The 59,975-nt window shown below is 43.1% G+C and overlaps 1 protein-coding gene and 2 pseudogenes across 2 annotated transcripts in view; 2 read left to right on the top strand and 1 right to left on the bottom strand.

Moving 5' to 3' along the window:
* The window catches only part of LOC147901189 (tRNA pseudouridine synthase 1-like), a 15,122-nt gene extending 8,992 nt beyond the window's left edge, over nt 1–6,130 (top strand). Inside the window, exon 2 of one of the 2 annotated variants that reach the window (XM_087375844.1) lies at nt 5,195–6,130. In XM_087375844.1, the coding sequence (XP_087231970.1) occupies nt 5,195–5,477 (283 nt within the window). In that variant the 3' untranslated portion in view covers nt 5,478–6,130. Of the gene's footprint in view, nt 1–5,142 lie in introns of both variants that reach the window. The other variant, XM_087375845.1, reaches the window with a different exon arrangement.
* Nucleotides 6,131–34,433: 28,303 nt separating this feature from the next.
* Nucleotides 34,434–38,603, top strand: LOC147901188 (pentatricopeptide repeat-containing protein At5g27110-like; annotated as a pseudogene).
* Nucleotides 38,604–49,778: 11,175 nt separating this feature from the next.
* On the bottom strand, nt 49,779–52,767 carry LOC147901187 (G-type lectin S-receptor-like serine/threonine-protein kinase SD2-5; annotated as a pseudogene).
* Between the last annotated feature and the right edge of the window lie 7,208 nt (nt 52,768–59,975).

The following is a 59,975-nucleotide window of genomic DNA, read 5'->3' as shown; positions in this document are numbered from 1 at the left end:
TCCTCGAAGAAGAGAGCTGAACTTTTTCCTAATGTGTGCATAGTAAGGGCATATCATTACCATGTGTTCTGTTTGTGGCATACCCTAGTCACATAATTGGCATATTCTGCTCTCTCTTGGCATGTCTTTCCATCCTCCTATTTCAATTTGCAGCTGGTGTGATCGGGTGCGAAGTGAAGCCAAAGCCCTCCGCTTATGCATTGCCATAGGTGTGCAAATGTACTTCTGCGTGGTTGACTCCTTATTGGGGGTTGATAAATGTGCAGTAGTACTCGAACTTATCTCTTTTTTAGCTGTTTGCCATTTCCTGTGTAGTGCATTCAGCAGGTCACGATGAAAAGCATCTTCATCTACCTCCTCTGGTGAGTAGTTCAAGTACTCCTCTACCTCCCACTTCCTGAACCAATTTCTCAGATCTAGTGCCCATCCAGATGCCAAAATCTTGCTCTTGTTTGTCTTTTGGGGCTTTTGACTTTCTCCCCATGCCCTCTTTGGCAGCGTTTCAGCATCCATGCCTTTGACCTTTGTAATGAATCTGAGTACCTTCTTTAAAGCATGTAACTCTATGGGTAAGCATCCTGTCTCTAGAAGTAGTAGAGAGTAGGGTGTAGTAGCCTTGATGCCAAGGTGTCTCCTAATAAAAGATTTCTGCATTTTTCCAAATCATTCCATTTCGAGTATGATATACTCCCACCCCACACCTCTACTCCATAGAGCACTGTTTGTATCACATATGCCCCAAAAATCATGTTTCGTACATGCCATCTTCTTGTATTGCTATTATTGTAGTCATTTTCAAATTGGTAATACTTTCCCCATCTTGCATCAAGTCTCCGTTGCACACAGCTGCTCCATTTATTATTGGCTGGAATTTCAATGCCTAGGTATTTGAATGAGTGCACTGTATCAACTGGTTGACCCATGTATGAGATTGAGGGGGGGTTGCTTGGCTGTATAGTTTTGACTGTCATGAGTTTAGTTTTGGTAACATTAACAGCCAGCCCACTTTCCGAACAGAATATGCCAAGTATATCCATCATTTGTTGCATCTTGCTCTCACTATCAGTGAAAACAACCACATCATCTGCATAAAGAAGCAACCAAATCCCAAAACCTACTAGGTTAAGACTCGACAATTCTCTTTTACATGCTTCTTTGTGCACCAATTCCTCAAGTCTATCAATGCACAAACCAAACAAGGTGGGTGAGAGCGGGCATCCTTGTTTGACCCCCATATTACTGTAGAATTCTTGTGACATCCCATCCTTACATTTCATCTGGCATTTTACTTTCTCATAAAGTCTAAAGACAGCGAACCTTATCTCCTCGGGCACTTCTATGCATTGCATTCTCTCCCATAGCACGTCTTTGGGCACTGTATCAAATGCCTTTTTAAAGTCAATAAAACAACAAAAGAGTGGCTTCCCCTTGAGGCGGCTTTCCTCCATCAAAACTCGGAGGGTGACTAGGTGATCCACTGTAGAGTGTTTGGGCCTGAAACCCGCTTGTCCCACTGCCCTCTTCTTTTCCTTTTCTGCCCAATTACTCAACTTTGCCTCTACTATTGTACTATATAGCTTGGCTAGAGTGGAACATACCATAATGGTTCTATAGTTTGATAATTGATCGCGGTCACCCCCCTTGTAAATTGGTTTGATCCAGTTCTCTTGCCATTCTATCGGGAAGCCATATACCAATGCTTGGTTTAATGCCATTAGTATGTGCCTTTGGGTGTGCTCGTTGGTCCACTTAATAAGTTCTGCCGTGAGATGTAGAGTGTCTGCCGCCTTCCCGTTTGCCATTTTCTTTAGGCCATCTTGTACATCCTCCAATGAGAAAAAGCCTTGAGTGTTGCCAAAGAGAGACATGCTCACCATGGGCCGAGCCTTAGGATGGGTGTAGAGCTGTTGAGCATACTCAAACATCTCTTTTTCTGTAAAATCTCCCATGATGTCATTTGGCTTTTGTTTAACTCCTCTCCATGCTCTTCTAGGTTGCTTGACAAAGTCAATTGCATCTGTCCATTCCTTTTTCTCAATATACAAATGCCTCTTTTTGCGTATGAGAGCATGTAACTGTTTCTCAGCTGCTCTTCTCTCATCTCCCATTGGAATCCCCTTCAGTGCATTCCTAGCTGCCTTGCACTCAGCATCAAACCAGTCATTACAGGGTAGCCCTTTCTTACGCTCTTTACTGTTCTTTTTGTACCCCAAAACTGACTTGGCTGTGGTGAGAATAGCATTCTTCAGTTCTGCCCACCCAAAATTCTGTTTTCCCAGCAGGCATGCCTCTAAACTTTCAGCATACTCCATCTTTTTCGCCTCATTTATTCTTTCCACACTCAGCTGCTGTATGCTGCTCAAAAATTGCTGTGGCCAACAATATATTAAGCTCTACATAGAGTGGTTTGTGATCTGAGTCAGGAGACTTCGGGCCAATTGAGAAATTGTGGACAAGATTACAAGCTTCAATGCTTAGTCAATTACACTAGCCCCCCCGCTGGCAAGGAAACAAGTAGGGGAATTGGATTTGGGAAAAGGGCTGTCCCATTTACCACCAACATGTGCATCCCATTCATCAAGTGCTCCAATGCTGTGCCATGTGCGTTCACCACTTTATCCTCGGAGCATCTACACCAACCGGGGTCAATGTCTATCTCCTGGTCCTTTATATATTCTTGCTGTGTGGGATATTGAAATTGTGAGTCTCCTATGCGTGCATTTAAGTCACCAATAAGCATAACATTTCCTTGTTTGCTGAACATGGCAATATCTAAGCATAGGTCTCCAAATGGTTGGGATGGATCAACCTCATGTCTCTGGTAGAAGGGTGTGAGAGAGAGAGAGAGAGAGAGAGAGAGAGAGAGAGAGAGCATTAATTCCAGTTTTTTGGAAGATTTTGTTTCTTGACTTGCTTGTTTATTTTTGCTTAGTCACCTTCTTCCTTTCTTCTTCCTTTCTTGTTTTCTTTCTCTTTTGTTTATTTGACATATTTTAGTAAGCACCGGGTTTGCCCAATAGACTCCGTGGGTCTTTAGAAACCCAGTATAGCTGCTTATGCTTGGGCACTGATGACGACAAGTGTTGCTTTGCTTGCTAAATATGTCTTCCTTTTGTTTTTCATAAAAGTTTTTGTTTACCTCTCTTTTTTCTTCTCTTTCATTTTCTCTTTTCTTTTCTGTGTAGATTTTTGGTCTTTAGAACAACAACAAATCTAAATTTGTATGATTGGACTTATTCTAGTCTTAGAAAGGTATATATATATTGTATGCCCCGACCTTGCTTGCAATTGTGTGTTGTGGGTTGACGCGCTATAGCTTTGCAGAAGCAATGTGTGTCGTTTGCAATTGTCAATCGTAGAAGAGCTTGACAGATCATTGTTTTATGAGATCGTCGTTTGTAGAGGAGCTTGCCAGATTTTCCTTTTGTCAGATCACCTTTTGCAGAAGAGCCTGTCAGATGTTTATTTGCAAAAGAAGCTCTCATCATGGCAGGCATGATTCATGGCCCTTGTGTGAGGTCTTCTAGGGACAAGCTAGGCTAGGGTGGGTTAGCGTATCCTCAGAACAGGAGGACATGATCTTTGAAGGTCATGGGACAGGTCACAGGAGCTTCAAAGGGCCTGTCATAGTATATGACAAGGGGCACCCTGGCAGTAGCAGTGGCTATGTTTTGGGCCAGTCTCCATTAGGCATCAGCATCGGTAGCAGAGCCACCATGAGTATCTGTGGATGTGCGGCAAGGCATAGCAATCAGCTGAGCAGATGCGGTAGATAGAGAAGCCTTAGAGAAGCAGTTCATAGCAGCCACATGGGGCAGCCCTTGGAACTGATATTTGCAGCACGCAGATTAAGCTTTGATGTGGCAGCTTCAAGTCATGTCCAGACGATTCTTAGTTATAGTAATTAGAAATCCTCTCATTGGAGTCCTTTCAGGTTGTTCGTAAGGCTTCTGCTGCAGTAAGATCAGCTATGGATATGGGTGCATGGGGAAGGCAAAGTAGTGCTCATGCATCTTACAAAATGGGAGGACCTTGAGCCCCAAACCCAGTACACCCACGGCTAGCATGTGGAGTAGAATTAACACCTCAAGAGACTACACTGGGAGGAGGTCAGCCCTCTAACAAAGGATCATCAGCTTGTGCCAGTCCTGGCAGGTCAGTCTCATTAATGTACCGGTTTATTTGGGTAAGGCTCCAGTGCCTCTCTTCACCAAGAATTTTGAAGACGAACTTGTCTTGCTTGATACCAGTCTCCGGGAGTTGTCAGATTCAATGCTATGGATTTTCAAGCCGTGGCCCACGCATGGTTGGATAGATACACGTTTCTAAAGGTAAGAATCGTTAGAAACTTTAGAAACCTGCCTTAAAATTTAGGGCTTTTGCCCAAAAATTGCACCTTGGGTTAAGGTTGACGGCTGTACATTGTACAGTGCCATTTCCAACACCTCGAGCTGCTCGACGCATGAAACCTGCAATCCCGTGTGTTGATCTTGGAGCCCTGTGTGCTTTCAGCCTGCCCTCAGCAAAGTTTTGAGTACTTGCCTTGGATTTTGTATATTGTATGATGTATCATGTATGTTCTAGTAATAAGTGCAATGTGCATGGGCCATGGCACATGCAGCATGATGCATCTCAGTATCTATTATAAATTACTAATAACTAATAAGATATCTTATATATAGATATTATTTATTTATTTATACGTTTCTAAAGTTTCTTAAGTTTAGGTATCTTAGGTACTCAACCCTAAAACGTACTTAACGTTTCATACCTGACGTTTCTGACAACCATGGGCCCACCCACGTCCTTGTTCGACCTATACAAACCAAATCGTCCTTTACGATATATAGAGAATAGCGTCAGGTCTTCAAATGACTGCTCTCTCTGGAAGCGGATTGGACGGAGACCATTGTACACTTGTTTGCCATTATCCACAGCATTCAAATTTGAATTGCGCATTGACTGTGTAGGCCTTGTTAAAGTGTGCTAGTGTACGGTTAAATCTCTTTTGTCGTCTTTGTAGTTTCAGTGTTCATCATCGCTTAGTCAAATTGCTGATGCTCTTTGAGCTATGTGGTGACCATTTTGCAGTGACTTTTCACATTACTGTCTTCATGTTTATTTGTGCATTCGTGTTTGCAGATTGGTCATGGTTGGAGACTTCTTACGTGGTTTTTTTGCATGTGGGAATCAGGGATGTGCGCGTGACTGTGCCGACAGCGCCAGAGCTTGGCCTTTTTTTGGATGAATGCATGTACTTTTCTTATAATCAGAAGTGGCACAGCACTCATGAAGAGGTGTCTCAGAAAGGACTTGAAAATGAGATAAGTCATTTCAAGCACGATATCATTTACGAGCACATTGCAGCAATGGAACACAAGGAGGGTCTTATGGCACTTTTTTTGCATTCTTTAAATGATCGTAATTTTCCAGATTTTGTGACTGCAAGAGAAGCTGAGAAGATGAAGGAAAAGTAGTGGGCTTAACAAGAACAAGAAATGCTCTTCTTTTATAGTTTGATCTTCCCAGTCCGTCATCCACCTAATGATCTTATCCTTCAAAGCTTTGTTATAGGTTTGCAGGAGCCTAAGACTGCTTTATGCTATGCTGCCTCAAAGAACAAAGACAGGTTAAATCTCATGGATATTAATGCATATAGCTGCTAGCATTCCAATTTTTAAAGTTGGTGACAATTTTCTCATACATCTATGCCATTGGGAGGCTATGACCTGTGAAGGTATGGTGTCTGAAGTAGATTGCTAAAAATCGATTCCAATCAAGAAGCACAGATCTTAAGAGAGCACCTCTTTTTTCCTATCTTACAGCTTGTTGGATATTTGTCTATTTCCTAGCAATCTAATGATCTCAGCTCAAGGGGAATTGCTTTAGTATGAGAGAACCAACCTAATGAAATTCCAAAAGGTTGTCATGCCAACTGTCGTCTTGTGGCAGCTTCAGATTAGTCTTCCATGGACAGTCGAAGGATTTTCTCTGCTGGCTGTTCCCAAGTTTCTGGGATGATGTCTTTATAAAGCATTCGTGTCCAGTTTTGGAAGTTTGCAGATTTCCAGATACCCGATTCTTAGTTTCATGCCGAGGACCTTCTAAAAGGCAAGTGGTAGTGGCTGCATGACTGCTCAGCGACTGACTCGACTGCTGCTTGTGCTGAGGCATAATCTGTAAACAACTTTTTGTAGAGGTTGGGGTGCACGGTGCTCTTGTTGACTTCTCTTTGAGTGTCAGTTGAATAATACATAGTATCCAACAAAATCTCCTTGTGAAATCTAGAGATATATACCTTTTTTGCAGCTTGACTCTGATTGCCATTGAGCTATGTGTGTGTTTGTGAAACCCAATTACTATAATTTGTGCTTAAGATAGGATTCATTGGACCATAGGATTCATTGACGATTGCTTTCTTCTTTACAGACCTCTCTGAGGGTGAAACCCTTAGCTATCTCCTCAGCATGTAGTCATACCATTATGCTAGAATGTGATGCAAGAAGAGGAACTGATATTTTCTAACTAAACAAATGTGTGCAAATTCTCAAGAGGAACACGTAGGAGCACTCCAACTCTCATCTTCATCAATCTTTAGAACTAGATTTACGGTAGTGCCTTTCCGTTGTGGAGTACGTTACTAGTAACTCGAAGTTGAACATGAATCCTAGTATTTTATTAATGTTTGAAGGAAAAAAGCGAATGAGTAAAATGGTGGATGTGAGACGTTAAAGTCCAACAAATACATGAATAAGGCGATACAATGACTGATCCTTGTTGTGGTCTATATAATATTGTCACATAGACTACAACCATATGAATAAAGGGGTCATCATCCTTCAATCTTGCATCCATCTTGGATGTCCTTTCTCGCTCGCACTGATAGCATGCATCAAAAGAGAGGAATTTATAAGAATTCATATTAAAAAGAAGTAATTTTGAATGGACGAGCAATTAAAAATACTTGTATGATAATATATAATTTATAATTGTTATAACCACACATAGTGTGGACGGGGAGGCGGTGTGCTTCCTTTCCCAAAGAGTTATAATCCAAGAAAACAGGCCCTTGGGTGTCGAGATAATGTTGAGAATAAGTCTCGCGAATGAATAAGATATTGACATATTGCGTGGATGTCAGTAGTCGTAATCGTATTTCTGCATATTGGCTTGAAAGCCCACATCTTGACTCCCATATTAAAATGCACCCACAAATAGAAAATGAGCAAAGCACATGAGGGACTTGCAAAACCTAGCTTTTATTAATGCTTCAGGTATGAACTAGTAGGTGGATCATTGGATTCAAAGCCAAATCTTGGAGAATAGGGATTGGTAACACCATCATATTGAAAGTAGAATTAATCCATAAATTTGCACTCAGGTTTCAACGTCTAAATTGCTTCTTGAGTTGCCTATTGACCTACCAATTAATAGGGAATCAATGCACTTTAAACTGACTAACGGCATTTGTGTCTGGAAACCGCTTTTGTTGTCTTGTCAGTCTTGAAAGCCTAGACTACATTTAGGATTTATGGAATTTGAATGATTTGGAATTTCTACTTTGCTTTTGGACAAGTTCTTTTTCAAGGTATAACTCTCACTTTAAAGCATTGCACTTTTGGGTCATATTTGGAAGCCCTTTTTTTAGGCCTTATTTTGGACCTTAACCTTAGCTTAATTATGACGAATTTCTTCATGAGAATTGATGGCCAAGGTGACCATTTCATCATCTTTACCACTGTAGTGTTAGTCAAATAAATAGCTAGTTGCTAGGTAAATACTAAAATCATTCCCTCAAGCCAAGTGCGGAAAAATATTTTTTGAGACGATTGCACCATGAATTGTAAGTTTGTGCTAGAAGAAACGTGCACTCTTCAATCTTATTCAAAGTATAGATGGAGCATGCTGTGTTACCATTTAACTCATCGTTGAAGGAGGTCAAAAGCTTTGGTTCTTGAGTATAATCTTCTTCAATATTATCTAGCGACTATCCTATAAAGAGTGGAACTGAAGTACTCAAATTTCAAGGCCAGAAGTTATTTAGCGAATTCCAAGGCCAAAAAATATTTAGCAAAGGAGAATCCTGATTTTGCAAAGGAGATTCCTGAACAAAGAGGCTTCTGTGTACTTTTTTTGCCTCTTGCTCTTCAACTTGCTTTTGGAAGTTTCCTTCCATGTTTACATTTTGTCCGTTTCATGTAATGAAGTGCTTGATTAATTACAACGCACAATTTAGAGAAACGCGTCACTTACTTGATTTGGGTCACCTTCGTCAATGTCTATTCCAAAGAAGCTTCGAATCTGCTTAGAAAGAAGAGATCCATAGAAACTATGGGTGCAGATACCAGAGCCAGGGATGATGGATCAGCAGCGCAACGCAAGACACAACAAAGTCTCCTTGCTTTTAAGCTTTCATGATGAAAATATATGTTCATGCCAGGCAACCTACTGTGGAACACTTGAGCTTGCTAGTTGGAGTGAGATCCAGCTTGAAGTCAAGTTGTACCCCTTGGGTTCTTCAAATCAGTCTCTCATGTAAGCCGAGCCTCGTAAGTTCCCCTGGGGATATAAGGATAAAAACTCAGGAAGGTCGTTTTGCAGGCTTCTTTGCTGGTATCTTCACTCTTGGAAGAGCTGCAGCTAAGTAATTTCATGTTGAGGTCGCACGTTGAGAGAAAATCAATATAGCATGCCCTCACTTTCACATGAGAACTTTAAGATTCAGAAACTCCCCTTGAAAAGACTTAATCTACTAGTGCTTTCCTACAGGTGGCATTGTTAGTGGCATGTAGTACCTCGACGTGCCAGGATCATTCGGTCACACCCACGACTTTTCCTAGCCAATAGTCAAATAAGCGGTCAAGAGTCGGTAGAAATTGGTAAAATGGAGCTGCAGGCCATGCTTGGTCACGCTCCATCGTAGTCTCTCTTGGGAAATCGTCGCTTCTGTCATTACTGAGAGTCCCTTGGTCGATGGAGTGGTTTGTGCCCCTTCAGCATTACGGAATCCTTTGTTGCAGTCACGTCATCTCTCCTGCATAATAGTGGACGGCACTCATCGAAATCGTTGTATGACTGTTCTCGTCCAGTTTCCCGCAAGTGCATTAGCGGGCAGATCGATTTCAACAATCCAGCAATAATAGACTTAAGATCATGCTTACATGGCCGGTCGTTGTTCCCTCGCACTGAATTTATGGCATACTTGATCGCAAAAATAGGGCTCTTGTTCTCAATAAGAATGACATGCCTTGAAAATGAGCTGTGCCGAAGGGCCTGGGCCTTGGTATGCACGTAGAGGCAAATCCACGACTATACAGACCCTATCCACATAAAAAAGAAGTGCGGACATGGATGCCCATAAAGTTGCTTGAACCGAGGAACGTGCCATTCCATTCCCTTCACAAGCTGTTCAAGTAACTTGGCCGATTCTCTGAAGAGGCTACAGCTTCAATTTGTCCTGTTTTGACACCTCTGCTTTGGCATGGTAAGGACCCGGGGAATTTTTTTTTGGACTATATGCATAAGAAATTTTGTTGCATCATGAAGGCGGCTCTGCTTTCTTGAAAACTTCCATCGTTGTTCCCAAGCGAAGGCATAACACCAGTCTCCTTAAGGACTGATTCAGAAAAGCGAGATTGAATGACTGAATCAGAAAAGCCTTGTATTCTACAATAAAAACAATAATATATTTGTTAATCCAATTATCAATTCTATGCCAAGTGTGATATGATTCTTGGGTATTTTGCTTTCGCCTCTAATGCAGTAAATGCCGTTGAGTGTTAAGCATTGAAATAAAAAAGATAATCTCAATATATCAATCCAAATAGCACTAGGGTGCCTTTGCTCTGCCTCTCAACTGAAGGCTCCTTATTTTGCCTAGAACTCCCATGAACTAAGCAAGACACTCATCTAAACTATAGAAAGATGAACCCACCAATGGTGGAAGTGATGATCATTGCACATTGCTCCATTACTTCAAATCCTAGATAAGTATGGCCAAGCGCATAGAGACCAATTGGAGAAGCAAAAAAACTTGGGTGTTGCTACAAGGTTTATTTCTTAGTCAAGGAAGATGGAGCAATTTACTTCATGTGGCAATAAATTGTTGTTAGTAGAGAAGCAAGGAAAATAAAGCATTTGCACCTCCCCACTAGATGCTCATCCCCTCACAACAAAACAACCTCCAATTTTTCTAGACCACCAATTTTAAGAGAGGGCACATCCTTCTCATACACATCTTTCGTTGATGCTAAATATCCAAAGCAACAAGGTGGCTCCTAAGAGAAGTATTGCCTACAAAAATGGAGGTCTACTTAGCCCTATAGTCAATATCTTACCTCACTTGTATTGGTGGTGAATCCATCCCTTGATAGGGCAATTGCAATTATCCCCCATCATGACAGGTGATCCCATACTATTGACCATGATCCTAAGGCTTCTTTTCTTTTTGACATGTGTTTTGAAGCTCTAGTGTACCAGTCATCGCTATATTGAGTCATTGAAAGTGCTAAGCACCTTCTAGATCTTGGCCATGAGAATAGCTCCTCTTTGATGACATTGGTGAATTCTATCTTGGAGTTTGCCTTGTAATCATCTATGTCCTCCTTTTGCCTTTTCTTGTGGTTATCATGTGCAAAGTGTCCTAGCTTTTCGCACTTCTTGTTCTTTGAGTCTGCCAACTTGTCTTATTTTGTGTCCTCATCAGTTTGGGCTCACCCTTGCTTGTGAAAGTCATTGTTGCCAATTGTTCCTCTACAGTCATCATGACAAAGCCCTTGTAGCTTTGAGGAAGCATGCCACGCACAAGCCTGGCTGTTCAAGACAATTCTGTTCTTGTATGAAGTTCCCCTTGTTCATCTTGGAGTTCAATCTCAAGGTTAAGGATTCTAGTAGTGGCATTGTTTTTGTATATATCCCTTAGCATATGCCATGCTTCAAACGACGTATCCTTTAGCACCATCCATGCTTCAAACGGCATATCTACAAATTGAAAATGCAATTGTATTGAATTCGCAGTTGTATCAATAATGATGGAAAGGGCTTCTACATCATGCAGTACTCAATTTCCTATTGCCATAAGATTTACTAGAGTTGTAGTTACCCCGATTGCATCATGTCTTGTGGCCTTAGCTCCGTCTTTGTCATAATCTCCAAATTACTCTTGCCACAAGGTGGCTTCAGATATTTATCTTCAAAGTGGGTAATTTGTGCCGTTGAGAATTTCCACATCCCCAAAGTTCAAGATGGGTAATCTATTGGCCATGAGAAGGATGTGAAAGGCCTAGAAGGGGAATTCCATGCACATAAACATATGCTACTAAAATAGGGGCCGTGTCTTTCTTGTGAGGGATTCATGTCTTTAACGTTGAGGTGAATCATAAGAGTTGTTGGTGGGCTTTGATACCATATTAGAACCTATACACAAAAGAAAGAAAATAATGAATTCTTTCCCCAAAAAAATTCCCTTGGAGAGAAAATGAGGGTGTTTATTTGTAGCATCACCAAAAGTAATGTTTACATCAGGCTTGCTTCTCATAGCCCACAAAGCTCATGAGTATATCCACCTTATCACAAAAAAAGGGAGTAAATTTTCTTTTAAGTACTAGAAAACTATTTTTGGGTGGTTTGCACCATGTCAAACCACAAACTCCATGTATCTTTCATTGTTTTGAGCTACTCCTTTGCCAACACGATGTCCTTCTTGAACCCTATCGTAAGCTTCTGCAAGTGTACATCAAACTCCTTGGTGATCTTCCTTGCCAAGGAAGGTTGGAGTCCTTGCCATGTCTGAATCTTCTTTTTAATCTTATGTATAAACCCACTCCCATGTGTCCCCGATTGAACAATGAAATCTCATTTGTATGCCTAATAGCCTGAAGGGAACTCCTTAAATATCCTTACACCCAATATCCTTCAACACCCTTGGTACTGGCACCATGGTTCTATGCACCCCAGTTTCGCTATAATTAAACTTGGACCCAGACGTTGAATAGAAAGTGTCTAAGCACTCTAAGGTAGCCCCTATAAAAACGTCATCATTATGAGGGTTAAGGTTAATGTTATCATTAAACTGTTAACATATTACTTGACCTGTTATAGCAAGTTGAATCCCTATGATCTCCTTTTTCTTTGTTTTATCCTAAATAAGCCAACCTAGTGCATCAGCTGCAATAGCAAAGAGGAGAGGAGACAGAGGCCCCCCTTGTCTGATAGACTTTTTTAGTTAGAAGGATTGAGAGTTCATTCCATTAACTTCTACTTTGGCTCTTGAGCCTTGTAGTAGTGTTTCGACAACATTTTGGAACATGATGCCCACACCCATGGCCTGCATAGACTGTAGTATAAATCCCCATTCCATTCTATCAAGGGCCTTATCTAAGTCAACCTTCATAAAGCAAATATCCTAAATTTCTTCACCGGCTAGTTGCAAGCTATTCCATAATGTCTCCAAAATATTCCTCCCTTTGATGAAACCCTTCTATGCCTCCCTTATCTAGTCTTGCATCTTGCTTTTGAGCCTTAGAGCTAGGGCCTAGCTATAGTCTTGTAACTTGTGTTAAGCATAGTAAGTTACTAAGGACTTCCTTGGGATGAAACTTTATGAGTGAGCTTGATCATCCCTAGCTTTCTGCCTAATGAGTCTCCCCAGAGATCCACCAACTTAGTCCCTATTGTGCCCAAAGATATGATGTAGAATTCTATCGATAACCCATCTTCTCCTGGCGTCTTTCCCTTAGCCATGTGAAGGGATTAAGTTCCTATCCATAAACCTGAATCAAAGGGTGGATCCCGAGGATTACCAAAAGGCGAGCGACAAAAAGCGAGCGAGCCAAAAAAAGCGAGCAATAAAAAACAATAAAAGATTTATAAATCCCCCATTTCAGTAGCAAAAAATAATAACTTATTCAAAAGTCCATATGTTTCCTCAATGCTAGAAGGTTAAATATGCATATAACTTTCTGAGCCACTAACACTAATTTCACATCATCCATGAGATAGTTTGTATGTTCAATTTCCAATTCATTGTTTGTATTAAAGACAAACCCTACAGTAACTGCAATCAAGTTCTCTCTTTCCACCAGAGTAATTGAGATCATCAATGCAACCTTCCACACAGGTGGGGTGTTTCCAAGGACTCCTTGCATGGATTAGTCTAGATTCCATGCATATGTAAATGCTTAGCTTTTTTAACTCTGTTCACTCTTGGAATGAAACCCATGTTTCTTTGTTACTGGAAAAATATCCTTTCCTAATGATTTATTCTTACCTCCCACTAATCTAACCAATGCAACAAATTAACCACAAATTCATATTTTGGTGCATTAAATTTTACTAGATGGTGCACAAAGAGATGATAATCATCTAAAGTATGCCTTGCCATTTGATTTGATATGTAACATGACCCTATTTGGGGACTTGTAAATTAAAAGATACAAGGATGCGATGTCCTCTTTTGAGCCAAAACAGGGAGCGCGTTAACGCGCTCCCTGTTTTGGCCCAAAAGAGGACATTTTAACACGCTCCTTATTTTAACGCGTTAACGCGCTTCCTGTTTTGGCCCAAAAGAGGACATGTTAACGTGCTCCCTATTTTAACGCGCTCCCTGTCTTGGCCCAAAAGAGGACATTTTAACGCGCTCCCTATTTTGGCCCAAAAGAGGACATTTTCACATCCTTGTATTTTTGCAAGATGTCAACATATGATTTTTTTGGCCCAAAAGATGAATTTTTAACATCCCTACATCTTTTTATTGTCAAATATAAATGGCATAATGCTACATATCAAATCAAATGACAAGGCATGATTTAGATCAATATCATGCCTTTTTGCACCATCTAAAAAAATTGTGTGCATCAGAATATGAATTTTGTGAAATTCTGTCCAATTTTTTGCACCAAGTTTAAAGCAAGGTTTCCCATAATGGGGAGTGAGAAGACACTGTCTATTTTGGCCCAAAAAAAACAAAATATAAAATCCTCTACTTTTAATTGCACTCTGGGGATCACTCTTCATAAACCCATAAAGCATGTGCAAGCAAGCATGTATTAAAAATTACCCCTATTCTTGCAATTTATATTTTGTCATGTAAATGGTTGAATCCATGTATGTGTTTACATTTTAAAATATCTACATACATAAATTACATTAAGTTGCTATTTTATAAATCCCGTCATGCACACAAACAACATGTAAGTCCCCCCACTAAAAAATATCCCTCAATGCACAAAAGTGCTATGTTACATGTTTATGAGTGACCCCCCAGGATAATTGCCAAACCCAAATGGAGTCATGTTACAATAGTCGTTAACTTTAGACTACTCAATTTCAAGAAATGTGACACATAACCACTCTTTTGAATACTTTATACTTCAAGCAATTATTTTATAAAAAACTTAGATTCTTTCTTTGCTTGCTTGATTTTCCAATCACTTCAACTAATTGTCGCTCGCTTTTTTGGGCTTGCTCGCTTTTTCTCGCTCGCTCTATTGATTGCCTCATGGATCCTCACCTTGGGCTTAAGTTCACTACATTTTTCGCTTGCTCTTACTTCTCTTCTATCCACGACCTCTCATTATCCTCGTGTTTGCATGAAATGTAGACCTCTTGCAAGATTTCTTTGTCAATAGTAGCCACTGTGTTATCCCAAACTAGTTTGGCAATTGACTCTTGCTTCTTTCCTCAATGACCTAAACATATTTTCAATTACTTTGTCAATTCTACCAAGCTAGCACTTCCTTTGGTATATAAAATTGATTGTTGTATTGTGATGATGTGCTCCTTCTTAATCTTATCTTTTATTTCTCTTAGCTTATCCATCTAGTGAATCATCATCCACCAAAACTTAGCTTAGCTTATCCATCTACTGAATCATCATCTAGAGGTAGGCTTGTAAGCGTTCCTCCAAATTATGTCTTTTTTTGCCTTGGCCAATGTAGCCCTTTTCTTGATAGCCTTCATAAATTTTTATGTTATGTTAGTTGCATTGATCCACTTGTTAGTAGGTGAGGTCGATCCCCCAAAAATATTATTCGAAAATTTTATGAATTTCTATGGAACATAAGACAACTTTTAAAAAAGGGATTTGCCTTAAACCAGGAAGTTTTGGCTTGGCCCAAGCCTCTGTTTAGAGTCAGTCCTAGGGTCATATGACCTAAGAAAGGAAGTAAAAGTAAGGCCTTTCTCTCACACTTAAGCATTCCATCACATAGAATCTTAGACACGCAAACATGTATCTAACCTGTCTTTGCTATGATTGACCTTTACTTGGTTATTGTACTTAGTAAAAGAGGAGGCCTCTTAAACATCCATGAATTTTGACTACTCTTTGAATCTCAACCAAGAACACTATTGTGTATAAAGTGGGTAACATTGTGCATAAGTGAGAACTAAATGAAATATCAAAAAATTGCCCAACTTTTGGACATTGCTATGCAAAAAAAAAGTACGTGCACTCTCGCACTTAGCAAGCACCTACAATTTCATCATCATCAAGGTCATTCTCATGATTCGATAATGATTCAAAAGGGGATGATCCATCCTTCTAGAAACTATCAACAAAAAGATTTTATTCGTCCATGTGAGGACCTAACGCTCCTTCGATTTACAAACTCATGAGTCTAGAGCAGGAGGATCCAACAAGATTATGCTCAAAGCAGGTATTTATTGTCTTCTTCCTTAGGTGTCCATTATTAGTAAGCTGAAAATCATAAACAAGTATGTCTACTTCTCCAAGATCAAGAACATCCAATAGTGGCTGGTTTTTGGTGCCCCTCTCTTGCGTTTCCCTTTTTGGACATGCAACTAATTCAAAAGCATATTTTTCTTGCAATGGATTAGATGAGTAATCCTAAACCATTGCATAATAAAGGAAATAACTTGCCCTTGCATAGAATTTTAAAATTTTGCCACCTTTGCAAATCAAAATGGATGTCTTAAAGGGTCCTCTTGAGCAAGAGTTGCAATTATGCCAACCTTCAAATCTTGTATGGGACTTGCTGACATTTCAGTGAGCTCTTCTCACATCTCCTATGTAGGTACATTGATTATAGCTTATGTGTCAAGTGGCAAACTCTGAGATTCTACATCCTATCTTGAAGGAGGAGAAGATGTTGGCCATACAAAAGCATTGCACAAAGTAGTAGTGTTACTCTTGAACCACTCAAGGATGAGGGTTTGGTCTTCACAAAAAGTCCTTTGTCTCCACTTCTAGAGTTGTTTTTGCCTTCTCAATCAAAATCCTCATTAGGGGAGATTTGGGGTCTCAAAAGGGCCTCGTAAGGAATGGATTAAGTTAACTGGAAGAACCTACTATGGTAACCCATGGGCTAATGGTCCCATAGTAATGAATCAACTGACATGGGTACCTTCATTTTGAAATAGAGCAACCTTGGCCTTTGGATGGAGGTGGATGGTGGATAGATCAAAGGCCTAGGATGTCTTTGGTGGATGGTGGATGGCCTTTGGTGGGCTCCAAGCTGCAAAATTTGACTTTGGGGAGGACTAATTAAGAGGAAGAAGGCGCTTTTAATGTGGACCCTTGATCTAAATCTAAGATCAAGGGCTAGATGGAAGCGCCTGTTTGGAGGGCTAGGATGCAAGCGGCTTTTGGATGGTGGAGATAAAGATTTGAAATGATGGATCGGATTCAAGCGCCTATTTGGACGTCCTGGATTCAAGCACCTTTTGAACTAACCTCCTCCCTTGATTCCCTTGCCAATCAATGGCCAAGATTGGAGCGCATTTTGCACTCATCTCCTCCCTTGGATCTCTATCTTGATCAAGGGCTTATGTTGACTTGTCTTCTCTTTTGATCTCATCCATTGGATCTTGGTCTTGATCAAGGGTTGGTTGATATTTGGTCCCCCTATCCTTTAATGCTATCCCTTAGATCTACCCCTTGATCTAATGGCTAGGAGTGCACTACCTCAAATTTGAATGTATCCCTTGGATTAGAGATTAGATCAAAAGCTAGGAGTAAAGACCATGGATCCAAACTCTGGGTAGAGGTCTCCCCACCCTTAAATGCTTTTGTCAACCTCAACATGGAATTGCCCCACAAAAAGGAGCACTCCCAATGGTACACCTCAAATCCCACACTAACCCCTTGAAATTAGGAAACGCTAATTGGGGGCCCTTTGGAGACCCCAATTCTCCCCTAATGTTTCTTCTCAGATGTGCACCTTTCATAGTCAACATCCCTTCCTTGAGATCATGCCTTCACTTCACTATCAATCACAAAAGGTTCTTGCATGGAAGCATGGGTTTCATGGACTAGAATGAAGGGAAAAAATTATAAGCCATCCATGGGCACCCAATTTATAGAAGAGGCATATTTCTTACCATATAGACATGAATTTCATAGATTATAAAAATTGTAAGCCATCTAGGGCCACCCAATCTAGAGAAGAGGCATATTGCTTACCATATTGATATGTTCTTTGACTAACTTTGTTGCCTCTGTGGTGCCAAGGCCGAATCAATGCATGTGTGGAGTAGCGGCAAAGCTCCGCTTGTAATATCTTGAGCTTGGAATACAACTTGAGAAATGTAGTGGGATGAGGATAGCCAAAATCCTCTCTAGAAGAGATCTCTTCATACTTGTAAATCAAGATCTAGAGAGAGAAATACTAAAACTAGAGAGAGAAATACTAAAAGAGAGAGAAATACAAAAAGCCTTCACTCTTTGAGGTATCTTCACAAGTACCTTCACAAGGTACATTCACAAGGTACCTTCACAAGTACCTTCACAAGGTACCTTCATAAAGTACCTTCACCAATGAAGGGACCCTCAAGTATAAATATCTCTCTATGGAATGAAGCTCCCACTCTTGAGTGGCTTTGTGTTGAGTACGACGTTGGTGTTCTTACAAAAATTGTCTCCAAGTGTCCATTCTTTCTCATGCTATTGTGTTCTAGCATGCTCTCACTCTTGCACTCCCCCCTCCTCCTCCCTCCTCCTCTTTCCTCCTCCCTCCTCCTCCCTTCTTCTCCTTCCTCTTCCTCCCTCCTCCTCCCTCCTGCCTCGTCCTTCTCCTTCCTCCTCCTCTTTCCTCCTCCCTCCTCCTCCTCCTTCCTCCCTCCTCCTCCTCCTCCCTTATTCCTTTCTTCCTCCTCTTGAACCTTGGTACCTCCTTCTAAACCCTTAACCCCATGAATCAATGAAGGAGACTAGCTCTCCACTCCTCAACCCTACAACCCTCTCTCAACCTTTGACTCCTTCTAAACCCTGGAACCCTTAGTTAGCTTCCTGAACCCTATACTTCTTCTAAACCGTCCAAACCCTTTTCTAAACCCTTGAACTCCTATGGAGGTGAAAACCTCCACCAATCCATGTGATCAACTCTTCTTCCTCGCCTAGCGCATGCTAGAATCGCTTTCCACACTTTAGCATACATCTCTCACCGGAATATGACCCAAGGACATATGTTACACTTGTGAACACCTATGCTACAATGAGCGATGACACGACTGTAGGTGACCAATTCCCTCGAACCTTGGAAATGAGAGAAAAAGTGAACATTTGGCTCTGCTACTGGGGAGGTTAGCACCTAAAGCGAAAATGGAGTTGTGTGAAATAGAACCCCATGCAAAAAACCATTCAAGGCACATCTCTCAAGGCAAAGGAGTGAAAAAAATGCTTCCAATTGGTGCAAAAGGATGAGATTTACATTCTAAACAATGTTGACTTACATAAGCACATTAATACACTAATCACACAAAATTAGCCCTTAAACCCCCTACATCCTATAAAAGCAACACCACCACCACCACCCCCCCACCCCTCACATCTTTTCCCTCACTTTTCCAAGCCGCTTCCATCGCTCCTCCATCTCCAAATTCCATCAAGCCCCCATATTTTTTGTCTACCTCCATATTCCATCCTCCATCTTCCGTCCACCATCTCCTCTACCACTCTATCCATCAATCTCCGTCCTCCACCACCACTTTTTCCATCAAACGTTCCCCCTCCACCATGACTTCCTCCATCCATCCCCTCCATCTCCCACTCAAACCATCTCCACCACCACTACCACCATCACCCCCACTTATTCCATCAAAACTCCCCCACCCCCTACATCCACCACTCAAGGTAATCCCCCTATCTCCCTCTCCCCCCCCCTTTACACCACCCCCCTCTCCAAACCCCCCCCCTCCACCCCCCGCCCCCCTCCCCTCCACCACCACTCTGCCCCCCCCTCCACCACCACCCTCTCCAGCCCCCAGCCCCCCCCTCACCACCCAACCCCCCACCCCCCTCCCCCACCCACCCACCCACCCCCCCTCCCCTCCCTTTCTCCTCTCGCTTCTCTCCCCCCCTCCCCCCCCTTCTCTCCACCTTACACCCCTACCACGAACCCCCATAGGCTGCCTACATGGCCACCCTCCTCGTAGCGCTTGCGGCAGTAATGCTCGCCCCACCCCACCTCCAGCCCGCACTACCCGTGGTGCTTGCACATGCCACCCCTACCGCCACCCGTGTGCACTACCTCCTCCCCACCTGCATGTGTTTTCTCTCACCGCCAGGCCGCCCCTCTCCACTGGTCTCCTCACCTCGCTGCCTCCACTCACCCTCCACTCCTCACCCTCCTCGCTCCCTAGCCCCTCCGCTCTCCCACCCAGCTGACCACTGGCAATGCCCCCCCCTCCAGTTCCAAAAACGAAAGAGCCCTAAAACTAATCCTAGTTAGGTTAGGGTTACCTAGGTTAGCATAATCTAGGTTAGGGTAACTTGGTTTAGGTTAGATTAACTCAGGTTAGATTAGCCTACTCTAGGTTAGGTTAAAGTACTTAGGGTTAACAATTAGGTTAGTTAAATTGGATTTACGTTAGAAATATAATGGCAGTTAGGCTCAGTAGATTAACTGGATTGATTAGGCTAGATTAACTAGGGTAACTAACAATTCACTTAGTTATAGTAACTAGCCAATTAGACTAACTAAATAATTAGGTTAGTTAGATTAACCAAACAGTTAGACTAACTACTGGTTAGACTAACTTAACCTAGTTTATTTTCCTTTAATATAAAGGCCATTCACACCACACTTAAGGCCAAAACCCCCCCCAAAAAAAGGCCATACTTTGCCCCTACTTTAACCCTCTGTAACTCGCTCAATTGGTGATCAAATTGAACCCATTTTGACCCCAAATTTCAACCACAAAAACACCACGCTATGGGGTAGATATTTCCAGCCCATCATGCACCATTTTGAAATTTGAATTAATTTCTAAATTTGCACCCCCATGTGAGCTAATTTTTGCATGAATTCGCTCATAACTTTCACTCGTTACCTCCGATTATAACATGATGGTCCCTAATACATTGGCATATATTTCACCCCCCTAACACACATACATCAACATTTGGACTTGAGGAGGACATACCCAATCGACCTCTCTAGAATTATGCATGCAACTATGCTCTTGCCAATGTCTCTGACCGCCCTGTGCCTGGAATTCCTCTCTAATCCATTTGACTCCTCCAATTCGCAACATGACAGATCATCATTGTGATGATGGTGATCTTGACCTAGAAGAAAATGGGGACAATTTCTTTTTCCGTCGCAACAATTATGACCGGCACAATAACAATCAAGGCTAGCGACCCTTTGGCAAACTAGAACTTCCAAAATACAATGGATGGGGAAATCTAGCGAGATTCCTCCAGCACTTGATGCTGCATGTCGATCTAGAGGGGATCAATCAAATGAAACCAAGGTAGCATGGTTCCCCTTGGTTTTAATTGACGAAGCCTCCAAATGGTATCTCGATCTCTTAGTGGAAGAATGAGCCACATGGGACCAACTCCGAGCCAAATTCAAGAGGTGGTTCCAAACGGAAAGACTTCAAGATGATCCCGCTCTCCAACTGAGCAAGCTCAAACAAGGTCGCAGGGAAGATGTATGAACATACTTGGGCAAAATGAAGCACCTAATTGCAAAGTGTGACCCACGTCTCGGATGATAAATACCTGACAGCCTGGTTCATTTCCGAACTAAGGAAGAAGGTCCAAAAGGAAATGAAAAAGATAATCAACTATGAAACATCTCTGAAACATTTAGTGTTGCTCATGCGATTGCAATTGACATGGAGGATGGAATGACAGATTCTAACTCTGAGAGTGATGACGGCAAGGATAGATGCTCCAAAAAAGGCAAATTTAGAGCCACTGTTGCAGAATCGACTGAAGAAGGTTGGCTGAGACCTCTCAGCCATGACCATGAAGCTCAAAGATGGCATGCTGCAAGCCATAGAGCAAAAGTTGCGTGTCTCTCCACCCACAATAGTACCCAAGAAGAGAGAATGTCTAGTGCCCACTCTGTATGGCCAACCACACAAAAAATGAGTGCCCAATCCTAAGGAACAGACTCAACCCACCAGAGGTGGCTCAACCCCCAAGGTTATGGTGTGCCATTTGCAATGTTGTAGGCCATGATGTAAGCACTTGCTTCTACAATATGAGGTTGCACAACCCACCCTACAGTCACCAATCCCAATATATAGGCAGCTAGCACTAGCACCCAGTGCCATGGCTAAATCCCATCCTGGTGAGGACACAAGTGCCTCAACTATTGAGAAATCCCAATCCTCCATAGTATCCTCGAACCACCAACCTTACGCCAGTCATTCTAGTGCAAAAACTCCAACTTGAAGAACTGGAACCACAATACAAGTATGAACATGAGTACCCAATATACTACATGGAAGGTACAAAAGGACTCACCTCTGTATATGAAAATCAAGTAAGGCCAACCACATATTGAACACCCATCAAGTGTTTTGGTTGTGGAGAAAACCACTGCATAGAGGAATGCCCACACAAAGGTAACCTCGTTACATTTCAACCTGTGTGCAGAGATTGTGTAGAGTTGGGCATGCATGCCTGGACTGCCCACTAAAAGCAAAGCCTCAACCGACCAATGAATTAAAACCTAATGTCCCCCTGGGGATGATTAGTATGGAAAAAAATAGTGTGGCTACACAAAGTATGGTATCACAGCCAATCTTGATCATAACAAGGCATCAGAAAGAAGTAGCATGAAAAAAACTCCTTTCCACTCAAAAAGCAAAGATCCCTCTAGCAAAACAAGCCTCGCCAATCCCACAACCATGCTCAGCACATCTACAGAAAGTGCCACCCAAGAAGCAAAGGAAGCCTACCCCAATGTTGAAACTGAGAAAGCTTGTTATCAAGCCTTGAAGTAATGGGTACAATAGGAACAAGAGAAATTTGAGGTAGACAAGGTCGCAACACGAGAGGTTAGAGCATCGTCATCACCCAGCAGTGACACAGTAATTGATCCCAACATCTTCCAAAGGGTAATGGAGCAACATGCAATAAATCCCCAATTGGATGGTACCGCACTAGCTAGCTTGATAAGATACCCTGTCACAATTTCAATTGGAACCTAAGAAATTGAGATCGAGCATACCGATTGGGTGTCACCAACTGTGATTGTTCCTAAGAAAAATAAGAAGCTTAGAATATGTGTGTCTCAAGAATGTCAATGCAACAACAATCAGAGGTCATTGATTGAAACAGTTTTAGAAAGGGTAGCTGGGTTTGAAGTATATAGCTTCTTGGATGGGTTTAGCGAGTACAACCAAGTCCTCACTGCTTGAGACAAGCGAAGACAACATTTGCCACTGAATGGGGAATATTTTCATATAGAGTCATGCCATTTGGATTATGCAATGCCCCAAAAACTTTCAAAGGGTCAGGCACACCGCCTTCAAAGCATTCCTAAACAAATTCCTACAAGTCTTCCTCGATGACTTGTGCATACATTCAAGAAATAAGGATCACTTGAAATGCCTTGAAGTACTAAAAAGATGCAAGGAGTATGGAATCTCTTTGAATCCTCTCAAATGCCAATTCCTAGTCACACATGGAGTAGTCTTGGAACACATAGTCTCTCAACATGAGATCGCCAATTGACATGGACAAAATAAAGACCATCAAGGAACTTCCCCCCCCCACTAAATGCAAAGGGTGTCCAAGTATTCATGGGCCATGCCAGATACTATATAAGGCTCATACTTAGGTATGCCATGATTGTAAGACCCCTATATAAGCTCCTAGTCAACTTCATCTGGATAGATGAATGTGAATAAGCATTCAAACCCCTTACTAATGGCACCAAATTGGGACTTATAATTTCATGTACATACCGATGGTTCCAACTATGCAATAGGGAGTGTGTTATGTCAACCTAGAAAGCACAACAAAGACTACCCAGTATACTTTGCAAGTAGGTAGCTAAATGATGTGGAGGTGAATTACACTACAACAAAAAGAGAAGATTTGGCAATGATCTATAGCATGAAGAAATTTTGACACCATCTATTGGCGACTAACTTTATCTTTTACACAGATCATCAAGCCTTATTGTATCTTGTGAATCAGCCATGTACCATAGGTTGGATCACTTGATGGCTGCTACTACTACAAGAATTCAATTTCAAAACAGTGGTGAGAAAAGGAGCTCAATAGTACATTGCAGATCACATGTCATGCTTGAGGACAGGTGAAGAGCCAGAAGGAATAGAAGATGACCTACTAGATGCCGCATTATTTCAATTTGATGATGTGCCTGACTAGTGTGTAGACATCATTGGGTACTTAATGGTAGGAAGACCACCCCCTGAAATAAAATCAGTGGGTGGATGCCGAAAAACTAATTCTAGAAGCTGCACCCTATCAACTCATTGCAAGATAACTATACAAGATGGGCAAGGACCAGGTTTTAAGGAGGTGTGTAATGCCACATGTGATCATGCTAATCCTCAGTGAAGTCCATGAAGGCATTGTAGGAGGACACTTCCAAGGGGATGAAACAACAAGAAAAATCCTCCTCGCAGGGTACTAGTGGCCAACACTTTGGGCAGATGCCTATGAATATGTCAAAAGCTGTGATGTATTCCAACGAACTACTAAACCACAACACAAGAACTTCACTTCATAGTCAAAAGCTGTGATGTATTCCAACGAACTACTAAACCACAACACAAGAACTTCACCCCCTTAACAACAAGTGTTGCAAAAAAACCATTTGAAAAATGGGGGATTTATTTTGTGGGTCCCATACATCTAGCAACAAAGGGAACACAAGCATGCTACATCATTATGGCTACTGATTACTTTACCAAATGGGCTGAAGCTAAAGCAGTGAGAAAGGCAGACGCTAAAAGCACAACAAAGTTCTTGTACGAGAACGAGATCATGCGATTCAAATGTCCCATTGCAATTGTGTCAGATAGAGGCATGCATTTGTCAATGAGGTTACCCAAGGACTCTTGTCTGGCTTTATGGTGATCCATAGAAAAAGCACACCCTACTACCCCCAAGGGAATGGACAAGCCGAATCCACCAACAAAATATTGTGCATTATCCTTACCAAGGTAGTAGAACCAAAGCATTCGAATAGGGCAGAGAAACTAAATGCAACCTTATGGGCATATCAAACCACACTCAAGGAGGTTAATACAGGGACAACACCTTTTCAATTGGTGTACAGCCTTAAAGTTGTGGTCCCACTGGAATTTGCAATGCCAAGCCTACGCATAGCAGTACATGAATGCATGGGAGATCATGCATCCCTGAAAGAAGGACTCTATCAATTACAAAAGCATATAGAGACCATTTAGTCGCCTACCATGCCATGACAATAGAAAAATGAAGAAGGAAGGCATGGTTTGATAGAAACCTTAAAGAAAAAGACATCAAGGAAGGTGACCTAGTCTTGCTCTACAATGCCAAGATCCGTAAGGGAAAGCTCAAATAGCTAGGTCAATGACCTTATAGAGTCAAGAAAATGAGTTCAATTGGAGCTGTGTTGCTAGAAACTCTTGAAACCATGAACCCCAAAGCGACCATGGATGGTAATTCTAGATGGTGATGACAGTGATGCGGAAATTGAAGCACCATGCCAAGGAGAGATGGAACAAGAGTTAGAGACTGGGGATATAAGGGAACGTGATGCAAAATTGTTAGCTATACAAGGTGCAGTCTCAGATTAGCTTGATGCCCAAGCCAACAAGGACCCAACAATAGAGAGAGCAATATAGCTTGTATGGCCCCACACATCACAACATACAACATATCAGCTCATGCATGCAACTTTTTGCAGGCCAAGGTCCATGGACGTTTTTTGAAAAGCTACAATCCTTCTACCAACACCTGCTATGAAAGAATATGTAACTCAATTCATTACCTCATATCAAAGCACGAAATTGGAGAAGGTAAAGTATGTCACATTTATGCATAATCAAAAGCCTATCCAAATCCACCTCAGTAGATCTACAATCAAGGAAGCTTTCTATTTCAAAAGCCACAAGAAGACTATTAATGAAACATTTGGATGCAAGGTGCTCGAAAATTCAAGAATTGTTCCCACCTGGCACAAAATCCCAATGCAATGGAATACGCCATGATATGATTCTAGACCCCGTATGCCAAGAAGCAGCCAACTTTATGGCTGAAATACTCAAATCATACAAGAGTGAGAAAATACCTTATGTCCATAAAAAATCATGCACTCCTTGGTAGGGACAAAATATAGGATTGGGGTCAACACATATCCTTGTTGCTAACAAAATATCTATCCACAACCCATAATGCCCATAATGGTAAGAGATACAATGCCCATCTACTAGCCATTATCATTGGATATGAAATACAACAAGAAGAGGTATTTGCACCCCTGTCAGCCCAAGAAATGGAGGACTTTTATGCATTTATTTTATCTCTTGAATGGGAAATAGAGACTCAACCCACACTCAATGTGGATGCCATGAACGGCATACAACTAGAGCAGAATCTTGAGGTTGACAATGTGGAACTATGCCAAAAAATAATGCAACTCAGTTCAGAATTGCTACCACATCTACCAAAGAAGAATGACTCAAGGGCAAAAATCCAAGAGGAATCCATGTCACTAGCCGACCAGATCTTGTTCCTCTTCAAGCATTGCAAGTCAATGCTGTTGATAAGTCTACAATTCCATTGCCTCAACCACACATCATCTTGAATGACACTCAACAACAGGTTGCCATACAAGATAAGGATCAGTGTACCATATGGATACATGGAAGCCAACTCTATACTCAATATAAACAAGGCAACTCCATTTCCCAAATCATATAGCATCACAACCAACAGATGCAACAATGGTTAGAACTATTGGCTACTATGGCCTTAGAAGAGCAACAATGTGAATGGGAAAGATAGATGTTGCCAGTTTGGTGATTCTAAAGCTTATCCTTCTTTAGGTTGCTGATTTGGGTAGGGATGTTGATGTTGAGGTTTGGGCCATTTGGCATTATGTTGCTTTGCCAATGGTGTGGTAGGACTTTTTCCCATCTTGCCAAGCTATCTTTATCCTAGCATTTCACACATGAATTAGATTCCAATTTGGTAGTACCATGTGCCAATAGTGTCATGTGAGATGGGTAGATTGGATTGATCTAAACCTAGGGCTTAGATGTGATGCTTGAGTTCTATTTGCCCTATGAACTCCCTAGAAACTTAACCATATAGGAGGAATTCCCGCCTCACTAGTCATGCAAAGAGCACTCACAAATTTCGAGCACCACGAATAAATTGCATAAATAAAAGCCCCAAGAAACACTTGCAATCATATCCACACAAGACAGTGAATTGTTTTGCCCACTCACAAAAGAAACATGCACTGATGACACATGGTACTTATATGTGCAAAAATGTGCATATGCTAGTGGGTGCTCATGATACAATCTATTGCTAGCTAGGAGAGGTTTGGGGTTCCAAATCCTCATTAGTATCGGGGATGGCTTGCGTGTTGATGTAGTAAATCTTTAATCGGCTCCCATTGATTATCGTGGTAAATTGGACTCCCGGCACTTCAAACCAAGATGCAAATTGTAGAGACGGAGATTCTAAGGCTCAAAGAAAGCATGACTGAGCAAATGATACAATAGGTCCTTGTACAAAATGCTCTAGGGAAAAGTCGAAAGGATGCACAACAAGCGACGATTTGTCTACAAGACAAACACCTTCATCTTTCTAAAGCGCTGAGCAAAAAAGAAGAGGGAGAGCAGTCCTTCCACATAATGAAAGCCTCCTGTGATGAAAAAAGAAATCATGCTCTTCAAAGAGAACCTACATGTAAAAGATCATCAACTCATTTCCACAACCAATACAAGCCATGAGTTGCAACAAAGCATCATGGAATTCGAATGCCAAGTTCAGAGACTAGAGCAAGAAGGTTTATCATCTAGGGAATAGGTTGTGCATGCTAATGTTAGACTAGATGCCCAAGAACAAGAGTTACTTGAATGTCATGTGCTTAATGATCAATTTTCGGGATCATCAAAAGTAGCTCAACAATTCAACGTTCTAAAGCTTGCTTACACCACATCACTTAGTAAATGTGATAAACAGAGCACAGAGTTGTAGAGTTGCAAAAACAAAAGGCAAGAATTTTTGGATTAGTACTTCAACTTTAGAATCAAGCCGATGATGACATGGAGGAATCAACACAAGATCTATTGCTACAAATCATAACAACATTATACCAAGATCTTGTTGCAACACTTAAACAAGCGGATCATCTACAAGGAAGAGCTCACATTTAGTGCAACCAATTGCAGCTCAAAATGCTACATGCGACTCATTGGTCTTGATTGGCCTTGGGCCAGGCCTGTAAGCCATAAGACCCTCCAAGAATCATGCCAAAAAATGGATGAGGATGAGAAGAATGTATTTTGTCTATGAGGATTATCAAATTGCTAAATCCATTTATCCTCCCTTTCCTCCACCTCCTACCAACATCCCTCCTCCCTATTTCTCTTATTCAGTACTTGCTTCCACCTCCTGTATGTCCCCTATAACCTCTTCCTCTCTGCCACACATATCCCTCAGATCTCTTATGAATTTACAATTGAAGGTGGCGACAATGATTACAACAATGTGCTTCACAATTTGGATAATCCAAACCAAACACCCACATAGGAGTTCAATATGGAAAGAGACATGATTCCACTCCCGAATAATCCCATAGGTGACTATTGGAGGCAATATCAGACATACATCAAGAGGAGGATGCTATCTCAATGGAAATTCCATGGGCATTCACCAAGCACAGATTACTCCAGACATTAGCAACAAATTGGAACCACAACTAGCATGGCGTAGGCAAAATTTGCTCAAAGTCCATAGCCCTATCCCCATGGTCATTGTCTTAGCTCTATCCCCACGGCCATAGGGATAGCTCTAGGAACACAAAACTAGGAAAAAGCACATGATAATTGGGACCCCAAGCATCAAGAAATGATGAAATTTGCATGCAAATTGCATTGAAATAAACCCCATTTTGCAAATGATGAAATTTGCATGCAAATTGCATGCCACAAGGGGCTGTCGCCCCTTGAACCCGCATCGAGGCAAGCTCAACCTAGAATTGGGGCATCAACTGCACTGACTAACACATGCACTTGAGATCATGAAGAATCCTAGGAGCTAACCTAGAGCACGAAGATAGTGCCTCAAACAACATTCTATCTAGCTATGTGCCGAGTTTCACAACTATTCAGTCAGGATCCCCAATACTTAGTGCCCATGCACAGAGCATCCCAAGCTGAGTTGTCCAGCTCTAAAGATTCAATGAGCTTTGATGGAGAGATGGGTGAAAATCCCAACCTTAGAGCATTGCAGCTCCAAACTCTAGTCTAGTACGTCCTCAATCACCTACTCTTTCCACAACATCTCAAATACGAGACTCACTTGTAAACATGCCAGGAAGGTTTGGTCTGAGTGACCCACCCACAAAAATGGTAAACCTATTCGCTGGGCAGACTAGGGCAATCATAGAGCCTCAAATGCTGACCCAACCGTCAATATCACAAACAATACTCAGGGAGCCAAGTCCCACAATACCTAATGGCAATCAACCCCCATTGTACCAATTCTTTGATGATAGACAATCCTATGGGGATGGATTTGGACCCACATTCTCACAAAGGTCCCAAATGCTAGAGCAAAGGGGGTAGACGAGTAACCTTGAAGGCCCACAATTAAGACCCTGCACCTCACAAGCCCCTATAATGCCTCCTTGGAAACAAAGCATGGGAAATATTCCCTACCCAACAAGTGCCCGTTATAGGCCTATGCATGCAAGGAACATACCACTCCCTAGAGGACCTCCAGTCCAAGGTGTTAGGCCCAACTCGAGCCAAGTCACAATGCAAATGCCTAGTGGGCCTGGATCCTCCCATCCCAACGTCGTACCATCAAATCCATGGAACCCTACATCAGGACCACCAATGTATAGGACAGGGCCCACCATTCCACAACCTCCTCATGTATCGCAAGAACAATCCTTACAGATGAAGCTATGAGAATCCTAGTGCAAGCGCTAGGAAGGGGGGCTACCGCTCCACCACTAATGTTTCTAGGAAGGGATACCAACCCCTCAAGGAGCAAGCCTATCACAATCTCCAAGCTAATCACCAAGTTTGTAGGAGAAGGAGACCCAGTCTCCCACGTTGAAAGATTTGAACAAATCTGTGAGACCTTTGGTGATATTAGGGATATAGGCAAGGTCAATGCCTTTAGCTTGAGTCTTGATGGCAAGGCTGGACAATGGTTTAGAGCCTTAAACCCTGAGGAGAAAATAAATTGGGACACATTGTGTAAATCTTTCATTTTGAGGTTTGCCCATAGTGGTCCTAAGTGGAGCCCAATTAACTAGCTTTATGAGGTGAAGCAGAAGGACACTGTGTCCTTAAGAGAATATATTGTCAGTATTAAACATCTGAACTTGCAATGTGAACCCCACGAGAGGATGAGTGATGTCCAGCTTTTGCCACTCTTCCTCATAGGGCTAAGGGATGCTAAGCTGCATGATCATTTGTTTGCTATGGATCCCACATTGTTTGAGCTATGCTACCTTGGTGTGCTCCTTTACCAAAACTAGAAGACTCACTTAATTGGATGCATACAGTAGCAGCAATAGATCTACCAACTGCTAAGGGCACTTAGACGATGCACCTTAATGATGAGCAACGTAACTCCATTACACTTTTTGCACCATAAGAGCGGTACTACCTAATAAAATTGAACTAGGAATTGACAATGCCATTGATCCTAACGAGATAGATATGACTCCATCTCAACTTTGGGTAGACTTGACATCAGTAGGTGCAACATGCCAAATACAGGCCATGGCAGATTGGCAAGCAAGCCACAACCTCATCTCCTGGGAAACATTTAAACATCGGCTAGGTATGCCTTCAAGTATATGATTATGAAATTCAGTCCATAGAGGGTACCTCTATTAAGGTTATTGGTTCTTTAATGTTGAATGTTTCCTTGGACAATTACATTGTGCCTTGCAAGTTTTTCGTAGCTCTTGTAGGTACCTTAACGGAAGCTGCCATTCTTGGTAAAAGTTGGACCCAAGACACTTACAAAGGATTATTTGGTGATGAGTCAACCCAACAAGATGTGTTAAGAACTACCAACCAGCCCAACATCCAAGCACCAACATCAACATCCACTTCCGCTTCTCAACCTTGGCAAGCACCTCACCACCAATAAAGAAAACAAAGAAGAAGAGCAACCAAGCAAATATGGGTCCCGAAGGGATCTATTGAACGCTCAAGGATACTTTGAGGGTGAATCATATTTTTGGATTCCAAAGAACCCTCAACATATGAAGCCACCATTGCCAGCCACCCCCTCATGTTGTAAACTAGAAACCTCAACATCAAAGAAGAAGACGATGCCATCCAACAAGGAAGGTACATTACCAATGGGTTCCCACAAGACTACTCGAGGCCCATGGATATTACCTTGGCAACTCTTATATATGGGTACCCAAGAACCGCCAAAGCAATCAACAGCCCATCCATGCTTGCCCTAAGCCTAAATGTACACCATCTCCATCGCAAAAGCAGGAGCGCGGAGCCCCCAATCTATCAATACAAAATCAAGACAAAATCATCAATGAGTGCAGATGCACCAGAAGTAGTCACACAAGAACCTAGTCTACAAAGATGCCAAGAAGAGCAAGAACCTGCTTACAAGGATAAGGGAAAAGCACCAATGTAGGAGGATCATATGCCAAGGACTTCATTTACCTCCTCTCGAGTAGTTACACAAAAACCTGTCTCAAAAAGGGAGACAGTAACACAAGAACTTGTTCAACCACAAGTCTATCAAAAGGCATGTCAATTTATTGCATCAACTTCAAGGCAACGGGCGATAACACAAGAACCTATCTTGAAAAAAGAGACGGTAACACAAGAACCTGCCAAGACAAATGTTGAATCCACGTTGGGAGCCACACAAGAACCTTCCTTACTGAGAAATTTAGCATCTATCATCAGGGAAGCTACGTAAGAATCGGCCACACAAGTAATGCCCATCACAACGGAAGTCCCACCAATGTGAACAACAAATTATCTTCATCCTTGACAATTTTATCAGCTGAAACTTGGGCTCGACAAAAGCAAAATATCTCTGAGACATTGCAATCCTACTCACATTTGATACATAGAACATATATCACTTTATTACGAAGAGTATCATAGAAGTGGTACATGTGGGAGATCGCAATGTCAATGGTGCAACACTAACAATAAGAAACATGCCAATAGTAGATCCACAAGAACCTGCTCCTAAAAATGGGGTAGCTCCACAAGAACCTACTACTGCAATCAAGGATCTCAAAGAACTTCAAGCAACGTTGTTGCCAACGGGACTGCTTGCCAACAAAGATCTCCAATGATGTCTTAGTGACTCTCCTTCAAAGTGATTATCAAACTTACATGAGGTTCTGAATAGCTTTACAATTCATATTCCTCTAGTGGTCTACAAAATGATGTTCTTGCTAGGTTTGGGTCACAATTGGTCAATATGTCATGGCACTCACCTTCTGATATACTCATAGGTACTAAGGCCATATAGGTGAATAAGAACTCAGTTCCAAGTGCTAGGTCTAGGTGTGTCCATAAAGAGCAATAAAGTTATAACTCGTGGAAGTCCTAGGTGAAAATAGGTGGTCAGTCCTCTTCAGGTCCTCAGCATGGCACACTCAACAAATCACAACTATATCAGCCCAAGGGCTCCTTGGTCGGGAAGATAAGCTACAAACACTATGGAAAGTCAATACACCAATTAGCTTAACCTTTGCCTTCATTACTTTATGTATGCCTCTACACCGGCCTTTCTTATGCATCTTTGGCTTCTTTATTTTTTTAAAATCAAGATTGTTATTGCTTCTTGTGTGTTGATATCAATTTGTTTGGTCTCTATGGTGATTCATCAAACACATCATTGAGAGCATTTACTGAAGTTGCCTTCGGCACCTATTTCACTACTAATTCACTTTTTATGCACACAGTGAACACAAGGAAGAAAAAAAATTGATCTGACTTTAGATAGGATTTTGACAAAGGATGATGGTCTAGCCAGAGGAGCTCTCATGGTACTTAACTCTTGACACCATCAGCCATCGGGATAACACTTTCTCCCAACCATGAGATGGTCTTCAATAGAATTGAATGTACCTAGTCCTCTTTTGGGTTTTATTTTGTACCATGCATTCATGTGCAAAGACATGGAGACTAAAGGACTTATCTCATGGAGGGAAAAAGAGTGAAAATAGCTATTTCCTTATGCTTTGCAAATGCACAAGGAGAGGGGAAATGGAGGGGACAATGGAAAATAGCAACCCATGCTCTAGACCTCATGGTGCTATTTCCCATACCCTTGAGAATTATTGATGTGATAATAGTCTACTATTGATTTACCATTTCTTTTAGCCCACTCTCATTTTCCCTTAGATTGTTATGTCATGCACCAAGGGAAAAACGTCCAAAATATGTTCTTCCAAGGGAGAACATCCAAAATAGCCATCCTTATTTTTCCTCTTTTTCCCCTCCATGACATAAGTCGCTAAACACCGAGTGCCCTGATTTCTAGCCACTTTGCAATTCCTAGGAAGGCATTGATATTTTGTTATCAACTAACACATATTTCAATACAGTTTTGAGGACTCCCACAATAGTAGCTTTGATTTTGATGGATGATGAGGTCTTGAAGCTATGTCTCATCGTGAGGATTTGAAGGCTCTGTAAGTGAAGATCCTTTTGGGGACATTGACAGGAGAGGAGCTTCATCAACGGGTGGAGGTAGCAAGTCCTCTCTAGCAATGCTTACATTGTCAGAAAAAGAACATACTGGATAAATTGACAAAGATTGATGAATGGTAATTAGCAAGGTGGTGCGACGAAGACAAACACTTCTTCAGGTTTGTCTAAGAGGACACATGCATGCTAGCCAAAGTGATCAAGGCCTTGAAAAACAAAGGAATAAATTGGGCACAATTGATGGCGGCCAATACAAGACAACAGACTGCCAAAATGATGTCGATTAAGTAAAGGGCTTGAAGGGTGGTAGAACACCTATACATGCTCATATCATTCTCCTTTTCAATTAGAGCATCATTCTTCCATAGGAAATCTTTTGAGTATTTCTTGCTTTTGGCAAGCAGTTGCTATTTAAAGCATATCCATTGCCTCTTCTTGGTAGGATGTTGCTTCTAGTTGGTTTTCCTCTCTTGCTAGTCCTACTGAAACTCTATGTTTGTCCAATCTTCTCTTGTTTTTTTGGGTTGCAGATGGCTATACTTGGATCATTGCACATTCTCTGTATTGCACAATACCTTGCATGTATTGGATTGTGCATTGCAAGTTTGTTATATGCACTACGACCAGTCTTTGTACTATGCAATGTTTGCATATAATTGCTCACTATTATATACATGGCACGTCTAGTGTTCACGAGATTAACCTTCAAATTTGAAAATAGAAGGTTTAAAAAACCATCACATTTAACTTGATTATTGCTTAAAACCTGCAAAATTTCTAACGAAAACGTTTAAATTTGGAATTGTGCTCAATTGTTGCTTCATGTTGAGGTCCTCCTCCTTGTGCATTTCACCGCCGCTGCAATGCATGTAACATAACTTCGTAACCTCCTTTACAACAAATTGAATTTTTCTTCGCAGTTTGCCTCAAATTTGACAATGCTAGTTTCCTTATTTGTCTATAACATTTCCCAACCACTGCGTTCCAGCAGCAGTTGTACATCTACCTGCACTCCAGACCTATATAGCTGGCCTTGCACATGTGGCTGAACCCCTACCTGCCCAGGGTCTCCAAGGTTTGAACACCCCTTGCATGGAAGCCACATATTGTGCCCCCATTGATTTCCTGGCTTTCCCCACGTTGAGCGTATTTTTTCTCGAGCATGTCTTGAGTAAAACTTAGAAAATTCTCATTACTTTTTATGTGAAGCCTTGTATTGGAGGGCTAAGATGACTTACACTAGGTATATATGTATATACCATTAGTCCTTGGCCGTGTTATGTTTTCATATTGCTCCAGCAAAATCTTGGAACTCCATTTCTTTGTGAGAAGAGTATTTTAAGGGGTGACTCGAAAATTTGAGCACCATTCCTGGATCATTAAGAGGATAGGTCGACTGTGAGATTTGGATCGAGGAGTTGATTGGGCGAGAAACATTGATTTGCATGGCATTAGTTACCATCGAGAAAAACACAGATCACGAAGTCGATCGAAAAGGCGTGAAGAAGAGGAAATCTTGACTGTGCAAGACTCTACGACCAGAATTCAAGTACGTTTGCACAATACCAGAAATGACAGCTTCGTCATTGCGAATGCTCCTGTGAGTGATAATTGCAAGCCACCTCATTGTCAATCCAAGGCAAAGAATCCATCCAATCCGTCCTATGGCCAATCATTTCTTGCAAGCTAGTGCAACGTTTACATCATTTATGCAACAACAATGTTTGTTGGACGTGTGCATACACACGCTTGGCAAATACTACGTGTTGCCTTATATAGCTCATATAGCTGTTGGGAACCTGGTCTGGAGTACATGTAGATGTTCAGCAACTGCAGGAAGGCAGTGTTTGGGAGATGCTGAGCGTAGAAGGAACACTCTGTATTTTCAACCGTATGGTTGAGCTAAGTTCTGTTGAAAATTTTATCTACATCTTGCAGAAATGCAGGCAAAGTAAGGATCTAGCATATGCCAAGCGTGTGCATGCACACGTTTGCAATAACGGGCTGGAAGCTCATTTAGCTGTTGGGAACTACATTGTGCCAATGTTCGTCGAATGTGGCAGCGTATCTGATGCTCAGCAAGTTTTTGACAAGTTGGTTCATCATAGTGAGCATTCATGGACTTCTCTCATATTAGGCTATATCCAATATGGGCAAGCGGAGCATGCTCTAAATGTGTATCAGAACATGCAAGAGGATTTTGTTCATCCCAGCAGATATACGCTGATGGCCCTGCTTAAAGCTTGTGCTAGATTGAAAGATGAAGAAAGAGGCCGAGAAGTTCATGCCGATCTTGCACAAAAAGGCTTTGAAAGAGATCTTTTTGTTGGCAGCACTTTGGTTGGCATGTATGCCAAATGTGGCTTACTCTCAGAGGCACAGGAAGTCTTTGACACCTTACCAGTTCGAAATGTTGTGTCATGGAATGCACTGATAGCAGGATATGCTGAACATGGACCTGGTCAAGAAGTGCTGAAATGTCTTGAACATATTCAACTAGAGGGCCTATTCCCAAACACTGCCACTCTTGTGTATGCCTTGAAGGCTTGTGGCAGAATAGGTGCTATAGGAAAGGGCCGAGAAATACATAGGGAGATTTTACAAAGGGGTTTCGACAGACACCTTTCTGTGGGCAACACATTGGTTGACATGTATGCCAAATGTGGCTCAGTTTTTGAGGCACAGGAAGCCTTTGACAACTTGCCAGTTCGAGATGTCGTGTCATGGAATGCACTAATTTCAGGATATGCTGAACATGGACTCGGACAGGAAGCCCTGAAATGTTTGGAACAAATGCAACAGGAGGGCATCTCTTTGGATGCTGTCACATTTATTTGCGTTTTGAGAGCTTGTGGAATCATGGGATCCATAGACAAGGGCAGAGAAATACACCAGGAAATCACACAAAAGGGATTTGAAAGAGAACTTTTTGTTGGCAATAGTTTGGTTGACATGTATGCCAAATGTGGCTCACTTTCAGAGGCCCAGGAAGTCTTTGACAAGCTGCCAGCTCGAAGAGTTGTGTTATGGAACACCCTAATTGCCGGATATGCAGAACATGGACCTTGTCATGAAGCCCTAGAATGTTTTGAACAGATGCAACTGGAGGGCATCTCTCCGGATGCTGTCACTTGTGTGCATGTCTTGAAAGCTTGTTCCTGCATAGGAACCATAGGCAAGGGACGAGAAATACACTTGGGGATCACTCAAAAGGGATTTGAAGGATATCTTTCTGTTGGCAACACTTTGGTAGACATGTATGCCAAATGTGGCTCCCCTGCAGAGGCACAGCATGTTTTTGACAAGCTGCCAGCTCGAGATGTTGTGTCATGGAACACACTAATTGCAGGATTTGCTGATCATGGATCTGCCCATGAAGCACTGAAATGCTTTGAACAGATGCAAAGCGAGGGTATCTCTCCAGACTCTGTCACGTTTGTTTGTACCTTGAAAGCTTGTAGCTGTACAGGAGCCATAAGCAGGGGCCAAGAAATACACATGGAGCTCACACTAAAGGGATTTGAACGAGAGATTTTTGTTGGCAATACTCTGGTCGATATGTATGCCAAATGTGGCTCATTTGCAGAGGCACATTATGTTTTTAACAATTTGCCAGTCCAAAATGTTGTGACATGGAACATACTACTCGCAGGATATGCTGAACATGGACTTGGTAAGGAAGTGTTGAGACATTTTGAGCAAATGCAACTGTTGGGTGTCCCTCTGGATGCTATCACACTAGTTTGTATCTTAAAAGCTTGCGGCAACATAGCAGCCATAGGCAAGGGCCGAGAAATACACATGGAGATCGCACAGAAGGGATTCGAAAGGGAGAAGTTTGGTGGCAGCAGTCTGGTCGACATGTATGCCAAATGTGGCTCACTTCCAGAAGCACGGGAGGTATTTGAGAAGCTACCAGTCCGAGATGTTGTATCGTGGGCTGCACTAATTGCAGGGTATGCTGAACATGGACCTGCCCAGGAAGCACTAAAATATTTTGAACAGATGCAATTGGAGAACGTTGCTCCAGATGCTGTGACACTTGCTTCTGTTCTGCAAGCTTGTGGCAGCATAGGAGCCATAGACAACGGGCGAGAGATACACGCAAAGATCATACAAAATGTAGCTGAAAGAGATGTTTTTGTTGGCAGCACTTTGGTTAACATGTACTCCAAGTGTGGCTCAATTTCAGAAGCACAGGAAGTTTTTGATAAGTTGCCAGATCGAAATGTCGTGTCATGGGCTGCACTAATTGCGGGATATGCTGAACAGGGAATGGGTCAGGAAGCACTGCAAATTTTTGAACAAATGCAACTGGAGGGCATTTGTCCAGATGCTGTCACATTGGTTAGTGTCTTGAGAGCTTGTGGCAACATAGGAGTTCTTGGAAGAGGCCGAGAAATCCATGTCGACATCACACTCAAGGGACAAGAGAGAGAGCTTTCTATTGGAAATGCTTTGATTCAGATGTATGTCACATGTGGCTCACTCTTAGAGGCACTGGAAGTCTTTAACAAGCTGCCAGTTCGAAATGTTGTGTCATGGAGTGCAATGATAAAAGGGTCTGGCTTGAACAATGAGGGAAAGATGGCCGTACAATTTTTTGAGGCCATGCAAGAACATGGAGTGAAGCCAGATGCTATTACATTCACGTGTCTTCTTGCTGCATGCAGCCATACAAACCTGCTGTTCAAGGGCCAGGAGTATTTCAAGGTGATGAGAGAAGAATATGGCATTGCACCACAAAGAGACCACTTTACTTGCATGGTTGATCTTCTTGCACGATCAGGAAATTTGTCTGAGGCAGAGGGATTTCTTGCAACAATGCAGTGTTCTCCATCTGATGGGACATGGAGAGCTTTGCTCAGTCTCTGCAAGGCCTATGGGGAAGCAGAACTGGGCCTGAGGTGTTTTCGCCAGCTTGTCCACATGAACTCAGAATCTGCTGCTTCGTATATCCTCATGGAAAATATCTATGCAACTTCTGGAAGGTGGGATGATGCATACAATGTGGAGGAGCTGCGGAAACATTCACGGGCAAAGAAGAAGCCTGCTAGTGCTTCAATAGAGGTGAGCAAGAAGGTGCATGAGTTTATAGTGGGTAACAACCAAAATAAGGACATCTCCACAATGCTAGAAATATTGAGCTTACGGATGAAGGAAGAAGGGCATGTACCAAATCCTGATCTGGTCGTGAGCATTGTGTGATCATGCAGAAAAACTGGCATTAGCTTTTGGTATTCTCAACACACAAATGCTGCTTGTGATAAAAGTTGAGGATGTGCAACGACTGTGACAATGCAAGTAAGATCATATCCAATGAAAGATCATTGTTTGAAATGCCGTCTGTAGTGCATTATTTCAAGAATGGTTAGTGTTCTTGTGGAGATATGCTGTTCTTATGCAATGAAGACAAGAACAACTGGACTACAAAAAAGATTTGATTTACTTAAAATGTTGAAATGTATAAGATAGAAGGATTTACATTTTATATGGAAAGGGAGGTGTCTAAGTAATTTATTAGCCTTTGGGGTCTGGAACTGTGCTCCTGTCTTACTCCACATATATGGGGGTGAAGGAGACCCAGCATTAAAGCAATATGCACTCCCTCAAAGGTGGTCGCTTAAGCTTTTGATGCCATCTTTATATATAAGAGACATCTTTTACCCAGTGGCAGTAGTAACCAGGAAGTGGCCCATGCATAAAAAGCAAGGGCGTAACACCTTATAGTGTTAGTTTTCCATCCTCTCCGTAGTCCACCTAACCTCTCCTAATCAATAATTTTTACTTTTGGTAGGTATGGTATCCCTATTTGTTTGAATCCAGAGTTGAGAGCAAAAGTTGGAAAAATCGTGGGAGAAGAATTTATCGCATTCCTCATGGAGTAAAATATCCATGCACAACATTAAGGCTGATTCATACTACCAGAAAATGTGTTTGGCCTGCTAGAAACATTTGGCTAGAAACGTTCCTTAGAAACACACAAAGCGGCCCACGTTTGGGTGAAAACAAAGAAACTCTGCTGTCTACATTTCATATATATTTTATTTTGAGTCTTGACTACTTAGAAATTGGAATTGCAAGTGTTAAAGTTTGAAACTTGAACCTTGATTTCATTTGTGAGTCTTGACATTTTGAATTGACTCTTGAGTCATGGCATTTTACTATCTTGCAATTGCTGCTATCCTGCTGGTGCCTGCTTTACTTGCATGTCAATTGACCCATGTGGTAGCATGCAATCAGTTGCCCTTACTGTGCAGCTCACGTGCACTTGCGTGGGTGACATTTGGCAGCCCTTTGACTGCACTCCCGTGCCATGATTGTGCCCTAACCTCTGCTACCACAGCCAGTCAAATGAATGCCCATGGCACCCCCATCTGCTGAAGCTGCAGTGCTAAAGTTGAGAAAAAGATGATGCTTGAACTTTTTGATTACAACCTTTGTCTGTTCATGCGATATTGCCCTTATTGTGCTTCTATTGTGCCCTAAAAGTTCTCATGCCACAGCCAGTTAGGTGTGCGTGTTACCCTAGGGAGGATGCACATCACATCCCCTTCTACAGAATCTGCAATGGTTGAATAGCAGATGAAGAAATCCTTGCTAACCCACTTGATGCTTGAGCTTCATTAAATACGACCTTTGTCTCCTACTTGTGCCTCTTTTGAATTTGTGCAAAGGGATTGCTCTGGTTCCACAATATTTCCATCATTTACAATCTCTGTTGGCTTTTCATCTGGAATGTCCTCTAAAGCTAGTACCTATGGCTTGAGCCAAGAAACATGGAACACTGGGTGCATAGTCCAGCTTCTTGGTACTTCATCTAGGAATGCTCTGTTTAACTTCAACTGTGCTTCTCCCAAAAAAGTTTGCATCTCATCTTGTGAGGCTCCTTTAGGAGTGAAGGTGGAGATGGTGGGCAGAACAGGTTCATTTTCTCGAACCTGCACACCAGGTGTAGGTGTGCCAATTACATCTGCTAGAAATGACCCAACAGAGGGTACGCACAGTGGATAGCATAGGTCTGCATACTCATCAATAGACAAGGAACCAGCCAGATAGAGAAACCACTAAAATAATATATTTCTGTCTAAAGCTATGGACACAATACAAAAGAGAGAGATCCAGAGTCCCACCAATGGTGTGGTCCTCTGATCTTACCACAAGGTCCTCCTCCTATCTGCCGGTTATCTCTAGACTCGAGCCTGCGCTGCTCCACCATCTCGAGCATATTTAGACTTTCCGTCTAGATCTCAGCTTCTTGCTGCCCCAGAAAACAGCCAAAAAACCCAGCCCTCTGTGAGCTCAGTCTGCAGCTCTTCTTGTTCTCCTCTACCTCCTGAATGTAGGCCCAAGTGTGCTAGCTGCTGGATGAGTAATGAGGGCACAATGGCCCCTTTATATAGCCCCCAAGGGGCTGGAAAGAAAACCGACCAGCATGCAGATTCTGGCCGACCAGTCTGTTGCTGGTCCAGCCCTATAAGGGCTCCAAAACTGGGGCTGACTGCCCCGTTTCTTCATGCAGGTTCCAGCCTTGGTTTGGCCCTTCAACCAGGCCTGGTTGGCTGGCTGTATCCAGCCCAACCAGCCTGTCTAGTCAGGCCTTCTCCTCTGCTGTCCACCTGCCATCTCTGCTGCGTTACTTGCAAGCTCTGTCGCAGGTCATATACCTGCTCACAAGCAATGCCATGTGGCTCACCTTTGTCGCCTTTCTCTTGGATATTCTTCCGTCATTAGGTGCTGCTCCAAACATGCCTCTGACAGGCCGGATCCAAGCTAAACCTCCATAGCCAACTTTCCGTCCATTTGTTGCAGCCACCATGGCTCCTCCAGGTTCTTCTTTCTTTCTCTGATCTCTGCCCCCATTGCAGCCATAGTGCTGCCCATGTGGCCTTCTCTCAGGCACTAGGTTCACCCCCCTTGTAACCAGCCTTTGACTGACAAAGGGCAGTATAACTGACACTTTTATCTCACAACTCTGAAATACAGCCAACATCTACCATTGCCTTGCCCACAAACAATACTTAGAGCATATAACTTCACAGCATATCATCACTGAACCATTCAAAACAAGGGAGGCTACAATCAAAAGCATGCATAGTGACACCTGTTGGCCCCAACACTTGGCGCCCCTTGCGGTATTTATTTAATTACTGGTTAGCTCAAATACAAGGGACTCCCTTCAAGAGCTCACCCGCAGGTGCAACCCAGTACAATGCCAACCCGTGGCTGTGTCCGTGACCAACTCCCAGTGCTATTCTCTTGGTTCTCTCCAGTAGCCATGCATATCACAAGTAGAACATCCCAACAGCATGCCAAGCAATGCATCCACATAAATCAAAGCCATTACTAAGCCCAAGTCTTGCCACTGCACCCCCGGGAAGAGAGTATCACAACCAGTGCCCCAATCCTCTCTCGGGCCAACGGCAGGGCATCCAACCTCGCAGAAACTCAGCAAGAATGATAGTAGCACAGAGTAGAAGGAGAAGACAAGAATTTGGCCAACAAACGGGCCTGTTTCAGCTTGAAACAGCCCCAGAAGATGGTTGAACAGCAGACAGCAGACTCTGGTAGGAGGGAGCTGCCCTTGACTGACTTCCAGCACCAGCAAAGGTTAAAGGAAGGAGCGACCAGCAAGCTGTAGCACATCCACCATGATTGCGTCCACCAGAATGGAGTTTTCAGTCCACAAACACCTCAGATCTCAGTGCACCTTGCACCAGACAGGAGCTAGGAGTGAGGCGTCCAAGATTATGACCTCAGATGCAGGAAAGGAGGACTTTTGTCGCGAACAAAGTCAAGAAAACCTTCAGAAAAGGCCCAAAATGAAGGCGTCTAGGTCCAGGGAGCATGCCAGCAGCAGGAAACACCAACGGGAGGAGAAGTGTCGCGGAGAAAGCTTCAAAATCCACTTCAGCCAGCAAGACAGAAGCTGCAAAAATCCGTCATCTTCAGAAGAAGAGACCTCTGGTAGGGGAGAAGGCCCAAAACAGCAAGGAAGGCAAGGGAGAGGTCCAAGGCCTTCTAGGTGCTTCCAGAGGTGACACATAGGTGCCACAAGGCAAGCAAAGAGACCACACAAGCTCCACATATAGACACATGGCAAATGGGGCGTGGGATTTTATCGCAAACCATGACCCTAATGCTTGGAACCAATGGCCCTAGTTTATAGGACCTCTAGTGGGTCAATTTTTAAAGGATGACCCTTGTGAACTAAACCAATGACCTTAGAAACTAGAACCACTCTAATAGCACTAGGAGTTGCACTAGTTGCACATGAAATCATAGGTACCCTTTGGGCATTAACTAAGGCGCCTAGCCTGGCACCCCTAGGCCAAATTCAGGGACAATTAGTTTAGACACTTCACCATCACCATCACCATCACCATCACCATCACGTCCCCGTGACACCCCCCATGCTCTCCTCATATGGGGGCTTACAGATGGGGAGGTGACCTTTCCAACATGCCCTCTCACCGACACATCTTGGCCCAATGCCAACACGTCAATGATGATGCTCCAGTGACTCCCGGGTTGTAGTCCTCTGGAACACTTCGATGTTGAAATCTTTTCCTAGCTTTTCATCAAGTGGCTCCCGCTCCACCAGGTTTGGTTCCGCTTCCGCACACCATCCTGGTACACAGGTCCATCTCTGGTAACACCTCCTAGCACCACCACCTTTAGTCACGTTCCTTCCTTCAAACTTGAGCAATCCAGCTGCCACAATCTTCCAGTTGTCCCCCTCACAATGAGTGAACAACCTGGAATCTTCCAAGCACCATGCTCTGAGGGTCTATTTCAACCCGTCCTTCCTTTGGCAAGGTCCGCAACAAATGAATATCTCCAGATAACTTGGACCACAAACTCTCGCTGAGCTCTCAAGCAGGTACTCTTCTGATTTCAGTACACCTTGTCCATCACCTTCCAGCAATCTGTGTCCAAGATTTGAAGAAGCACCCACACTTCCCCCTTCTGCCTTCGAAGAAGGCCAATTCCTTCTAATCTCGCATTACCTGAGACAAATGAAGAGCAGAGTCTCTCCACAGCATGCTATAAAGGCTCAAATGAGAGAGGAGTCCACGTTGGAAGACAGGGAATAGTAGGAGTTCACAATGTATAGGGAGGTCTCTACACAACTTGCCATCTACACATTATCCCCATGCACCATCCCCCAAACACTTCAGATGCACTTCGACGCCATCCGTTCACAAAACCTCATCTTCCACATCGATCTCACTGCGCCCCTCCCACCCAACACCCTCCCAACCATCCTTCCTCGCAATCCCGACCACCACTGCCACCTTGTTCTCGCCATGTCCTGTAACTTCTCCCTCGATCTTCAACCCGCCAGCCTCTCCCTAGTCTGCCCCTCCAATCTTCGAGCCTTAGCTACCCACCCCATTCTCTTGAACTTCCAGGTGTGGTGTCGAATAATCACCGAGTCCACCAATTATCCACAGGACGATGACGTGATGCAACTCACCAAGCCCAACGAGTTGAGCCCATGGGTCTATACTCCCGAAAGCATCCAAGCCGACATCAATTGGATGCAGACCTATGGCCGAGCTTCGGCAGTTCAAAATCAAGGGCGTTTAACTACCTATCGCTCCACAACCCACCACCCCCTCGGCATCATCATTTTGTTCAACAGGGTGCTACAAGCTCTCCAGGACTCACTTGAGTCCTTGGTCAACAATTTTGAAACAATTCATGTAGCATACCTCGAAGATGTCATCGAGGAGGAAGGGCATGAAGCCATCTTTGTCTTTAACACTACCGCCCCCCGGACAAAAATTTCGCAAGCAAATCCCACACACCCTACAGATCCCGCCCACCACTCTCAACAACCCGCCAATCCAATCTCGCCTCCTCTTCTCCACACAAACCTACCCGAATACTTCTCTAATGCCTCCAACACTAGCATTGCACAGCACGGACCTCCCAACTCATCTCCTCCAATGCTCCTCGAGCGATAGATCCATCCTTTGTATATGCCCATGGAAAGACGATGGGGACCTGGGCTCAATTCCAGGAGCTCCAATAGAAAGATCCTAATATAATACCCAACCCCGTAGTGGTAGCCGCTGCACACTTCAACCACCTTATCCTTCTGCTGCTCCAAGATCTCCCCGATCACAGTCATCCCCATCGATAAACTCCACAACCTCAACAACCAGATTGTCTTCAACCGCAACATTGGCCCCTCCCCATTCCAAGACTTACGCCTATATCTTTGGGTCTGAAACTTCCATGGCCATCACATGCCACCCACTTCTAGAAGTACTAGTCTTATTTCACGTGGATCACCCCCCCGCAATTGGACCCCTATGTAGTACTTCAGATGGTTCTCTCCACCCACCTCCTACAATGCGGCTGATCCGAGAACAGCTCTAGCAACAAGAAGGGGGGCATGCTAACAGCCATTGGGTATGTTGATAGATCTGGCCCGCCACTACAAGTTTTAAGCTACAAATGGCTCAGAATTGAGGTAATCATACGGGTTTTGAGCCACAAATGGCCTAGGACCAAGGTAGTTGCCGAGATCACCCAAATTGGCAAGGATAACACAAGAGCCATTTGGATCTGATATATGGATAACACAAGAGTCATTTGAAGACAAAGGGAGGGTTGTGAGAGTCAGCATACCCAAGTGGTTGTAACTAAAGAGAAAGAGAGAGAGTGGTATAAGGAATAGGGTTGGCCCTCTCTTTAAAAGGTGACTTGTATAAAAGGCCAAGTGGTTGACTTTGGTCTTCATTGTTGTATGCAACCTTTGAGAAATACAAGCTCTCTTCTTGCTCATGTGTTGAGATTGAGGTTTGCTTGCTCTCCTTGTTTGCCTTTGGTGTTTGGCACGATCCCCCTTCTCCTTCTCCCTTCCTCTTCTTGCTCATGTGTTGAGATTGAGGTTTGCTTGCTCTCCTTGTTTGCCTTTAGTGTTTGGCATGATCCCCCTTCACCTTCTTCTCCTTCTCCCTTCCCCTTCTTTCCCCCCCCTCCTCTCTCTCTCTTTCTCTCCCAACGATCCGGTAGGCACTCGAGTGACACGAGTGAAGGCTTCACTACGCAATGCTCCCATAAGGAGCATGAGGGAAAGGGGAGGCTATGGAGGAAGGCTGAGGGGAGGGGGGTAGGCTAGGGGGGAGGATGTCTGTGGTGCAACGAGCTGTCTCGTGGCCTACCGCTGTGTGAAAGCGCTACTCCAAGCCAGTATAATTAATTGCTTTGTTTAATTTTATCTATTTTCATAGGTCATTGTAGTGTTTGGTAGATATTCATTTTAAGTCTTGTTTCTTTGATAATTGTGTGTGTGTGTGTGGAGAGAGAGAGAGAGAGAGAGAGGATTAATGGTGGAGATGAAGTCAAATCTTGGAGCTAGATGATGTCTAGGCTAGCATTAACAAACAACAAAACGTGGATGGTTCTACACGTAACGTTTTGTTTCCAACTATCTATTGTAAAAGATCATGTCTCAAAGTGTTATATAACTCCCAACAAGGGCATCTAACCATGCATATGCAAAGATGCTTTATATGGGTTATGGATAGTGTACCTACTCAAAAAAAAAATCCAAGATTCATATATTTTGCTAACTATCATGCGCTATATTTATGTATAACAATCATTATTTACATTCATTTAACCAATATCTATTATTCTCTTTTGTATATGGGTGTCATAACATATGCATCGTTTTTTGGTTGATCAAAAGTATTCAATGATGGCTCAATAGTGATCCACTATAGTAACAATAAACTCACTCGATCACTCTAATTTCAATTTAAGAATTTCCATGGAAGAGATGGTAGTAGTATATTTCTACTAATCAATCTAACCACCCACCTCTTCTCTATCCCTCCCCTCCTGCCCCCGTTGTAGTAGTCCTCCAGCTTCCTCCTCTTGCCCGCCCCCTAAAGTCCCAACCTCCTCTAATGCCTAGGCCTTCGAGCAAGGGAAAGGTTGTGACTTCTTCTTCTCAGCCTGCCACTTCTTCCTCTCAAACCCACCATGGATCTTTCCTACATCATGTGAAACAACTGGACCCTCATCATAAGATAAAAAATAATAGGTCCACTTCTCTTCTCCCATGGATGTAAAGTTGAAACCCCAAAGAGGATGAGAGTGGGAACCAACTGCCCAATCGATACCCAAGGTGAGATGGTAATTATTTGGGATGTTGAGGTAGTTCCATGGTCCAAACCTCTAGAACACTTGCATAGTAGGGGCTATGACTGGGAACCTAGGGAGGGAGTTGTGGATTTTCCATGGTGATACGGCTATCTTCTAGTTGGGTTTCTCGATAGAGAGATGAGGACTAGGCCTCACAGTAGTAATTGTGCTCCATTTGGGGTTGGAGATTCAACTTAAGTAGGTTTCACATTGGATGCTATAACAATGCACTAGACAGCTTGGTGTAGAGGTCTCCTTCATATTGCAGTAGGACCTAAGGTAGGCAATGAGCCTACCATGCCTTTGGTGCGCCATTGCATGAACACAGACTATTCCCCTTCTAAACCCCAATCAAAATTGTAAAAAGCAGTGGTGGTTGTTCAAACGCCCACCCCACAAGAGGGCCTTGTTCTCGACTCCCCCTCCTCCACATGAGTTGGACCATGGTGAGTTTGAATGTGCACACTAGAATCTCTGTGGCACCAAACTCCAGCTTAATGAACCTCATTTCCCTACCCCTTCTTATGGTAGCTCACTACCGGAAACCTTTTCAAATATAATGGGAAGGCTTGGTTTGATCAAACTAGTAGACATTAGAGGAGCCACGGGTGGTAGCCCAGTCACTAGTGACAGAAGCAGTACAAAGTGAACAAAGTTTCACCATACCTATAGGCAAACCAATCTTAACAAAACCAATTCTTTGAAGGGGTCAGCCATTCAAAAGTGTGTTTGGCCCTCGATTGGCATAGGATACCAAGTAGGAGGAAAATTGGGCAATCTAGAAGACCCACTTACTAGGTTCCCAACACCTCATGCTCCACCTTATCCGACTTGGGCACAAGGCATGGGAGGCATTCCCTACTCAGTTGCTACTATCTACATGCCTATGCCTGAAATAAATTCACCATTACCTAGGGGACCCCTAGTTCCAGCTACTAGGCCCATCCCACCCCAAGTTACAATGCAGGTGGCCAACAGGTCGGGTTCTTTGAACCCCATATTTGTTTGGCCATCTAATTCTTGGAACCCTCCTACTGGACCATCGATGTATGGAGTTGGTGTTGTATGTGGAGCCTGATCTTTTTCAGAGATTGTTTTTTGCCCTGCTTTGGAGCTAGGCGTGTTTATACACATCCCATGAAGGGAGGGTAGGGAGCGGGTTTAATAAATTAGTAGCCGGTTCCTCCATATTCATCCCTTAGGAACCTGCATTTGCTTCTTTAGTGTCTCTTGAGGTAGTTGCCTTCAAAGTTTGAGACACATCGGATGAAGTTGATGAAAATTTCTCCCTTGGGACCTTCTCCATCATATTGTTGCCTAGAGTATCATCGTTTCGCTATATGACTCAAATGAGGTGGAATTCATTGCAAAAAAATGTTCATAAAGTTTAGACTCCTAAAGTCTTATAGGAAGCTGGCAATGTTGCTCATCACTCATTCTCTTGGGACGCTCACATTACGACTTCATCTAACTGGTTCATAGGGTTCCATTTTTGTCCACTCGGGGCAAATCCCACTATGAACAACTTGCATAAGGTGGTCGAGTTAATATTTCCCTGTGGGTTCAAGGCCCTAAACCATTGTCCAGTATTGCTGTCAAGGTCAACAAGCCAAAGGCATTAACCATGTCCAAATCTCCATGTCACCAAAAGTCTCACAGATTTGTTGAAAATGTTCTACATGTAGGCTTAGTCTCCTTAACCTAAGAACTTAGTGATTAATTTGGAGATAATCACTAGTTTACTTCTTGATGGATTTTGCTTCCTGTCCACAAACATTGGATGCATGGGCCCCCTTCCTAGGGCTTGCACTAGGATCCTCATAGCCTCGTCTAAAAGTATTGTTTGTGGAACAAAAGGAGCTATGAGGATACAGAGGTTCAACGTTGGGAACAATTCAAGAAGTGGAATGCATAAAATCTTGCACCTAGTGTTGAAAACCAACACTCAATTGATGTTGCCTTGCATTATCAACACAGCCGCGGTGATTGTTTATTCGATACAATAAAGTACTTAGTCTATACTATTGGACTCTAATATTATCGATGTTTAAGCTTAAATTCTTACAACATTTCTCTCTTTTGATGCATGTTCTCGATGCAAATAAGATTCGAAATCAGTTGTAGAGATGCCACATGGGATGCAAGATTGAAGGATGATATTTCATATGGTTGTAGTCTATGACACAATGCAAGATTATTTAGATAGCAACCAAGGCCTCGGTTACGAGCTGGTGTGAGCATAATCGTATTCATGTATTTGTTGGGCTTCAATTCCCAAAAGGCGCAAATCTTTGCACATCACCAAGGCAATAATAAAACACTACCCCTTACATTTGTAAGGAGGATCGGGTCTTGATGGACCCTGTATCGTGTCATTTTTTTTTTGTTCTTTATGATATTTTCATGAAAGAGTAGGATCCAAGTTTCAGTTAAGATTGTAGTTATGTGCTCCATGACAAAAAAAGAAAATTTGAAATATAGAGAGCTATAGTGACATTAAGCAGCCCAAGCCACAATACATGCACGCTTGTTTCTCTAAGATAGTCTCTCAATAAATTCAATAATATCTGAGCAATTGAAACTCCGAAGAAAAACCTTTCTAAAGTAAGCAATGGGATAGCTTTACTATGTTGTAAGCCACGGGCTTCCCACTAGTATTGATGGATCATGCGTTCGCTGTCGATCATGAATGCATTCCGGCTGTTGGGCACAATTCAGCTATGACATTGTATGTCACACTGACAAACTTTACTGTTGCAGACAGACTGAACTGCCGAATTCAGACATACTGCCTTTAAAACTTTTCGATGTGGCAATTTGCAAATCTCAAGCAGAGATGTGGATAACATTGACAAATAGAGCGTGATGGAGAAGAATTCCACAATACAGGAGAAATCTTACTGAATTGTAGGACAATTGGAAGAAGTATTCGAAAAATCTGTAATAATGGTAGATACTTTGCTCCAGCAGAGAACAGAAGAAATCCGGTCGGCCTACGGGGCAGGCAAAGAATGCTGGCGAAGAGTACGCTCAAGCTCTGGTACAATCGAGCGAGCCGGCCACTCCAGAAGCAATGATTTTATTGCTAGCTGTTTAGTGATAAACGGAATGTTGTAGGCAGCTGAAGGTCTGAATGCCGCTACAATCTCGGCGGACATTGATCTAGCGAGCTGATCCTGCGGAATTGTGTCGAGGATATTGTACCCATCTATATGATAAGATCCGTTGCTTGCTCATTTGCTAGCTACACCTTGTAAATCTCATTTTGCTTGCTCAGTAATGCTAGCGAAATGATGGTATGACCCGTTGCATGCTGATCATTTGCTAGCTAGATCTTGTACACATCTATGATATGATCCGTTGCGTGATCATTTCCTAGCAACATCTCATTTGCTTGCTCATTACGCTAGCTAGATCTCATTTGCTTGCTCCTTTCGCTAACTACAACATCGACTCCTCATCACTATCATCCCGGTGAGGAATCATCGGGGAGAGGAGAGGACAGAATTGGAGACATGGGTGGCAGAGGAGCGAAGGGAGGAGAGGTGGGAGGAGGAAATTGGCTGGCGATCGGAGCTGGAGGCGGAGAAGGTGGCCGCGGAACGAGTACGTAAAGCGAATTGCAAGAGCGAAGGAGGATCATCAACCTCAGAATGACCTTCAAGCATCCGAAGAACAGTGCTCATGCAAGGCCTAATCGAAGGATCTTCCTGAATACACCACATCGCCACCTTGATCATCCTCTCCGCTGCTTTCTTCTCCATCGTCTCCCCTTCCAGCTTCGCCAACCTCTCGTCCACGATCTCCATCGCCTTCCCTTCCTCCGCCTTCATCACTGCCCATGCCGGAAAATACCAAAACGTATTCCTCGCCACCTCCACATTCCTCCTCCCGCTCACCAGCTCCAACAACACCATCCCATAGCTGTATACATCGCTCCTGCTCGTCACTGCTGCCCGTAGTAGCCACTCTGGTGCCACATACCCCGGCGTCCCCCTCATGTTCGTCACCACATCGCTCTGATCCCCCCTGTCCATCAGCTTCGACAGCCCGAAATCCGCCAGCTTCGCTATGAACCCCTCGTCCAGCAGTATGTTCTGCGGCTTCACGTCCAGATGCACGATCCTCTTCCTTGATTCCTCGTGCAGAAATGCCAGCCCCCTCGCTGTATCCAGCGCAATCTTGTACCGCGTTGCCCAATCCAGAAACCTGGATTCATCGTCGCCGGAGAATAGCCACCGATCCAAGGACCCGTTCTCCATGTAATCGTAGACCAGCAGACGCTGCGATCTTTGGGTGCAGAACCCACGAAGACGGACAAGATTCAGATGGTTGATGCTGCCCAGTGCCGCGACTTCCGCATGAAATTCCTTCTGGCCCTGCCTTGCACTCTCCAGCCGTTTCACTGCTATCTTTGTGCCATTGCCCAGCTTCCCTTCGTAGACTGAGCCAAACCCACCAGAACCGAGCTTCATTCGAAATCCGTCCGTGGCTTTGTACAGCTCCTTATACGAGAATCGTGTAGGCAAGCCCGGCAGACTCTCTAAGAACGCGTCATCTGCATACGTCTCTGCCAATCTCCTCCGAATTCTGATGCCTACAACCGTGAAACTGACGAGGCATAATGCCGTTAAGAACGCAGCACACAGAATAATACCCAGCATCATTTTGCTGGAAACAGAGTTATCTATGGAAGGACTAGAAGGCGTGTAAGAATCGGTAATGCTACCGTCTCCAACTTTGACGAAGGCATGGAAGCTAGCATCGGAAACCTTTTGAATGCTCATGACCTCTTGATAGTGGAAGCACTTGTTGGTGCTGTCGTCGTAGAATGCGACGGTACAATTGCAGCTCTTAAAACATGACAATTTGCAGTCCGTGAGCGAGGACGTGCCCTGATAGACATAGTCATTTGCGAAATAGCTCACACCAACCAACTCCACAAATTGATTGCTTCCATTGCATCTCATGGGTTGGGACATTGCACAGCCTGCAGTGGGATCGGAAGGATTCTTTGCGTGAAACAATCCTGTAGAAGAACCAAGCTGCGGGCAGCTGCACGATCCGTAAGAACTGCACACTCCAAAATCTCCACATCTACCAGGAAGAGCACAAACCAAGCTGCCCGAAAAGATCTCCTGATCTATGCCCCAGCCGTAGTGCAGCCTCATAAGTTCGGACGTTACCATCGGAATCAAGCCGGAAGAAAACATCGCTGTTGTTGTCGTTGGAACCGACGGGAATGATGAAGGAGCGGTTGCACTCGGGCATGCCGGAACTGGGTTCCTGTTGAAAAGTGACGATTCCTCCCCCGGAGCTGTAATTCATGGTGGTGCCACGACAAAGGGGATGCTGCACCGATTGAACGGTGTTGTTCTTGTCAGAAGTAGAAAACCCCACGACATGGTAAGGCAGAGGGCCGGAGGGAGTGGCGACATACATGATCAGACCTCCAGGTTCCATCACGACGAAGTATTTGCCCTCCGAAACGTTGTTATACGAAACGCTAGCGACTACTTGCGTTCCTGCGGCGATGACTTGCCCCGGAAGAAGAGTGTCGGAAGGATGGTCGAAGCTCTGCCATACCTTGTTCCCGTTCACATCCAAAAAGACCAGATTGCCGGAGTTCTGCAGCTCTAATGTAACCCCCGTCGTGATTCCAGTCGACCACGCTACAGATCCATCGCGATCCCGTAGCTGCAAGTTCCCGTCTGCCTGCAGCTGCAGCGCAGCCATGTCGCTCACGGGGTGGTTTCGGTTCGCTATCCAAACCTGCTGAGCTCCTGCACCGCCCGCTGCAACCACATAGCTGCTACTGCTGGTGCTGCTGAGGCTGCTTAATCCACCGTTACCGGGAATGTAAACGATCGAGAGAAAGAACTTCTGATCAGAAGTTGCAACCCAACCCCAAGAGAAGTTGATGTTGCTACTGTTGAGGATGGAGGACATGGAACCGACGACGGAACCAGTTGCTGGGGTGGAGCTATCGGGAGGAGAAACAGGGGAGGCAGCATAGGCGAGGAATGGAGCTGAGAGGGTGCTACGAGCAGATACGAGAGTAATTTGAGCCAGGAGAGTCACCACTAGAACATGTTGGACAAGAAGAGCAAAATCCATGGAAGAAGCTTAGCTAGCTAAAGAAACAGCTTGAACAGCAAACATATAAAAAAATTTGAGCACGCCCAACCTAGAGCTCGACCAGCATCTATACCAGAACCAATGAAGAAGAAGATGAGAGAAGATCACGAAGAAAAAGATGAGAAGATGAGAAGCTTGGCCAGCAAACATCTAACAAAGATCTCTACCTCTCTGTTTTTGGAAGGCAGAGCCAACGAAGAAGAAGATGACATAAGCTTTTTTGCTTCAAAGTTGCTTGAAAAGTTCCAAAGGTTTAAGAGGCACAAGAAGGGCAAGCTCCAAAGGTTTAAAGGGCAAAAGAAGGGCTGCAAGAGAGAGGTGCACAATAATGGCAATCTTTATGCAACTCAACCACACATTGTCACATGGTTGATAACCTTGCTAATAAAAGCTTCTCTTCATTTGTTAACATTTACCAAAGATGAGTGCTCAACAATGTGAGGGGGTACATGCTCACACCAACTTTAGATGATATTGCCTCACCTTTGTGGGTTTTGCAAGTTCAATGAAGACTTTGTGCTACTTGTGAGTTATGTACAAAAGTCAATGATTTCTTTCCTTGTCAATGTCACTATGCTTTCTAGCAAGACTTTTTGACCAAAGTGAGGAAGTTGGATGTCAATTGTTGAGATGCATTTGAGTATTTATTCAGAATCACCTTGGACGTCCATCTTTCTTACCTCCTTGTGTGGTGATATCCTCATCTAAGCTACCTTGTGTGCATATGATAAATTGTCTTAACTATTATTGCAAAATTGTGCACTAATATCTTACCCCTGCTTTAACTAATTTGTGAGGCAGTTTGGCATGTACCGATTGCTTTTGAAGGATTCCCTGTACTTATGCTCCCATGGTGTGAGAACTTGTAATATATATGATCCATAAAGTTGGTTCTCTCCACTTTTGTTGACCATCCCCTTTGAAATGGACTTCGTGCTTATATAAGTTTGGTAAGAAACATGGAAAGTTATGGGCAGTTTATTGGAAGGGGGGTAAAACTGTCATAAAACAAGACTATCAAACACAGAGACTTGTAACTGTTTGTTTTGATATTTGATGCACAATCTAAATACATAGAGAGATTCCCTTGAAAAGAGCTTCACGCTGATATAAGTTTCGTCAAATTAAGACCATAGAATAGAAAGTTATGGCAAAATTTTGATAGGGGGTCAAACAATCATGAAGACCATGCACTCCTTCTACTAGTGCCGATTTGGGAGAATAGTCATTCCATGCTTAGACTTAAAAAATGATCCAAAACCCCTAGAGGTCACCTAGGAGAGATAAAATAACTCCCTTTGTGGCTCGAGAAACGGATGAACCATGAGTGCACAATGAGTGGCCGAATAGGAAACACTTTGGAGACTTTGAAAGAAAGAATAGAACAAAGGAATGGGAAAAAGGGAAGAGAGACTCAAGGGAGATAATTTGAATTGAACTTCATTTCCAATAGAGTGAGAATCTACTCATATGAAACTCAACATGCTATACACACGAGGGAGGAGAAGAGGTTTAATACATACAAGAGGGAGCAGAAGCTCCAAGACTACTCATAGAGAGATGGACTCAAGAGTCTACACAAGCGAACATCTACAAGAGGGAGAGAGAAGGCTCATGGAAGAGGCTTGAGGAGACTAGAGCTACAACAACAAGAGGCCTAATGGTGGAAGAGATGTTGAACAAGGGAGAGGAGGGCTCTTTTTATGGAGATTTTGTCACCCTCCTTCACCCGTTTACAATTGCTGCCTATAGATTCTTTTCCCCATCAATCACATAAGCCTGTATGTCACCATCCATGCCCTTTTTTGCTACTCTTGACATGTGTCCCATAAAAAGATGCTCATGTTCCTTAAAATATTGAGTGAGTCAAGAATCTTCCCACATGGAGCCCACAGGGACTCTCTCTTTTTCATATGTCCACATCCTCCATATTCCACATAGGAATTCTAGAAGGATTCCTCTTGACTCCAAACTCCTCCACATGCCTTCCATATGCTAGGCATGTGATCTACTCTTACATTATTGAGACACATGGACATCAGACCCATCTCTTTATATGACTCACTCTTCCTATTTTCTAAAAACCCCATAATATTCCATACACAAATAACTCTCACCCCATATCAAGTTATTTATCATTCATACACATGCTATTTACAATGGTCCATTCCACTCATCCTCTTAATCCCATACAATATCTCAGAAAATAAAAATAAGTGAAAGCCACTAGGCTATTACTTGATACTCACACTCTTATCGAAACATAGATAATAATAACATCAATGCCAAATAAAAGATATGAAATTTTATCATCACACGAGCACCATCGCCCACTCCTCACCCCTGCTAATTAATGCCCCTCACCCAGCTCCCCCTCCCTCACTTAAACGTCCAATCTCACAAGTGATAGACACACTTGGCAAAGAGTATTTCACAGCTTTGATGAGAACCAATATGGTAAAATAAAAAACAAGAGCTTGCCATGATCTTTGAGAGACTTAAAATAATAAAGATTGAACAACCCATTTCATTAGGGCTAGATTCCATGTAGCTTTCGTTCAATAGTTTGATAAGGAAGACGGCAGTGCCTGATTGTCCCTTTGGTTGCTTATTCACTTTTGTTTTCCCATAAGATCAGTAGTAAAGCCATCTACAAAGAAAAATAAGCCCCTATTGCTTACTTTTGACCATTGGAAGGAGTTATTTTAGCCCCCGCAAACAAAAAAGATCTGCACTGGTTTGGTTTCCTACCCGTGCTGCAAAGCTCCTAGCTTTGTGTTTTTTTCTAGATTAGCGCAGAGGATCAATCAATAGTAGCAACAAGTACAACTCAAAACCAAAAACCAAAGAGCTCAAGAATTAAAGTAGTAGAGAAGTTGGAAAAAACTTTTAGCACGAGTTCATGAATCACAGTGAATTGGATGGTCAGACCAAGAAATAATTAGAGATATATCTAAAAGACAGTTTGAGTGTAAAAGGTATCTTCCACTCATGGAGCTCATTTATAAATAGCAAAAGGCATTCAACCACAAGGTTGAGCATATTTATGCTTATGTACAAGTATCAACCAATTGCTTTCCCAAAAACGATTTGACTAGAATGTATCTTCCACTCATACACCTCGCCTACAATGAGTAGTATGCATTCAACCCTAGGGTTCAATCCCTTTATGCTTATGTATGGTTGAGATCCCCTATTGTTGTTAGCTTGTAGGTCCTACTATCATAAACCGATTGTATAGTGACAACAAAAATCCCAAAGATAGTATGCAAATTGCAGTGCTGGGCAATAGGTCATTGCCATGGGTCCCATCTAGCAAGAGTTACCTATAAAGCCTTTATGTACCCCAATGCATGGTTTAAGCTGGAGGTTGCATGGAGATGTTGATGTGATGAGTGGGCAGCACTTAGTGTCTTGCTCCTAATTTTCTGTTGGTTTTATCCAAGAGCCCCCCAAAACTACAACACGCCCCAAAACCCGTCATTGCCATGGGTCCCATCTAGCAACAGCTACTTATAAAGCCTTTATGTACCCCAATGCATGGTTTAAGCTGGAGGTTGCATGGAGATGTTGATGTGACGAGTGGGCGCTTGGAACTTAGTGTCGTGCTCCTAATTTTCTCTCCCCCTTGTTGGTTTTATCCAAGAGCCCCCAAAAACTACAACACTCCCCAAAACCCTCCCTCCCTCCCTCTCTCTCTCTCTCTCTCTCTCTCTCTCTCTCTCTCTTATGTGCTAACTTGAGATACACCATAATGGCATTTCCTTTGTTGTTTGTTGTTTGTTGTTTCTTGCAACTCATTTCCAATCGTCTTTGACTATTTTTTATGCCCACTATAAGTAATGGTCTTGAAATTTTCACAAGTTGTGATTTCCCTCTATACTAGTGTACGTAGGAGCTCTTCATTTTTGGTGCAAGAATTTTTATTTGCAACATGAACACAACCCCCCCCCCCCCCCCCGCTTTCCCCATATGTGGTACCTTAGGGTGGACACACCGCCCATTACGCGTCCAAGCAAGAGAAAGGGCGTGATTACATGTAGTGTAATTATAATGAACATAAGAAGTTGGCCCTATTGGTTACATAAGGCATAGCAGAGGGGTTCAAAGCTCAATGTTAATGGAGGCTCCCCTTTTTTTGCAGCTAATGTAAGAGCGTGTTCTCGCTCAGTGCCCATTGAGCGAAGCATGAAAGTTCGACCTTCAGCTTTCGAAGTGGACCAAAGGGACTATTTTGAAACCTCTCTAGCAAGGTTGTGAACCAATGGAATGGAAGTGCGTACGTGCAAGGTTTGGAAGATGGGGAAAAACAAATTTTGCTATCAGGTAGCATCGAAATGCTTGCGTAGCAAGAGATTTTTCCCGTCTCCAACAGGGTGCTCAAAATGTTGGCATTGGGGCATTACATGGGAACGAGGCGGGTGGTGGCATTTGCAGGCATTTTTGTTGGTTTGACAAGGAGCCGAAACATGTTCTAGGGATGCTGAGTGCCGGCCACGTAAAGGTCCCAGATCAGCGGAGGATTAATCCCTGCCATCCAATCTGGGCCTTTTCATATTGGGAATCTGACACTATATTGAGACTTGCTCCATCCTAATCGTTGCGAGCTATGCAATGGCTATCGTGGTGTGGCGCGGTATTAAAGCTTTAGCTTTAGATCCAAGGGTGTAAAAGCGGCGCAAATCACAAACTACGTTCAAATCCAACGGTTTGAAATGGCGCATATTGCGAGCCCTCAGATTTAGTTGATAGCAGATGTGACGGTCCGCAAATTGCAGCGGGGGGCAGACGACATGTCTGTGGCCATCAAAAGCAGTGGTCGAGAACTAGTGCATATCGCGGGCCCTTGGATGGAGATGTGGATCAATTCGAATCGGAGAGGATGTCTGATGGGGTAACGGGCCGGGCCATTCTACGAAGGAAAGAGAGTGCTCAGAATGTGTCGAGCAACCGGTGCGTGAAATGTGGCTTGCTTGCGGGGCCTTTTTCTGAGAACGTTCCTTGTGGGAAAGTCCGTCCCTGAGAACATTCCTTGTGGGAAAGCCCCTATACGTGCAGGTGCTTTGGCAAAGTAAATTAGGGTTTTTGGTTCTGTCGAAGATGGCCGTTTCTGCGCCCTCCCCAGCTCAGGTCCGCGTACTCTTCAGAAGTTTACTTCGCGAGGCTAGTAAATTCTCAGATTACAACATTCGTCACTACGTCAAGCGCCGCTCCACTCAAGGTTTCCATCAACACCGTCACGTTTCCAGCCCTCACATTGCTGCCCTCGCTTACTCCGACGGCCTCGCGCTCTTGGATGTCGCCAAACGTCAATCGCTCGTCTACTCTCTTTATGCTTCGCCGAACCGGAATATCATGGAAGTTCACTTGAAGGAGGAGGATTGACTTCTATTGGGACATTCAATCTTTGACATCTGCTTTAGAGGATGGAGGGGATTCATGCACATGGCTTCTCCCCAGCTGTTACACCTTTTCATCTGCAAGCAAGTTTACACTGTTAAAGAGCGTTCCTGCTCTTATGTCAACTTAGTAAGTTGCTTTTCAAATTTCTTACTACGTCTGTGCGCGGAAACATCACCGATGCAGTTAGTCCTAAGAAATTACATTTTAATGTTATCAGTTGCCCATGGACGGCATTTTCATGCCTCAAGGGGCATACGCTGTCTTTTGACCAAAGCTGTTTTGTTTGAAATTGAGGACTGCCTCAAACTTCCTGTAGGCATTCCATAGTAGATCCAACTCACCTAGAGCTGTACTGAAGGTATTGACATTGTACCAATTTCAGCATAAATTGCTTCGCATGCAAGCCTTGGTTTTGATACTTCAGAAAAAGATGTTATTGAAATTTCAGTCAATCTAGATTTAAAAAGGCAAGTGTTGCACATAACCATAACTTTAAATGGAATTAATTTCAGAGGTGCCGAGAAGATGTGTTGTGTTTTATTCAGGCATAAACGAACATTCATAAGTTCTCAACGTGTTTGTGAACTAAGAGGTACAGCCTTCTGGAAGTCGTGACTCAACGAGGGGTAATACCAATTTGGGGACACATCCTTATTTACTTGCCTTTAGTTCATTTTTTGTATTATAGCTTAACCTCTCACACGGGGCATGAATAACGGATGGAAATGTTGTCCCTTTTCCTGAGTTAAGACACATACAAGAAAGTGTGCATTGCATGACACAAGGTGCTGTTCCTATTGTCGTTCAATATTTGTGATGGCTGTCATTTTCTGTGTATTGCTGTAACTGAAGGTATTGTAGGAAAGAGACAAAACAATTTGACATTCCCTCTACTCAGAAGATCTGGTGGTAGATAGGACTTGCTGTACTTTTGTGATGCAGAAATCTGAGATGTAATTAAGTATATCTAAGCTTAATTCTTATGTCTTCTTTCAACAATGGCTATCGCCAAAGATCTTCGTAAGATGACATCTGTTTCATCCATATGCTACCATAAGAGCAGAAATTCTGATGTATCCTTCGTCATATTGAGTTACGCTTGATATTCTTTCAGGAACAAGTATGATATAAACATGTTCGCTTTGTGGTACAAATAAATCATCCTACCATCATTTAGAAATGAATGAATGTGAATTTTTGGACTGATGTCTTCTGTATTCTTGTTGTAACCAAACCCAACCATTGAAATGTAAAAAGGCTGGGCTAAATATATTGCTCTTACGAAAAACATGATTGCATTCCATGTGAGTCAAGCAGAAGAGTGTGGGTGACATTTGGATATGATCGTTGTGAAATTCTCGAGTATTTTTACAAATGATAGAGATAGTCCTGGTTGATCCTTTGTGGAAGTGTTCTGATTAAATCGGCCACGGTGTTGTTAAATCCCAATATGATAAATTGTGAAATAAAACGAAGTATGAACACTGTGGAGCTTGTCAGGCAGTTATGATAGGTTGGGTGAGTAAATGTTTAAGGGAGTATTGATGTGTCTTGACCACTGTATGAGTGCAGAAAATAATGCTTTGTTGCTTGGAAATAAACAGGAGAAAAACATGTAACATTCTTTTTCAGTCACAAGAAACACTAGCACCAAAAGGGCTGCAAACATTTATTTGAAAATACACACTAGTACTTGAGGCGAGATGGCAGGGTAGAACTAGGTAACCACTCAGTAGGGTATCCAACTCCAATGAAAGCCTGCTCATATTGATTGAGAATAAAAAGGCTGGTTAGCTGAGATGAAGGACATCCAAAATTATTTATCTGCTCATAATGTTGGTGCTCCCCAATCTCAGCATTGATGCCCTTCCTTGCTCAGGCCACGCTCGTGGGTAGTGCTGCAATTTGTGACCACTTTTCTTTCAGCTGCCTAGCACGTGCATTTGCCCAAGCATGAGTTTAAATTGATGCTGTCATGGCAGTCATTGGTGCTGTCATTCAGAGTTTCCCAATATGGCGGGGAAAGGAGAGAAGGCCCTGTGCTTTATAATTGGGAGAGAAATGGCAGTCCAACTCGGAATCTGTGGGTTATGACTTAGCTACGTTCATATATGACTAGTTGGAGAGCTACGTATAGA

This window comes from Dipteris shenzhenensis, chromosome 6, assembly GCF_047967505.1.
Source record: "Dipteris shenzhenensis isolate YYH24624 ecotype China chromosome 6, Dip_SZ_1.0, whole genome shotgun sequence".
Lineage (NCBI taxonomy): Eukaryota > Viridiplantae > Streptophyta > Polypodiopsida > Gleicheniales > Dipteridaceae > Dipteris > Dipteris shenzhenensis.
The sequence above is the reverse complement of the archived record's forward strand: the minus strand, read 5'-3'. Positions and strand labels throughout refer to the sequence as shown.